The 72,089-nt window shown below is 43.3% G+C and overlaps 1 protein-coding gene across 1 annotated transcript; it reads right to left on the bottom strand.

The window, feature by feature from the left end:
• Positions 1–13,194: 13,194 nt before the first annotated feature.
• On the bottom strand, positions 13,195–36,720 carry LOC137384109 (acidic mammalian chitinase-like). Its single transcript, XM_068057719.1, has 11 exons — positions 36,669–36,720; positions 36,037–36,069; positions 29,651–29,852; positions 29,375–29,431; positions 22,593–22,758; positions 22,019–22,143; positions 19,102–19,225; positions 18,782–18,964; positions 17,352–17,468; positions 16,079–16,220; positions 13,195–13,268 (listed from the first exon to the last, which is right to left on the bottom strand). The coding sequence occupies exons 1-11, from the start codon at positions 36,718–36,720 to the stop codon at positions 13,255–13,257; spliced, it is 1,215 nt and encodes a 404-aa protein (XP_067913820.1). The 3' UTR covers positions 13,195–13,254.
• Between the last annotated feature and the right edge of the window lie 35,369 nt (positions 36,721–72,089).

Consider the following 72,089-nt stretch of genomic DNA (forward strand, 5'->3'; position numbering starts at 1 on the left):
CATGGTAGTTGTTGCAGTCACCGCGGTCACCCTTGTTCTTATAGAGGGTGATGATATTGGCATCGCGCATGTCCTGTGGTACTGCTCCCTCATCCCACCACAGGCAAAGCAGTTAGTGCAGAGCTGAAAGTATAGCATGCTTGGCACTGTTGATGATTTCAGGGGTAATGCCGTCCTTCCCAGGGGCTTTTCCGCTGGCTAGAGAATCAATGGCATCACTGAGTTCCGATTTTGTTGGCTGTACGTCCAGCTCATCCATGACTGTCAAAGACAAGGTTGCATTGAGAGCAGTCTCAGTGACAACATTTTCCCTGGAGTACAGTTCTAGGTAGTGTTCCACCCAGCGGTCCATTTGCTTGCGTTGGTCAGTGATTGTGTCTCATGATTTAAATTTGAGGGGGACGATCTTCTTGATGGTTGGCCCAAAAGCTCTCTTAATGCCATCAGACATCCCTCTGATATTTCCTGTGTCTGAGGCCAGCTGAATATGACTGCATAGGTGTTGCCAGTAGTCGTTTGCGCAGCGCCTGGCTGTTCTTTGTGCAGCGCTTCTGGCAGCTTTAGGTGCTTCGGATGTTAACTTGCTGGGGGCTTTCTTGTAGTTTAGCAGTGCAATCCGCTTAGCGGCTATGACAGGTTCCAGCTCTTCAATGTGAGATTTATTCACATCTAAATCATTAATGTACACTACAAACAGCAAGGGTCCCAGCACCAATCCCTGTGGTACACCACTGGTCACAGGCTTTTACTCGCAAAAACAGCCCTCGAGCATTACCCTCTGCCTCCTGCCACTAAGCCAATTTTGGATCCAATTTGCCAAATTGCCTTGGATCCCATGGGCTCTTACCTTCTTAACCAATCCCCATGCGGGACCTTACCAAAAGCCTTACTGAAGTCCATGTGGACTACATCAACTGCTTTACACTCATCTACACATCTAGCCACTGCCTCGAAAAATTCAATCAAGTTGGTAAGATACGATCTCCCCCTGACAAAGCCTCTCCAAGTGGAGATGAATCCTGTCCCTCAGAATTTTTTCCAATAGTTTCCCAACCACTGATGTTAGACTCACTGGCCTCTAATTACCTGGTTTATCCCTGCTACCATTCTTGAATGATGGTACCACATTCGCAGTCCTCCAATCTTCTGGTACCTCTCCTGTGGCCAGAGAGGATTTGAAAATTTGTGTCAGAGCCCCTGCTATCTCCTCCCTTGCCTCACATAACAGCCTGGGATACATCTCATCTGGGCCTGGGGATTTATCCACTTTTAAGCCCGCTAAAACAGCTAATACTTCCTCCATTTCAACGTTAATATGTTCAAGTATATCACATACCCCTCCCTGATCTTTACACCTACATCGTCCTTCTCCATAGTGAACACAGATGAAGAGTAATCATTTAAAACCTCACCTATGTCCTCCGGTTCCACACACAGATTGCCACTTTGGTCCCTAATGGGCCCTACTCTTTCCCTGGTTATCCTCATGTGCTTACTATACATAAAACACCTTAGGATTTTCCTTTATCTTGCCTGCCAGTGTTTTCTCATGTCCCCTCTTCGCTCTCCTGATTACTTTTTTAAGTACCCCCCTACACCTTCTATACTCCTCTCGTCCCTCCGCTGTTTTCAGCGCTCTGAATCTGCCATAAGCGTCCTTTTGTTTCCTTATCCAATCCTCTATATCCCTTGACATCCAGGGTTCCTTGGACTTGTTGGTCCAACCCTTCACCTTAAAATGGGTACGTGTTGGCTCTGAACTCTCACTATTTCCTCTTTGAATGACTCCCACTGGTCTAATGTAGACTTTCCTACAAGTAGCTGCTCCCAGTCCACTTTGGCCAGATCCTGTTCTGTCATATTGAAATCTGCCTGCCCCCAATTCAGTACCTTTATTTCCGGTTCATCTTTGTCCTTTTCCATAACAACCTTAAATCTTACAGAGTTATGGTCACGATCCCAGAAATGCTCCCCCACTGACACTTCTACCACTTGTCCGGCCTCATTCCCTAGGATTAGGCCCTGTACTGCCCCTTGTAGGAATTTCTACGGACTGGCTCAAGAAGCTATCCTGTATGCATTTTAAGAATTCTGCTCCCTTTAAGCCTTTTGCACTACCCCAGTTGAGATTGGAGAAGTTGAAATCCCCTACTATTATTACCCTATTATTTTTACACCTCTCTGAGATTTGCCTACTAATCTGCTCCTCTATCTCTCCCTGACTGTTTTAAGCAACAATGAACAGAATCCAGGTCAGTCTTACCAGGTCCGAGTCTCTGGACAGCAGTACAGCATGGCAGCTCTTGTTCAAATCTGCTGTGTTTCATCCTGTTCATTTATACCCTTTTTTCTTATGGCCCTGTGGTGCATGCATGCCCCTACATCAGCCAAAACTCATTGGCTCCATTCTGTCTAGTTTCAACTAGCCATTAATTTACAAAGATCAATGCCCAGAATGAGGCATAACATCCCGCCAACAAACTGTCAAAACATCCAATTATATAAGTTATTAACAGTTAACAAGGCTAAGACCATCAAGTCCATCTAACAATTAACACGGTACACATGCATCCTGTTTGTGGCTCCAATCTGTCCAGCTCAAGCCAGTCATTATCTTACATAGACACATGGAAAATAGGAGCAGGAGTAGGCCCTTTGGCCCTTCGAGCCTGCTCCCCCATTCAGTATGATCATGGCTGATCATCCAACTCAGTAACCTGATCCCGCTTTCCTCCCATATCTTTTGATCCTTTTCGTCCCGAGAGCTATATCTAACTCCTCTTGAAAACATACAATGTTTTGGCCTCAACTGTTTTCGGTGGTAACAAATTCCACAGGCTCACCACTCTCTGGGTGAAGAAATTTCTCCTCAACTCAGTCCTGAAAGGTTTACCCCGTTTCCTTAGACTATGACCCCTGGTTCTGGACTCCCCCACCATCGGGAGCATCCTTCCTGCATCTACCCTGTCAAGTCCTGTTAGAATTTTATAGGTTTCTATGAGATCCCCCCTCACTCTTCTGAACTCCAGCGAATATAATCCTAACCGATTTAATCTCTTCTCATATGTCAGTCCCGTCATCCCAGGAATCAGTCCGGTAAACCTTCGCTGCACTCCCTCCATAGCAAGAACATCCTTCCTCAGATAAGGAGACCAAAACTGCACACAATATTCCAGGTGTGGCCTCACCAAGGCCCTGTATAATTGCAGTAAGACATCCCTGCTCCTGTTTTTGCTACCAAAGTGATAACCTCACATTTATCCACATTATACTGCATCTGCCATGCATTTGCCCACTCACTCAACTTGTCCAAATCACCCTGAAGCCTCTCTGCATCCTCCCCACAACTCACCCTCCCACCCAGTTTTGTGTCATTTGCAAATTTGGAGATATTACATTTAGTTCCCTCATCTAAATCATTAATATATATTATGAATAGTTGGGGTCCTAGCACCGATCCCTGTGGTACCCCACTAGTCATTGCCTGCCATTCGGAAAAAGACCTGTTTATTCCTACTCTTTGTTTCTTGTCCACCAACCAATTTTCTATCCATCACAATACACTACCCCAATCCCATGCGCTTTAATTTTAGACGCTAATTTCTTCTGTGGGACTTTGTCGAAAGCCTTCTGAAAGTCCAAATAAACCACATCCACCGGCTCCCCCTCATCAACTCTACTAGTTACATCCTCAAAGAATTCTAGTAGATTTGTCAAGCATGATTTTCCTTTTGTAAATCCGTGCTGACTCTGCCTGATTCTACCACTGTTCTCCAAGTGCTGTACTATAAAATCTTTGAGAATGGACTCTAGAATTTTCCCCACAACCGACGTCAGGCTGACTGGTCTATAATTCCTTGTTTTCTCTCTATCTCCCTTTTTAAATAGTGGGGTTACATTAACTACCCTCCAATCTGTAGGAACTGTTCCAGAGTCTATAGAATCTTGGAAGATGACCACCAATGCATCCACTATTTTTAGGGCCACTTCCTTAAGTACTCTGGGATGCATACCATCAGGCCCTGGGGATTTATCGGCCTTCAATCCCATCAATTACCCCAACGCCATTTCTCTACTAATACTGATTTCTTTCAGTTCCTCTCTCTCACTAAACCCTGTGTTCCCCAACTTTTCTGGTATGATATTTGTGTCCTCCTTTGTGAAGACAGAACCAAAGTATGCATTTAGTTGGTCAGCTATTTCTTTGTTCCCCGTAATAAATTCCCCTGTTTCTGACTGTAAGGGACCTGCATTTGTCTTCACCAGTCTTTTTCCCTTTACATACCTATAGAAACTTTTACTGTCAGTTTTTATGTTCCCCGCAAGCTTGCTCTCGTACTCTATTTTCCCCTTCTTAATCAATCCCTCGGTCCTCCTTTGCTGAATTCTAAACTGCTCCCAATCCTCAGGTCTGTTGTTTTTTTTCTGGTGAATTTGTATGCCTCTTCCTTGGATCTAATGCTATCTCTAATTTCCCTTGTAAGCCATGGTTTGGCTACCTTTCCAGTTTTACTTTTGCACCAGACAGGAATAAACAATTGTTGTAGTTCATCCACGCGCTCTTTGAATGTTTGCCATTGCCTTTCCACTGTCATCCCTTTAAGTAACGTTTCCCAATCCATCATAGCCAACTCGCGCCTCATACCTTCGTAGTTTCCTTTATTAAGATTCAGGACCCTAGTCTTAGAATCAACTACGTCACTCTCCATCTTGATGAAGAATTCTATCATATTATGGTCGCTCATCCCCAAGGGGTCTCGCACAACCATATTGTCAATTATTCCTCTCTCATTACACAATACCCAGTCTACAACCTTGTCCCATTGTGACCCCCTTTTCCCTTGCACCATCATTTGTCATTTAATCACTTCCGCCTTCCTGTCCTCCCCTCCTCTCATTCCCTGCCTCTGTACTTGCTTTAAACCTGTTGCATTTCTAACTTTTGCCAGTTTTGATGAAAGGTTAATGGCCTGAAACGTTAACTCTGGTTCTCTATTTACAAATGCTGCCTGACCTGCTGAGTATTTCCAGCATTTTCTGCTTTTATTATCTTGTCATCTAACTTCGTATCGACAGCAAACTTGGATACGTTACATTCTGTCCCCTCATTAAGTCATTGATTTACATTGTAAATAGCCAAGACCCAAGCACTAATCCTTGTGCTATCCTACTAGTTACAGCTTACCAACCCAAAAATGACCCGTTTATTCCTACTCCCTGTCTTCTGTCCATTAACCTATCCTCAATCCTTGCTAATTTATTACCACAATCGCATGAGCCCTAATTTTGTGTCTTAACCTCTCGTGTGGTACCTTATCGAATGCTTTTTAAACATTCAAATACATAGAACAATGTGCTCGTTTGCCTAGAATTAAGTGTGACCTCCCTCCAATAAACTGTCTATGAAATCAATAAATTGTTAACAGCTCATGAGGTTAAGACCATCCAAATCCAATTAATAGTTAACAAGGCACCACACACATCCTGATTGTGGCTCCACTTTGTCTAGATTCAGCCAGTCAATATTTTACATAAATGCACATGAAATAGGAGCAGGAGTCCCTTTGAGCCTGCTCTGTTACTCAGTATGATCATAGCTGATTATCGCTCTCAATTCCATCCTCCTAGATTATCCCCATACCCGCAATTCACTTAGGATACAAAAATCTATCAATCACTGTCTTGAATATGTTGAATGACTGAACATCCACAGCTCTCTGAAATTTCTCCTCATCTCAGTCCTAAACGGCTGACCCCTTATTCTGAGACTCCCCCACCATGGGAAGCATCCTTCCAGTATCTACCCTATCAAGCCCTTTATTAATTTTAAATGTTTCACTGAGATCATGTCTCATTCTTCTAAATTCCAGGGAATATAGTTCCATTCTACTCAATCTCTCCTTATAGGACAATTCCCTCATCCCAGGGATCAGTCCAGTGAACATTTGGTGCATTCCCTCCAAGGCTATCTTAAGTAAGCAGACAAAAACTGCACACAGTACTCCAGGTGTGGTCTCACCAGGGCCTTATACAACTGCAGTAAGACTTCTTCACTCTTATACTGCTTCACTCGCCCTGGTCTACCCACCAGTAGAATACTGCTGCTCAACCTGGCTCCGTAGCCGCCACACAAACACAGTCCGGGAAATCATGAGGATTATTTCTGGAACGTTGAGACCAACACAGCTCGAGAGGCTTCCTGTGCTAGCATACATTGAACCGCCTGATGTCCACAGTGAAAACACTCTCCTCAAAGAACACCACTGCCTGACAGCTAGTAAAGCACTTCCATTGATACGGGACCATACCAATATATATATACTCTTATACTCTTGTAATAAAGGCGAACATACCATTTGCTGGGAATATCCCCTGGTGGCAGAAACATACCGTACTTCCCTCCTGATGTCATTTTATCACCCCTCGCACCTCCCAGCTTGTCTGGTAAAATTCTGGCCAATATTTCAAATCGATGGCCTTTCATCTGTTTCTCTTCCCACAGATGCTGCCTGGTCTGCTGAGTATTTGCAGCATTTTCTGTTTAAATTTCCAGCATCTGCAGCATTTTGCTTTTGTTTTCCTACTCTCTGTTTTCTGTCCATTAACCAACGCTCAACCCATGTTAATATATTTTCCCCCATTGCATAAGGCCTAATTTTGTGTCATAACCTCTTGTGTGGTACCTCATTGAATGCTTTTTGAAAATCCAAATACCTTGAATACTCTGTGTTCATTTACTTGGAATTAGGCATTACCTCTGTCCAATCACCTATCAAAGTATGCAATCTATAAGTTGTTCATAGTTAATGACGTTAAGACCATCCAACTCCATCTGACAGTTAACAAGGTATCACACACATCCTGAAAGTGGCTCCACACTGTCTTTATAGAGCCAGCCTTTATATTATACAGACCATGGTGTCCTCGTTTGCCCAGAATTAGATGTGACCCTCCTCCAATCAACAGTCACCGCATGCAATCAATACATTTTTAACAGTTTGCGAGATTAAGGCAATCCAAGCCCATCTAACACTTAGCAATGTTAAACATTTAACAGAGATTTAAATAAGTTAATTTGTTATATTTCAATGGTATACATATGATTACTTCATTATACTTTAGCAGTGCCCACCCTGAAGCAAGTTCTTAGCTATAATAGCGTTACATGCCATCATGTCCAATCCATTGTTGTTCACTGTTTTGTGATACAAGGAACAAGTAGTTATATAGACCTGTGTTTTTGTGAGATATCTGTTTAACTGTTACTGTGCAGTAGCTCTGCTTACTGTAGAATCTAACACACCAAAACAGAATCTCCCCTAAACCTCCAACGAGAGTGGATGGACACGTCTTGTCGTAGGTGCTGAGATGTTGCAACTTGAAATCTTCACTGCTGATCCTGCCATATCTTGTAGGGCTGGGGGAAATGGCAATGACAAACACCCATGTCACTTAGCATACACCTGAGGCACCCATCCACCAAAGAGACCAGAAATGCTTGGTCGAAGCGTGTCTTGCTGAAGAAGGATGCCGGGGGGGTGGGGGGGGGGGGGGGGGTGGGTGCGGAATGTAGAGAGTGATTAGTAAGATTTTTGTGGTGATGAGAAGGGCATTAATACTTCTCCGAGCTCTTAAGAAACCATTGTGACCATGTTTTTTTCCCCTCTTTTCTGGATGGCCTGCAGTGGTACCATTTGTCTGCTCAACGTTGAGATCTATTGGGTGGAGTGGGCACTCTGCCCAGTGAAATGCAAAAATTACATCACGGTCCTAGAGACAGCCTACGGCCCGGCCCCTATTGCCATATTTAATGAGGCTCCTGGCTGTATCAGGTGGGTGCACTATTCACTTGTCTCCAGGCCCATTAGAGAATCTCAGTGGGCTGGAGATCAGTGGGAACAGGGCAGTAAATGCCATGCTGTGATTGTTGGTTTCTGTTCATACCCGAAAAAGGAGCTGAAAATCAAACGCCTCGGCTGGATTTTTATTTTGGGTTTGGGACCCTGACATTGGGTGAATTTCTGGGTCTCGGCCCTGCAACACATTGGTGTCAGATGCCCGAAGTGATTTCTGTGAGGATGGCCAATTAGTGGTCAAGGTGCATGCTCGCCATCCAGTTATGGACAGTGGGGTGGGTTCCTGAGGCTGGAAGGCCAATAGGAGGGCCTCCTGGAATGACACATCGGCAGCGCCCGTTGTCTGAGTTGGGAGCTGCCGATGCAGGTGAGAAAGTGAGAGAGAGCAGGAGTGACACGATGGAGGCACTCTCTGAAGAGAAGTTTAAAAAATGTCAACTTAAAAAGGACACAGCTGGCAGGCCATCATTGTGGAGGGGCAACCCCTCCACTGGACAGCCAGTGACCGCAGTTGTTACCCGATGACGGCCAGGGCATGTGCGGGGGAGGGTGGGGTTTGGTGGCCACCGATAGGCCGCCTTGATTTCTTGGTTGTGTTTTGGTCTCAGTGGGGGGGGGGGGCCCGCATGCCAACCGGAAAATTCCAGTCGGCTTATGCTGAGTGGCCTTAATCACAGAATCATTACAGTGTAGAAGGAGGCCATTTGGCCCATCATGTCTGCACTGTCTCTCTGAAAGAGCAATTCCCTCAGTTCCATTCCCCTGCCTTCTCCTCATAGCCCTGCACATTTTTCCTTTTCATGTAGTCACATAACTAACTGGTTCAGACTTTAAGACTCTGTTAGAAACAGTGCACCTTTAAGACAGAGAGAGCGAAGCTTCTGGATTTCTGAGGCACAGTGTGCCACAGCTGCACTTGTTACCTAGACAACAGCAGGAGAGAGAGTTCACTTGGTATAATGTTTCAATTTGACTGTGTGTAAAACTGGCAAAAAAACAGTCTGAACCAGTTAGTTTTTGAGACTCTCCAGCGAGGCGTGCTGCTGAAGAAAAGAGCTGTCTATTCACTCTCAGGCGAAATTCTAGAAGGAGCTACAAGCAGAGTTAAGGAGAAAGGAGGAAAAAAAGCCTTTTTTTTTGAAGAGACCGTTTGTATTGCTGAAGGTAGCAAAACTCCTTTCTTTACTTCCAAGTCAGGAAGTATTTGATTCAAAATTGAATTTCTCTTGACTGATTGTGTTTGCTGGAATTCAAAGTAAAGTTTTGACTGAGAAACTGTCGATTTTAAAATTCAAGTTGATCTGTTGCTGTGCTCATAGTTGGAAGAACACTACGGTTATTGTCTAAGTGTTTTGAATGCTTAATAAGAACAAACCATTTCATCAAATCTGTGTGGAAGCTTTGAGTAGCATTTGATTATTTTCACAATAGAATACCTCATCCATTAGGAACGTAACCCACAAAGACTTACTTATTTATTTATTCTTAAGAAACAGATAATTTTTAAAACATATTTTTTTAAAAGAAACCGGTTAACCATGATTTTTGAGTGGATGTGTGTGAATGGGGGAGTTAGGTTAAAATAAGAAGTTATAAGGTCTTTAGACATAGGTTTATCTCAATAGTGTTTAAGATTTAGTTTTAATAAATAATTAATTTGTTGTTGTCTAAAGATACCTGGTTTGATCTGTTTTATTCTGGGGGTTATTAGAGTGTTTAATTTGGCTGTTTTCGGGTTGAGTGGGAAAACTTTAATAATATGCTGTGACCTGTGGAGTGATGGGACTGAATTGACAGTGCATTGCTCCCACCTCTGTTGTAACAATATATCTGTCTAATTCTCTTTTGAATGCTTCCATTGAACCTGCTTCCACCACGTTCTCAGGCAGTGCATTCCAGACCTTAACCACTCGCTGCGTAAAAAAGTTTTTCTCATGTTACTTTTGCTTCTCTTGCCAAATGCTTTAAATCTGTGCCCTCTCGTTCTCGATCCTTTCACGAGTGGGAACAGTTTCTCTCTACTCTGTCCAGATCCCTCATGATTTTGAATACCTCTATCAAATCACCTCTCAGCCTTCTCCTGTCCGAGGAAAACAGTCCTAACTTCTCCAATCTATCTTCATAACCGAAATTCCTCATCCCTTGGAACCATTCTCGTGATTGGATAATAGGCCATTTAATAGGCCCCCCAACCCTGCAACCCATGACTTTGATCATTGCGCAACGAAAATGGCTTGGAGGCAGGACATGCCATCAACCCAGCATGCCGCTCTCCGTCGGCAATTATCGGGCCTCATGCCTCCGATCACACCTCCAACAGGAATCAAAAATACTGCTCCCGGTATGAATGTAATCAAATGTTCTTTACATTTCCTCGAACTTTAAACACTATCTCTGGCTGATTCAACTCCATTACTGCTGACAATGCCCACACAAGAGAAGTCACAACAGTCGGGAGATAGTGGCGGGGAGAATTAAATCTATTAATTCAAGTTTGTTGATGGTAATAAAGCTCCCAATTTCACTTATCCCACTGGTTCAGTAAAGGGATTTGAAATATTGGAAACTGGTGGACAATTGTAGATATAACTGGATATTAACTAATATTAAATAAAAACAGAAAATGCTGGAAATACTCAGCAGGTCAGGCAGCACCTGTGGAGAGAGAAAAAGAGTTAATGGGCTGGATTTTTTATGGCCCCCTGAGGCTGGTCGGAGGCTGGGGGGCAGAGAGTATCGTGATGGTTGGTGGGGGGGGGGGGGGCGGAGGGCCCATCACCCCGTCACCCAGTGATTTTCCTGGGGACAGAATTGGCCGTTGCTGTTTCTCCTGCCCCGAGGTCAACTGAGGCCCTTAAGTGGCCTATTAAAGGCCAATTAAAGGCCTCTTCCTGCTGCCGCTGGGATCTTACCAGCAGCAGGGGTGGGGGGGGGGGGGGGTGGTACCCCGCCACATGGGGTGGACGCCTTGCAAAATGAGGCACCCTCCCTGTGCGCTTGGGGGCGGGTCCCTCCTCCGTGGGCAATTAGTGGCCCATGGAAGACCTCCACCAGGAACACCTTTACCCCCGGGACCCCCTCCCCCTGGACTGCACGACCACCCCTCCCCCACCCACCTTGCCGGGGCCTTCCGGACTGGCCCCGGCGACCCTGCCTCACCTACCTCTGTTCCGGGGTTCCGTCGCTGGGTCTGGATCTGAGACCTCTGCAATACCGGAAGTAGCCACCGCTCCCGGTAGCACTGCTGATACTGCTGAGCTGCCGGCAGTTCTTGGAGGTGGGATCGCTATCCCTTTAAAGACTTTAAACATACGGGGATCCCGTCTCCTGAAACTTTTATTTAAAAGGACCAGAGGATTGCTCTGGGGGTGGGGGGTGGGGGGGGGGGGGCTGCGAAAATGCAGAGTGGGGGGTGGTTTCCCCTGCTTTTTCAGCCCGACGCTGGGAACCCTGCCTCCTAAACAAAATGCAGCCCAACATTTCAGGTTGATGATCTTTCTTCAGAACTCAAAAAAGTTTGAGATGTAACAGGTTTAAGGCAAGTACAGAGGCAGGGAAAGGGGGGAGTGGAAGAAAAGAACAAAAGGGGAGGTCTGTGATAAGGTGGAAGACAGGAGAGATTAAATAACAAAAGAGATGATGCTGCAAGGCAAAAGGAGGGGGATAATGGTACAAGTAAAGAAAGAAACATTGTGTCTAGACAAGATGTAAATGGAAAATTGCAGAATTATTACCAACAGCTGCTGTCCAAAAACAAACAAAAAACGGGGGTACAGTTTATGTTCTGAAATTGTTGAACTCAGTGTTGAGTCTGGAAGGCTATAAAGTACCTAATCGAAAGATGAGGCGTTACTTGAGTTTATGTTGAGATTCATTGGTACAGTGTTGGAGGCCAAGGACAGAGAGGTCAGAGTGGGAATGGAGCAGACAATTAAAAATTAAGTGAAGTTAACTATTTGTCTCTTAAAGTCAGATAAGAAATCAGGCCACGACAATCAACAACAACTTTTAAATATATAGTGACTTTAACGTAGTAAAATGTCCTAGGACACTTTACAGAAGCTTTATCAAACAAGATTTGACACTGAGTCACGTAAGGAGATATGAGGAAAGGCTGGTAGCACCTTTAGGTAGAAGAGAGAGGTGGAGAGTTTGGGAAGTTTAAGGAGGGAATTCCAGAGCTTAGGGTCTAGGCAGCTCAAGATGCAGCTGCCATTGGTGGAGTGATGAAAATCGTGGATGCACAATATGCCAGAGTTGGAGCAGTAGAGAGATCTTGGAGGGTTATGGCACTGATCTCCCCTCTGCTCGCTGATCTACACTGGTTTCCGGTTAAGCAACACCTTGATTTTAAAGTTGTCCTTGTTTTCAAATCCATCCATGGACTCGCCCCTCCCTATCACTGGAATCTCCTTGAGCCTAAACCTCCTCCTAGATCTCAGCGCTCTGCCAATTCTGGCCTCTTAAGTGTTCCAAATTTAAATCGCTTCACCATTGGCGACCATGCCTTTAGCTGCCTCGGCCCTAAGCTTTGTAATTGCCTCCTTAAATTTCTCTGCCTCTCTATATCTCTTTCCTCCTTTAAGATGCTCCTTAAAACCTATCTCTATGATGAACATTTGGTCATTTGACCTAATATCTCCTTATATGGCATGGTGTCAAATTTTGTCCAATAACAATCCTGCAAAGTGCCTTGGGATGTTCAAGGTGCTATATAAATTCAAGTGGTTGTTATATTGTGCTAAAAGGAAAGAAAGAGAGAGAAAAGGAATACAGAGAAAATAAGGCAGCTTTAACAAATCAAGCTGGGTCAGATTCTAAAATCACACAATTATCATGCTTTGGTTCTTTGATTAAATTGAACCTGCTTCCATTGACAAATGGTCAAACTATTCTGTTTTGCATGATTCTCTTCTATTTATTCTTTCATCATCAAATATCTTTCCTCATAGACAAGTATATATCATAACAATCAGTTTAATAAAATGAAAATATAGCTGTGGTTTCCTATGGCACAATCTTACATTGTCACATTAAACTCTGGAAAATACAATGACAGACGAGCACATTATCAAATTCATTTTCATTTCAGGTGCTTCAATTTTCCATTCATGTTTTGAGGCAATATGTTGCAATTTAAATCTATTCATTACTGTTACATTAATTAAGGCGTGTTGCAACAATGACAATTTTCATCAAAGATCAAATTATCAGGACAAATCATGTGGTAGGGTTGTCCATCACCACAATAGTAATATTTACAATGATCATTTGGGTCAGCATATAACCCATTAGTCTTGCCTTGGCATCAGTCATTTATATTGGCATCAGAAATAGTAGTTGTGATTGGCGTAGTGGTATTGAGAATAATGGTTGTAGTTGTTGATGCTGTATCTGATCATGGCTCACATGCTGTAAAACAATATGTAAATATTATTTTAAAGATTTGGATTTTATTATTTTGGTTCAGATCTTCATTCTCTTGTCATTCTCAGTTGCCTCCACAACATTCTGAGAACGGCACACGTGGGCGCAAAAAAATGAGAATGCAAATTTAGGCCAAATAGGGCGCTGTGGGGACATGACTGAAGAGGAAGGATTTGAGAAGCCTCTGTAGGGGGTGGGGGGCGTGGGTTGCATGATAAAGTGCCACATCGAAGGTTACTAAGCAAAGTAAGAGCTCATGGCATGGGGGGTGGGGGTGACATATTAGCATGGATAAAGGACTGGTTGGCTAACAGGAAACAGAGCGTAGGGATAAATGGGTCTTTTTCGGGTTGGCAAGCTGTGACTAGTGGAGTGCCACAGGGATTACGGCTGGGGCCTCAACGGTTTACAGTCTGTATCAATGACTTGGATGAAGGGACTGAAGGTATGGTTGCTAAATTTGGTGATGACACAAAGATAGGTAGGAAAGTAAGTTGTGAAGAGGACATAAGGAGTCTGCAAAGGGATATAGATAGGTTAAGTGAGTGAGCAAAAATTCTGCAAATGGAGTATAATGTGGGAAAATGTGAAGTTATCCACTTTGGCAGGAAGAGTAGAAAAGTAACATATTATTTAAATGGAGAGAGATTGCAGAACTCTGAGGTACAGCGGGATCCGGGTGTCCTGGTACATGACTCACAAAAGATTGGTATGTAGAAATAGCAAGTGATTAGGAAGGCAAATGGAATGTTGTCATTTATTGCAAGGGGAATGGAATATAAAAGTAGGGATAAAAACAAGAAATGCTGGAACCACTCAGCAGGTCTGGCAGCATCTGTGGAAAGAGAAGCAGAGTTAACGTTTCGGGTCAGTGACCCTTCTTCGGGTCTAGGGATGTTTTGCTACAGTTGTACAGAGGGTTGGTGAAACCAAGGGCTGAATTTTACACCACCCCGACGAGTGGGATGGTGGTGGGGTGGGGGCAGGGGGGGTGACATAAAATGGAGCGGGAGGCTCCAGGAGGCCTTCCCGACCTGCTCCTGCCTCCGCTGCCACTTTACTTAGGGCGGCAGGGATGAAAAATGGCCCACCAGCCCCAGGCCAGTCAAGGCCCTTATGTGGAGTACAGTACTGTATATGTGTACACTAGAGTCCTGACAGTGACCATTTTATATTTTTTATACAAATACTGTATATCTTATAATAATTAATCACTCAGGACCTTCCTGGTCTCTGCATCTCAGCTGCTCACTGGATAAACTTGCAGCAAGTATTTCAACCTGTAAAGCTGGAGTCTAGGTAATGTATAATGATATTTTCTGAGCCTTTGGGCAATTGCTGTGTTTACTTTAAGCAATACAGATATTGGTACAGTGTGGCACAACCTGTCTGGGCACAACTCCATGGGTTTCTGTTTAACTCGTGACCAGTCACTGACGTCATGGCTCTGATCTTCATCTTTTTAAACAACCTTTTGAGTCCAATTACAATTTTTGTTGCTTATCTGCACAAACTGAAAAAGTGAAAAACGGATTCGGAATCGGAGGGTAGGTAAAGTGAACATTCCAGTGGTCGGGCCGGGCTCGGGTCGGGTCGGGCGCAGGAAGAAATGGAAAGACTTGGGCCGGGTTGGGCTCAGGTCCGATGTGGTTCTGTCGGGTTCGGGTTGTTATTTTTTCCTGACCTGAGCAGGCCTTTACCTGGAATGGCAGGGGGTGGGATGGGGGGTTATCTTATGAGGAAAGCTTGGACAGGTTGGGTCTGTATCCATTGGAGTTTAGAAGAATGAGAGGTGATCTTATTGAAACTTAGAAGATCCTGAGGGGACGTGACAGGATGGATGCTGAAAGGATGTTTCCCCGTGTGCGAGAGACTAAAACAAGAGGATACAGTTTAAAAATAAGAGGTTGCCATTTAAGACAGAGATGAGGAGAACTTTTTCTCTCAGAGGGTTGCGTGTCTTTGGAACTCTCCTCCCCAGAAAGCGATGGAGGCAGGGTCATTGAATATTTTTAAGGCAGAGGTAGATAAATTCTTGACTAACAAGGGAGTCAAAGTGTATTGGGGTAGGCGGGAAAGTGGAGTTGAGGCCACAAGCTGATCAGCCATGATCTTATTAAATGCGGAGCAGGGCCTACTCCTGCTCCTAATTCATATGTTCGTACGCATGCTCGTATGTTTATAAAGAAGGCTTTAGGAACAGAGTTCCAGAGTGTGGGACCAAGACAGTTGAAGCTTCTGTCATTGTCGGTGGAGCGGAGGAAGGGATAAAGCAAAGAGGAGAGCAGGAAGAGCAGAGCAGAGCATGCTAGCATGTAGGCCTGAAGGAGGTCACAGAGGAAGAATAGGTTGAGGCCATGGAGGGATAGGAAAATCAGCTTGAGAACTTTGCTTTTGCATTTGATCTATTAACACCTTCTCTATAGGTAATTTAAACTATCATTTGTAATTTTAAATCTCTACATATTTAGAGAACTTGACATTGCCATTTTTTGTGTAACATTTACATAAGAACATAGTGAAACAGGATTTGCCCTGAACAAATCCATGCTGATTTTACTTAATTAATCCAAATTTGTCTGTTAATTTTGTCCCAGATTATCATTGCTAAAAGCTTTCCCACCACTGAGGTTAAACAGACTGGCCTCTCGTTACTGGGCTCGTCTTTAAACCCTTTTTCGAACAAGGTTGTAACATTTTCAATTGGCCAGTCCCCTGGCATCACCCCTGCATCTAAGGAGGATGCAGCAATAAGATGCAGTTCAATTTTAGTTGAGTTACATATAATAATTTACCGGAATTATTAATCTCAAGGAAGGACTTCAATGTATTGACCAAAGGGTAAAGTCCTTGATTGCAATTACTTCCGCTGAAATCATCCAGATCTAAAGACCACACCATGGCACCTCCAAAGTTGTTCTCCTTCAGCCACTGACCCTACAATTAGAGATATAAAAGTACAATCTAAAACTGTTAAATAAAGTTGGCATTTTATTGAAGACGTGATGTTTTGCCTTACAAAAATATTCTGCTGGATAATTGACTTTGATATACCTCTCCTATATCTGAGGAATACTCAGTTCCCAAACATAGAGAGCTAAAAGGAAGGAGACCCATGCTACTTTTACATTGCTTTGAGATTTCTGGGGCTTCCCCTGGGGAAGAGGAACCAACAGGTGCAGGAATTGTAATGCCATGGAAATGAGGTGGGAGTGGCTGATCAATGCTTCCTACCTCAGTTTCCCTAGGGAATGATGGCTCTTTAGTGGAATGCCTGAAGAAATTATCACTAACCCTCACATTTAGTCCCCCTTAGACCAGAGAGTCTGAGAGGGCAGACAGTAAGTTGAGGAAAACCTAACAAGGTAAGAAGGCTTTCTTTCTAGTACAGGGTGTGGGATTGTTGGGGCTGGATTCAGGTCACATGTGGCACAGTGTACTTTAACTGAGTTGTGGTCAGGACAGCAACGAGAAGAGGACTGTTGCTGCCATTGTTTTCCAGATTTATTCCTTTACATCAGCGTGTCTCAAAGATTATTACAACCAAATTGTATTGTACTATGTTGTTTTTCTATTAGAATTCATATAATTGCTTGAAATAAGGTCTATCCCACTTGACTTTGTTTATCATTACTCCAGTGAATAATGGCAGAGAACAGTCTTCAGTTCAAAACTGTCAGAACTGGACAACATTCAGAGTTGTGTGAGTAATCACTGGGCAATCCCTTTCACCAGACACGCCCGATTTTCTTTTACGATAACCTGGGAATATTATCTTTGCTCTCTATTTTTTTATTCATTCATGGGATGTGGGCATCGCTGGCTAGGCCAGCATTTATTGCCCATCCCGAATTGCCCTGCAGTATCTAAATGATATAACACAAGCAGTGATTTTTTTTTTGAAGTGAACAATATTACTCAACCAGTTTCTAAGCTGATGATTGAAAAATACTCCATTGATTAACCTTCAGGAAATGATCTTATTGTGACCTGTGTGGATCTCTGCCATAGGTGAACTGTAAACTGAATACATGTGTGAAATCATGGAGATGAATTTATAGCACATACTTTGGTTATATAGCTCTGTGAATTATCATATCCAATCCATTGATTATCCTGGAATGCATAAGGAGCCTGCTGCTGTTCAATCACTTGTGTAGTTGCAGTTCTCAAAAATAGACAGATCTGTCAATCAAAAGCAATAAGTGTTGTTAACATGTCAGACATAGTAATCCTCTTTTTCCATAGTTTCAGTCCCATTTATGCTCAGTATTTAGTCAAATCCCATTGTTAATTCGTGAAAGATATTTACCTGGAATGGAGAAGAATGTTGAAATGTTATCAGGAATGGAAGATTCCTCTTAGAAAAAAAACACATTTTAAAGGAATATTGAATATTTAATGTCTGTAATATTATCTTTTAATGCTAACGTTGAGGATCAATGACAAAGCGATGGGGGATTTATCATCTCAGCAAGTCTTTTTTCTAGGACATGCACTGTAGACTTTATGAATGATTATAGCTCTGGTCCAAAAAATATCATTTTTCTCCTGTTATAGATATCACTCAGACATATGTACAAATATGTTTATACTTCATTATCATGTGTTTTATAGGGTATGAAAACACTAGTGGAATGAGATGTGAAATATGAAATGTGATGTGCTGTTTATTGAATTGCATGGAGATATTTGGTTTAATTTTCTGCTTCCAAACATCTGGCGGAGGCCATCACCAGAAGGGGAAACCACAGCCTTGCTCCTCTTAATGGTCTGTCAATTCATTTTGGAAAAGCGACCTCATGGGGTAGTTAAGGAATTTAAAAAAATTTCATCCCTAGCATTTCATAACCTTCTGGATGTCAGTTTGGCTCTGTTGGTGACACTCAGCAAGCTGACGGTTCAGGACTTAAGCACGTAATGAAGGCTGAAACCTCATGCATTACTGAAAGACTGCTATGTAGTCCTACCTCTTAATGAGATGTTAAACTAAATTTCCATCAGACTGTTCTGTTGGTAAAGATCATATGGAATAGCTTGACAAAGAGCAGTGGGTTAGTCTTATGCCACAGCTCAACATTCTTATGAACAAATCAGTGGAACTGATTACCTGGATATTCACCTCATTGTTTTTTTTTTGTGGGATCTTGCTGTGTGCTAAATGACTGCTGTGATTGTTCACTCTATCTGAAGCACATTGAGATGTCTCTGAGACCTGTTATAAGGTGCAATAGAAACGTGGAATTTCCCTGAAGATTTTTCTGATCTCCAACCATAGTTTTGGTGGAAGATTTACAGAAATCCTGAAGGATCAGCATAAATGGCCAATTATGCCATTTTACTGGTGTTTCTGTGGAAGTTATGGTGGGAGGTAAGGGAACAAAAAAGGAAATTCTGCCCAATAATTTTATACTATTTAATCCTGATCACTTTTCATTTACGGTAAACTTTAGAGAATTTATCATGTGATAAATTAATATCGTTTTCAGCGTAAGTACCTCATAGTAGGCCAAGAATCCAGGTGATCTGGTGTATGGGCCAGCTTGGCCAGCTCCAGATACTGGAGCACCAACACCTGTTTGGAAGGAGCTAAGGGTGAAGCTTCGTCCATATGTTGGGAATCCAACAATTAGTTTCTCTGCCGGGGCACCATTGTCTCTCCAGTATTTTACAGCAAAATCCTGCAAGATAATTTAGCTTGATATCTTTATTCCGGTTTTACAAACCAAAAATATTCTGTTATAATATATTGGTCAAATATTACAGCAGTAATTGAAAATGATATAACATAGATGTCATTTTTTATGGACACACTTACAACATTAAAGTAAATCATAACACCTCGGTCGGCAGGGCCACTGTACAGAGGGCTATTGTGTCCAGTGACTCTCTCCCACGTTCCATGAAAATCATATGTCATCACACAGATGAAGTCTAGATATCTGTTAAAAAAGTTACTGCAAGAAGTATTACAATTTAAAATTCTTTTTAATAGTTAATTATAATCATTATAAGTATTACTGGGCCAATGGTTCTAATAGAACACTGATTCCAGTCAAAGCTCCAGGTTTGAACATAAGAGCATAAGAAATAGGAGCTGGAGTATGCAAGTTGAGTCTCCAAACCTGATCCACCATTCAACAAGATCATGGCTGATCTTCTACCTCAACTCAACCTTCCTGCACTATCCACATATCCCTTAATCCCTTAGTACCCAAAGATCTATCAACCTATGTCTTGAAAATACTCAATGACTGAGCTGCCACAGCTCCCTGGAGTACAGAATTCCAAAGATTCCAATCATTTGAGTGAAGACATTTCTCCTCATTTCAATCCTAAATGGCTAACCCCTTATTCTAAGACTGTGACCCCATGTTCTAGATTCCCCAGCCAGGGGAAACATTTTCTCAGTGTTATGGACAGGTGAGAGACGATAGGGATGGCTCTCCCTTTTCACCTCTCGACTGACGGAAGACTGTTTTTTTGTGTGTTTTAACCCGAGTGCCTTAATTTCAAGAACAGACAGACGACATGTTTTCTCATGAGTTTTAAATAGAAAGGTAAATGTTTATTGTATAACACCCGAAATATACACAACTACAGCCACTGTCACACGCACTCAAGAAAAGATAGAAATTATAAAGTAAGATGCATTTAGGTCTTATGATTTTAAGAGTTCTCTGTTACATTTGCTTTTCCTTGGGGTGAAGACTTGAAATGGTGCAGGCCTGTAATCTTTTTCCTGATTTATATTCTGCCCTACACTACAACTACTATTACGTGGCCTAGAAACAACTCCCACTGATGTTTCCTGCCCCTTGCTACTTCTTAGCTCTATCCAAACTGATTCTAATTCTTGATTTTCTGAGCTAAGATCCTTTCTCTCTACTGTCTTTATCCCATCCTTTATTATCAGGGCTACCCGTCCTCCTTTTCCATTTTGGCTATCTCTTCTAAAAGTTACGTATCCTGGAATATTTAGTTCCCAACTTTCCAACCACGTATCCATAATGGCTATTAGATCAAACCTATTTATTTCTAGCTGCGCTATTAATTCCTCTAATTTGGTGCAAATGTGTCATGCATTCAGATACAGTGCCTTTAGCTTTGAATTTTCTTCTAATTTTCCCTGATGTCACCTTACACAATAACACCTTATTGCCTTTGTTACTCTCTCTGTCCCTACCTGACCAACTCTGCTTATTTATACCCAAAATGCTGCTCTGCTCTAGAGACTTGACATTTCCCTTGCTGCTTTTGAACTTACCCTTTACCAAATCCTCCTACCTCTCCTTTATTAGTTATTTGATTGGCCATGACATTGGTCCCAACCCAGTTTAAATGGAGCCCATACCAATTGTACAGCTCCCTCTTTCCCCAGTACTGGTGCCAGTAGCCCATGAAGCAAAGCCCCAGTGTCCCACATCACTCTTTCAGTCACGCAGTTAGCCGTAAAATCTGTTTATCCCTATGCCAATTGGCACCTGATTTAAGTAACAATCCAGAGATTATTACCTTTTGAGGTTCTGCTTTCTAATGTAGACCCTAATTTCCCAAGCAGAATGTTATTCCGAGTTTTACCAATGCCGTTGGTTCCTACGTGGACCAGGACAACTGGATCCTCCCACTCCCATTCCAAGTTCTTCTTCAGCTGCAAGGAGATGTCTTCAACCCTGGCAGGCAACATAACCTTCAGAACTCCCAGTCACAGCTGCAGAGAACAGTATCTATTCCCCTGACTATACTGTCCCATATCACTACCACATTCCATTTTACTCCCCCCATTTGAATGGCCTCCTCTAAAATCGTGCTATGGTCAGTTTTCCCATCCATCATGCAGTCCTTGTTCTCATCCAGATTGATAGCAAGTATCTCACACCTGTTGGTCAAAGTCAAGGGCCAAGGTGCCTCCATCACTACATCTTGGATCCCCATACCTGCATGACTTGCAATCACACCCTCCTGTCCCTGACCATTGATCAATTCTAAAGTTCTACTTAACCTAAGGGGTATGACTGCCTTCTGGAGCAAAGTGTCCAGGTAACACTCCCACTCCCTGATGTGCCACAATGTCTGCAGCCAAGCTATCTTTTGGGACTATTGGGACGAGGGAAACTCATAAAGGCTGCCTTTCTTTATTTCTCAGTCAAGCCTAGATGGCAGTGCTCACTAGGTTGGACAGCAGTATCTCAGGCAATGGGAAATGTCAAGCAGCCTCAAGCTCCACAGAGTCAACCTCCGTGCTGTTTATTACAGCAAATCACTGGAAACTGCTTAGCAGTTACAGCTGAAACAGAGGCCCAGGAAATTGGGAAGCTGAGCTGAAAGAATACAGCAAAACCAAAAGAAAAATAACCAATGTTATTCCTTGTAGTTGACAGAATGTTGTGCTATTTCTATATTTGCTTTCTGTTGAACTTCATTTAGGGATGTGCCACTGCTGCTAACTAGTCAGCAGTATCGGAAGTATCATTAAAACAGGTGAGAAACTTGAACATTGGCATATGAGCATTGAAAGAGGAAGAAAGTGAATTAAAAATGTTTTTTGTGCCATGATTGGGAGTAAGGAAGAGTTCTAATCTATCTTATTCAAAATGAATATTGTTCAATATCTTTAGCTGTTCTTCAATAAAATGCCTTCAATTGGTTTGTTTATAAATATATTTTAAATGATCCACAAGGAGATCTTTTTCCTGAAGGTTATGAGTTTCAATCTTTTTATAAGTTGTACTTACTTTGAAATCTCAGCTATCTCATATCCAGCATCAATACTTGGTTTACCAGCAGCAACTGCAGCTATAACCAGAAGTCTGTTCATCCCAGAAAACTGTGCCTCTCTTTCATAGCCCTCTTGCAATTCCTACAGAAGATGAGTACATTTGATTTTTATTGATGGCAAACATTCTTTAGAACAATATTACTGTAGTTACAGCTCCTGTTGATAGTTTACTATTCATGGGCATTCTGGCTCTCTTAAACTGCTGTCACTGGATAGGTATAGGACTTATATCAGATGATAATGTGTGTACCTCCCTGAGATCCTGATTAAGCTAAATACACTAGGGTCATTTTCCGTGCTTGTCTTTCAGCCATTTTCACATATAGCCTTGACTGGCATTGGGGATGCATTATTGGATTTAGCGTCTCTGAAACTCGTTCCAGTGTCTAAAGCTTTTAGCACAACTAAAAATTTGTCTAAGAGGATTGAGGTGTAAAAGATATGGTGGCTGAAGTAGATGCAAAGCTGGTTTTCTGTATTGTTCCTGCAACAAAATGTTACATTAAAGATGCTAGCCTTAGAGCTTTCACCTTGACCAAGAGTGTGAAACGGTGTTTATCTTCTGGTGGACTCTCTCGAGCACCAGGATATTCCCAGTCCAAGTCTAAACCATCAAATCGGTGCCTCCGCAGAAAGTTGATTGTGGAATTGATGAATATTTCTCTATTTTGCTGCGTAGCGACCATGCTGGTAAATCTTAATCACGGGAACAGATTGAAAATAGAGAAAGCATTAAATCTATAAATCTCCCTTTGAGAACCAATGAAGCATTTATTTCTCAGCAATACTGTTTCCCTGAATACTTAATATGCTCGTACTAAACTCCATTTTCTAATAGTTTAATGTCTGCATTTGTAAGAAGAGCACAGAGAAATTTTGTATGACTGTGTTAAAGCTTCATGAAGAACAATGCCCCTACATTCTGAAATTTCTGTCATTGTCCCAAAAATACTTCCTGAATAATTTTCTACTTAAATATACAATATTTTACATCAGTGAAATTGTGTAATAGTAAATCTGTACCCGGGATTTATTTTACATTCCTGTGTTTTGGGTTAAATTTCTGGCACAGATTGAAACCCAGACTTACATACATTGGTTCCAACCAGAAGTGATCCAATGGCTTCTGAGTTGCATTGTTGAATTTCAATTGTGTTTGGTAATAGACTTCTACCCTTCAATTTTGGAGTCGGTTATTTGCTGATTGTGAATGTTGTACAAGGGAGAAGGCAAACTATTCTGATTTGTACAGAAAGGTATTTTTGGAAGTAACATTGAAACTGCTAACAATTTACTGTTGATCGTACTTTCTGTAAGATATATCTGTAGTTCAGAAAAAAGGACTTGGAAGATTTTGATTTCAAGTCACACTCTAGAGACTTCAGCACATAATCTTGGCTAACAATTCAGTGCAGTACTAAGGGAGTACTTCACTGTCATTTTTTTGGAGAAGGCGTTAAACCGAGGTACTATCTGACCTCTCAAGTGAACATAAAAGATCCAATGGCACTATTTCGACGAGTTTTCCCCAGTGTCCTGGCCATTATTTATCCCTCAACCAGTATCACTAAAGTAAGTTATCTGGTCAATATGCTCTGCGCAAATTGGCTGCTGCGTTTCCTATATTGCAACAGTGATTACACTTCACAAATACTTCATTGGCTTTAAAGTGCATGTGAGGTTCTGACGTGTTGTGGAAGGTGCTATATAATTGCAAGTTCTTTCATGGAGAACACTTTACTCCTGTTATTCTACTTTCATGTAATATTGAAGTCAGTAATTGTACATTTTCAGATCAGTACATGCTCTATAAATGTCATGTAGGTGCAGTGGACTATTAAGCAACAGAAACACATGCAGCTTAGAACAGCTTTCCTATATGTGTGACACCGTGCAAATGCTGACAATTCCCCGGAGCCCAGATCCTAACCTCTGAGAAACAGTGCTAGTTACCCAAAGTAGATTGGTATGGCTGGGGAAGCAGTAAGAGTTCGATATTGAGGTTAACAATCAATTCAACTGACTCAGCTGATGCAATGTGAATGGTTGTGATGCCACCAGGAATGGATCTCTCAGGGCAGGAGTTCAATATCTGGGTGATGGTCTGACTTGGACAGCCACAGTCACAGTTTGGGCTGGTTCTCGTGTTCCACTTGTGGAGCAAGTGGTCACATCTTCCCTGGCCCGACCTCAAGCGGCTGAGGGTTGTCCAGATTTTCCGTGGTTGGTTGAAACCTGGGACTTCACCACTCGGGTCAGTTACCAGGTTGCGGCTGGTAATGTTAGCAGTCAACCAGGAGGTGAGCCATCGAGAGGTGGGGCTGTGGTCAGTTTGTAGGGTGTGGAGTGTGTTCCAGTAGGGGCCACAAGATTTCAGGCGAGTGTGCGGGTTTTTTTGAGGTCCCGTATCATTGGGAGTGCCTCGCTAGCTGTCAGCCAGTGGTGTTCTTTGAGGAGAATGTTTTCCCTGCGGACATCAGGAGGTTCAATGTGTGCTAGCCTCTTGAGCTGTATTGATCTGGACGTTCCAGAAATAATCCTCTTGATTTCCCAGAGGTGGATATCTACCCTGTTTGTGTGGTGGCTCCCGAGCCAGGTGAGCAGCAGTACTCTGATGTTGGATAGACCAGGGTGAGTGAAACAGCGTATAGTGTGTCAGCTCTGCTATCCCAGGTGGTACCACCAGTTTCCTTATGAGATTCACTCTCATTTTGACCATGGCTCCAATCTTCTGGAGTTGTTGCCGGTAGGTCGATGTAGAGTCAAGAGTGATGTCAGGATATTTTGGCATTGGGTTGTGGGTGAGTGGTCAACCTCAGAACTGGATGTTAAATTCTTCGCTGGCCTTCAAGTTGTTCAGGTGGAATTGGCAGCATTAGTTTAGAGTCTCCGTTTTCTCAAGTGGGCTTCCAGAGAATATAAATCTTTAGTCAGTGTTTTCTCAATACTCTAAAGCTCGTTAGCCTGAAAAACCAGGGCCAAGTCGTCAGCATATATGGAGAGCTGTGACTTTGTGGGAGGGAGGTCACTGGTATATATATCGAAGAGGGCCGGCGCAAGAACTGATCCCTGCGAGAGCCCATTGTTAGTTATGTGTGGGCGGCTAATTTGATCTCCAATGTGCACATGGAACTGATCATGGAATTGACTAGTTGTCGGGTCTTCACACAGCAGATGATTTTGGAGATTTTCAGCGGCATGCCCTTAAACCATATTGTGTCATTGGCACAGGAAATGTCAACAAAGGCAGTTCCTGTCTTCAGGCCTTTCTGAAAACAGGCCTCAATATGTGAGGTCAGTGTCAGGACCTGCTCGGAGCAGTTGTGACCTGTGTGAAAACCTGCCTGTTGGGGGAGGGCGCATCGCTGCTTCTAGGATGGGACTCAGTCTGTTTAGCAGGAGGCATTCCAGGGCCTTGTATCTTAGAGTGCAGGGCGATGGGGCGGTAGCTGCGTGGGTAGTCGAGTGGTTTCCCTGGCTTGTCAATGGCCACCATCTTAGATTGGTGCCGGATATTTGAAATGGTGCCTCTGCTATGGATGCTGGTAAACAGCTTTGCTCGCCACTTCTTTCCCTGTGATCTGATGTTCTTCAGGAATTCTACGTAAATCCTAATGACTCCTGCTGCTTTGCTTAGCTTGGTAGCCGACACAGCAACTGTCCACTTCCTCTTGTGTGTAATGGCTTGAGGAGTCTGTCTACCCTGGAACAGTCTTGAGAGACTGTATCGAAGCTGCTTTTACTGTCCGTTTATCTTTCCTGCTGATCGGTATCTTTGAGTTTATTAGGAGTTGTGTAGTGACAGCATCAGCATTTACTCTGGGCTGTTGGTGTGGTTGTTGCTCGGCTGCTCCCAGGTAGTGCAGGAGCTTCCCCACCTTTCAGCTTGAGCATGTGATGTCAATGTTCTCCACTGTTTCCCACCATCTTATGAAGTGTCCTTCATCAAGGAATTTGAGGAGTGCTGTTGCCACATTGGTTTCCTTATTTTCCCTGTATTCTTCCAGGAGCCGTTCACTTTCCGGGGTCCAACAAGGGATGAAGGCTTTTCTAAAGGCCTGGGGAACAAATTTGGTGGCTGCCATTTTGAGAAGTCAAGCGAAGCAGTTGCAGTTTTCGGTAGGGGTGGGATCCATTTAATGGTGGTTTCTATGTATCTGCTGTAGGCAACCCAGTTGCCCTTCCACAAATTCCAGCATGGTTTTGCCTATGAATTTAAGGATGGCAATACAAGGCTGATGTGGATGAGACTTGGGCAATGTTGGGAGTGGGGTAAGATGGGTAGCATTTGTCGGGAGCACATCGGTGGTCGGCCATTGCTGTCCTGGGTTGTGAAGCAAAGATCGAGTGAGTAGTCCTTCCTCCACCTGGTGAATGGAATGTGCCAGGCTGCTTTACATCATACACAAGTTTTATGTCGTGCACCGAGGCCCAGTATGACAACTGTTCTCCTGCAGTGTTTGTGGTTGGGGTATGCCCACATTTGATGCTGGCTATTGAAGTCACCAGTATAGATAGTTGGGTGTGCTGCAGGCTGTATTATGAAGTTGGGCCAAAAGTCATTTGGTGGCTTGTAGACATATGTGATGATCAGCTTACCTACTTTGAAGGAGTAGGGGATGTCTGATTTTAGGTCTTCTGAACCTTTGGTGAAGCTTTCCTTGATGTAGATAGTCAAGCCGTATGTCTTGTTATCCTGCTTGCAATGAATTGGTATCCTGAAATGTGAGCTTGATGGTTGGAATGGTTGGCGAGGTGGGTTTCTTGCATACTGACTATGGCCACATTCCTGTCAGAGAGTTCTTTTCCAGGTAGCTCACGTTTTGCCCAGGATAGGCCTTTAACGTTGTGCTAGTATATTCTTGTTGTTGGTCCTACTTCTCGGCTTTGTGTCCCTGACAGAATCCATTTTCCAGTGGGTTTTACTGCTTGGACTGAGAACCCAATGACTGGGGTTCGGTCGCCTTCTTATGCAAAGTAAGACTGAAAGATAGGAATTACAACATCAGGAAAAGCTTTTGAATTGGTCTTGGCAATAGAAATAAATGTTAGTGAGGGAATAAAGACATAGGGCCCAACTTGTAAATGGCAAATTTGAACTGATCCAGGGAAACTCTTCTTCCTATAAAGAGTAATCAAGCAAAAAGAAAAAAGGAAGTCTTGCATTTATGTAACACCTTTCATGATGACAGGACATCTCAAAGCACTTTGTAGCCAATGAAGTACGTTTGCAGTATAGCCACTGTTGTAACGTATGAAACACAGCAGTCAATTTGTGCACAGTGAGCTCCCAAAAACAGCAATGTAATAATGACCAAAAAAGGCTTCCAGGAAGAGTTAAAAAAAATTGTATTTGTATAGCACCTTTCACATTCTCAATGTCCTAAAACAACTTTTTTTTTGAATAGAGTCACCGTTGTATTGTAAAGCATGCTGGACATGATGCAGTAACATAATTTATGAAGCAATTGGATGTTGCAACGGGGGGATTTGAAGGCCTTTTGTACGATGTTATGGACAGGTAGGAGATGATTAGGGACGGTTTCCCCTTTTTCACCTCCCAACTGACCGAAGACAGCGTGTTTTTTAAAAGTGTTTTAACCGCTGAGCATTTTAATGGTCAACAAACAAACAAATGAGAGGTTTTCTCCTAAGATTAAAAAAAAGGTAAATGTTTGTTATACAGCACCTGAAAATATACACAACTTCACCCACTCTCACACTCATTCAGGGACACATATACTAGAAAAGATAGTGATTTAAAAAAAATGTGTTTAGGTCTGATAGTTTTTAAAAGAGTTTGCTGTAAAACTTGCTATTTCCCTAGGGTGAAGACTTGAAATGGTGCAGGCCTGTTTTTCCTTTCTATGGTTCACTGAAGAAAGAAAGCTTGGAAGGTTCAGGAGGACAAATGCATTGTTGCAGACTTCTTTGTTTATCTCCCAGTCACAGTTCAATGGTGAAAACCCTGGTATGATTTCTCAGGTAGGGAGTTGAAGACCAACTCCAGTCATGGCCTACATGTAATTCAAAACTAGTAATCTTAGGCAGGGTCCTTTCTCTTCTATGGCATAGATGGAATTTCCTTTGTCTGCAAAGAATGTTTCTCATTAAAACTCCTTAAACCTGGTTTCTGTGATGTGACCAGAGTTTCTTTCTCATTGTTCTCATAAATGGTGTCTGATGGTGAGGCCTTTGTTAGACAACAGAGTGTGGGGTGTCACTCATCCTAATTCCATTTTGATAAAATGGAGTTTTTCACACCCATTCTGTTGAGTTTCAATTTGAAGTCACCAAGTCTGTAATGCTATTGTTGACCCAATTCATTGGAGAGAAGGAACCATTATCACAGAAGGGGTTATTTGCATTTTAATGCCTTCTCTAAGACCTGTCCAGAGATGAAGGGTTCTTGCAGTTTCCATGTGTACTAGCAGTACAGGAAAGGTCACCTGACCTCTTAACTCCATATTGTTTTGCAGGTAAAGTGTCTGTATTGGGTTTCTTTCATAAGTTCATTATGTAGTTCATAATTTCTCCTTGTGTGAGCGTGACAATGAATGTACTAAGAATGATCTTGTGCAATTTTGAAATACAAATTAAGTTTGGGGGTGGGGAGGAGAAGTCTCTATTAACTAACTGGAATATAAACCAGGACCGATTATTCTTCCCCTCTCATCCAAATGGCCAGTGGCACACAGTGTACACAGAATCCCCGAGGATATCTCATTTGTAAATTTTTCATATCATCCCTTCGGAGCAAATCCACAAACATCCCAATTCAGCAGACACTTGTTGGAAAACCAATGCTTTAAAGTTAAATTCTTGGTAAAATTACCCTTTCTTTAGGTTGCCTGTCTGACTGGGCAATCTATATTTCTCAGCAACTAAAGGCGAAATTTAATAGGAAACTTGAAGCTCCTTAAGCCAGCTGTGTATTACCAGTACAAAAGCAAAATATTGCAGATACTGGAAATCTGAAACAAAAACAGACAATGCTAGAAATGCTCAACAGGTCTGACAGCATCTGAAGAGAGAAAAGCAGAGTTAATGTTTCAGGTCATGAGTTTTGATGAAAGGTTATCAAGCTGAAATGTTAACTTTGTTTTTCGCTCCACAGATGCTGCCTGACCTGTTGAGTATTTCCAGCATTTTCTGTAGTTATGTATTACCATTGTTCTATCTCACAGTTGAAATTTGCCAATTACATTTTACTGTATAATCACAAATGCTGACATAGAGATTTCTCAACTTTCGGCTCACTGAACTTTGGAACATTTGCTATTTGTGAAAATGAAAATATTGCAAAATTTACCTCCTGGTACCAAATGCCCAACTTCCAATGGCTAAAATTGTTTTCAGATTACCATTTCTGTTCAGAAAAAGAATAGATGCCATGAATGTGAGTCTTACAGTAAGGTAGGAGCATATAGCATAAACTTTTACTTTCTCTACCCATATACAGAATACACAACAATTATGTTGGTGATCAATTGTTCACAGAATTTTTAATTAAGTTAACATGAGGATAATTGAAAAATAGACCTAAGATTTGTAATTAACACAGCCCAGAGGGAAGAATATGACTTACCTATTTTTCAAATTATTGAATCTCTCGTACATAGTTTCATCATTCCATTCAAAGGTGGTGAGTTCATTGTCTGTCATGTTGGCAAAAGCATAAATCAGGTGGGTGCACAGGCAGGGGTCAACATTTTCTGGGAAGAATTTACCACCTTCTGGTCTGTACTGAGACCAGTTTGTGTAGTAACAAACCAGCATGTAGGAGGAGACTGAAGAGTGAAGAAAATATTGTAGTTATTTCAAATATTAAAGACAATAAGGTGACAAACCTGACAAAGGAAAACACATGACGGAATTTGTTGAATCCTTGGCCCTTGATGGGAATAAACATTTTATGTGGTTCTCAGGATACTTTTACTTTTGTTGACAGGGAAACATTTGCATTTATCTTCAAAGTAAATTGTTTCCCTTCAGTGCTCCTACTGCATTAAATGGCGTTTGGATTCACATCTCCCACAACTTTTTGCCAATTAATATTAATTTGCACATTTTAATTTGAACTGAAAGTAAAAATTTACCCCTACCCCCAACCATGTTTAGAGGAACCTGAGCAACAGGCAGACACAGGAAAAGCTATTAACATTTTACAGAATGTGCGAGGAAATCCCAGGGTGTCCACGGCCATTTATTTCATAATTTGATTATGGCTTGGAGGAACAAGATGTAGAATCAGTTTGGGTGGAGATAAGAAATAGCAAAGGAAAGAATTTACTGGTGGGAGTAGTCTTATAGCACCCCACCACCACCACCACCCCCACCCCACCCACAGTAGCTACACTGTAGGACAGAGCATAAATCAAGGAATCAAGAAATAATAGGGGCTTGTAAGAAAGGTAATTCAATATATCGTGGGCAACTTTAACCCTCAGATAGATTGGACAGATTAAATTGGCAAAGACAGCCTTGAGGATGAGATCATTAAGTGTATTCAGGACAATATCTTTAAAAAATTTATCTGCAGCACCTGTGGAAGAGTCTGTCACTCTAGAATTGGCCTTTATAGCTACTCCAGGCGCTGCTTCACAAACCACTGACCACCTCCAGACGCTTACCCATTGTCTCTCGAGACAAGGAGGCCAAAGAAGATCTTAAAAAATTACATTGTAGAACCAACTAGAGAACAGGCTATTTTAGAACTTGTAATGCGTAATGAGACAGATTGATTAATGATCCTATAGCAAAGGATCCCCTGCGGAAGAGTGATTGTAACGTGATTGAATTTCATATTCAGTTTGAAGGTGAGAAACTTGGGTCTGAAACTAGTGTCTTAAATCCAAATAAAGGCAATCACAAAGGTATAAAGATGGATTTGGCTAAAGTGGATCGGCAAAATAGATTAAAAGGTAAGATGGTCAAGTAGTGGCAGATATTTAAGGAGACATTTCATAATTCTCAACAGAGATATATTCCATTGAGAAAAAAAGACTGTATGAGAAAGCTGAACCATCCATAGTGAACTTAGGAAGTTAAGAATTGTATCAAATTGAAAGAAAACACATACAATGCTGTGAGATTGGTGCTGGCCAGAAGACTGGGAAAACTTTAGAAACCACCAAAGGATAGCTTAAAAAAAGAGGGAGAAAATAGATTATGAGAGCAACCTAGCAAAAAATATAGAAACAGACAGTAAGAGCTAGTGATAATGATGGTTTTAAGTTCCTCCTTCTATTTTGCCCCCTGGTTTTCTATTGTTATTGGGATGCTTTTAGTGTCTTCTGCAATGAAGACAGATACAAATATTTCTTCAAAGTCTTTGCCATTTACCTTTATTTGGATTTAAGACGCTAGTTTTAGACCAAGTTTCTCAGCTTCAAATTGAATATGAAATTCAATCACGTTACAATCACTCTTCCGCAGGGGATCCTTTGCTATGAGATCATTAATTAATTATGTCTACAAAAAAGTACTAGGCAAAATTATGAGACTAAAGGCTGATAAATCCCCTGGCCCGAATGACCTGCATCCTCAGGTCTTAAAAGAAGGGGCTTCAGGGATAGAGGATGCATTGGCTGTAATCTTCCAAAATTCCCTAGATTCTGGAACTTTCCCAGCAGTTTGGAAAACAGCAAATCTAATTCCCCTACTCAAAAAAGGAGGAAGATAGTTAGCAGAAAACTATAGTCCAGTTAGCCTAACATCTGTCATTTGGAAAATGTTGCAATCCATTCTTAAGGAAGTAGTAGCAGGACATTTAGAAAATTATAATACAATCAGGCAGAGTCAACATGGTTTTTTGAAAGGGAAATCATGTTTGACAAATTTATTAGGGTTCTCTGAAGGTGTAGTGAGCAAGGTGGATCAAGGGGAACCAGTAGATGTAGTGTATTTAAATTTCTAAAAGGCATTCGATAAAGTGTCACCTAAAAGGTTACTGCATACGATAAAAGCCCATGGTGTTGGGGGTCACATAATAGCATGGATAGAGGATTGGCTAACTTAACAGGAAACAGAAAGCTGAATTTTATGGGCTCCTAGGGACGGAAATAGAGGTGGGGATAAAATTATGTCAGAAGGTGGGGGGGGGGGGCGGAGTGCTTTCCTCATGTCTTCCAATTTAGGCCGGGTGGGGAAGGCTGATAGCGGCCTTCCTATTCCAGATCAATTGAGGCACTTGAGTGGTCAATTAATAGCCACTTAAGGGCCTCTTCCTGCCCCCACCTTAATTTTATTGAAGGCGGAGGGGCCCGCCACAGATATTGCAGAACTACCAGCCTTCCGAATGACCGGCAGCTCCTGGAGGTGGATGTTAGTCCCTTAAAGGACGACAGATAGTTAATTGCCTGCCCGCCATGAAATAGCAATCAAGGATCCGATGGAAGACCAAGGTTGGGTCTCCCCGCACCTTCCACCCGCTGTTGGGATCCCCATTGCCAGAAGAAACTCCAGCCCAGGGTTCAGGATAAATGGGTCATTTTCAGGGTGGCAAATTGTAAAGTGGTGTGCCACAGGGATCAGTGCTGAAACTATTTACAATCTATACTAATGGCTTGGATGAAGGGACTGAGTGAATTGTAGCCAAATTTGCTGACAATACAAAGATAGGTGGGAAAGCAAGTTGTGAGGAGGACACAAAGTGCTGCATTTTAACAGTCTGCCGCTGAAGTATTAGGTGGACGTAGAAAAATACACCCCGCTCGCATGGGCACTGCATCACGGAGCGGCTGTGATTTCAAAAGCAGCGGCTCATTTGCATGGCTGCAACACCCAACCCCCCGCGATGGCATGGAGGGGGCGGGTGAGCCATCGCAGGCAGCGGCGTCCGGCGCCATTTTTAAATGGCTCATAGCCCTCAATTGACATTTGAAAATTAAAGGGACAGGTAAGTAGACATTCCACGAAACAGATTTAAATGAAATTTAAATGCATTTTCCCACCCGCAATGGCATTTCCAGACATTCATGCCCTTTTCTCCCCCGGAGTTCAAATATTGACAATTTGACCTTTACCCCCCCAAAGTTCAGCAACTTTGCCCTTTACCCCTTCCCATCACCCCCTCCATCCAATCTGCATCAGTGTTACCCTGCTCCCCGCCTCCTGCACAGAGGAAAAAATCCTCCTCCCCCCGCCCCATAGGTGTCGTGTCATGTTTCCCAGAAGGCATGCCTGAATGAAGATCTGTACAGCAATTAAGGAGGCAACGAGACCTTCATTAAATCAGGTATGTAAATTAGTTTACATATTGAGATGGGGGTCCCATCGCCGAGCGGCAGGGCCGCCACCACGAGGCGTCGCTGCTGCGGCGCCAAGATCAGCACGGGGCCTGTCGCCGTCGGGGTTGGTGGCGGGCCTCTGCTACACCGATCTTAATTGCCGCCCACACCCCCCCAACCACCCCCCCCCCCCCCACCCCCGCCAACATTCCTGACGGCGGAGGGGCTTTAACCCAAAGAGTCTGTAAACAGATATATATAGGTTAAGTGAGTGGGCAAAAATTTGGCAGATGGTGTATAATGTGAGAAAAGATAAGGTTATCTATTTTGGTAGAAAGAATAGAAAAGCAAGTTATTATTGAAATGGTGAGAGATTATAGAACGCTGTGGTATAAAGGGATTTAGGTGTCCTCGTACATGAAACCCAAAAAGTTAGCATGCAAGTCCAGCAAGTAATTAGGAAGGCAAATGGAATGTTGCCCTTTATTGCAAGGGGGATGTAGTATAAATGTAGGCAATTCTTGCTACAACTGTATAAGGCATTGGTGAGGCCACACTTAGAGTCATAGAGCGATACAGCACTGAAACAGGCCCTTCAGCCCACCAAGTCTGTGCCGACCAATAACCACCCATTTATACTAATCCTATATGAATCCCATATTTCCTCCCACATCCCCACCGTTCTCCTACCACCTACCTACATTAGGGGCAATTTACAATGGCCAATTTACCTATCAACCTGCAAGTCTTTGGTTGTGGAAGGAAACCGGAGCACCCGGCAGAAACCCAGGCGGTTACAGGGAGAACTTACAAACTCCGCACAGGCGGTACCCAGAACCAAACCCGGGTCGCTGGAGCTGTGAGGCTGCGGTGCTAGCTACTGTGCCGCCCCGTAGAGTACTGTGTACAGTTCTGGTCTCCTTATTTAAGGAAGGATATACTTGTATTGGAGGCATTTCAGAGAAGGCTCACTGTTGATTCTTGGGATGAAGAGGTTGTCTTTTGAGGAATGGTTGAGAAGTTTGACCTATACGCTTTGGAGTTTAGAAGAAAATGTGGTGATCGTATTGAAACATGTAAGATTCTGAGGGAGCTTGACAGGAATCTACAACTCGGGAGCATAGTTTCAGAATAAAGTGTAGTGCATTTGAAGTGGAGATGAGGAGGAATTTCTACTCTCAGAGGTCTTTAGAACTCTCTCTAACCCTGATGGCTGTGGAGACTGTCATTGAATATATTCAAGGCTGAGACAGACAGACCTTTGAACTATAGGGGAGTCAAGGGCTTTGGGGAACAGGCAGGAAAGTGCAGTTAAAACCAAAATCAGATCAACCTTGATCTTAATGAATGGCGGAGAAGGCTCAAGGGGTTGTATGGCCTACTCCTGCTCCTATTTCTTATGTTCTTGTTATGCTTTGGGTGAGAAAGTTCTGACAGATTTCTCTTCTTGCTGCAAGCCTCCTTAATTAAAATTCATGTCTTATTGTATTTGAAACTTTCATTATAGTGAACAATTTGCTTGAATTAATTTTGTCATTGTTGTCAAAACCTTGAAAATTCCAATTACACCAAACAAAGCTATTCAGATTTCCTCAGACTGTCTTCATAGTCTTCAATTGTGAGCCACCAGAATCACCTTCATTGTTCCTGTCTATACCCTTTCAAGGACAATCCTCTCAATATTTTGTGGTAACTGAACCAGCAGACCTGGCAGATAGCATCCTGGACACATCTTAAAAGGTCCTAATAATAAAAATAATGAAGGATCTGTGTAAGCTGGGGAAGCTAATGCTCCATCTCGGGGCTGAATACTGATTGCACGACGCTGGGGAAAACATTCTTACAAGCCTATTTTTAAATTCTACTGAGGTGAAATCAAATAAGAGCAGGTGAAATTTGCTTAAAAACAGATGAATCTCAAATGCTGAGGAAGTTTAGTGCCCTGATCATTGCACACAGTAGTTCCAGTGTGCAGTCATAGAATTTTGAGAGGGTGGAGTGAAATAACTACTGGAAAGAGTTCTGCTTTGGGTCCAATTGGTGGTCTGGGCACAAATGATCAAAACTGTGCTGTTTTCAGAAGTGTTGTTATTTTCTCGAGTTTCTTCTCAAACTCATTTGCATATTGCCAAACACAAAATCTGCCGTGCACAGCACAATTGAACAGTGTTTTAAATGTAAGTATGTTAAAAGGAAATGTTGTTGATTTAAAAAGAATTTCTTGATATATTTAAGAGTGACAAATTGATACATTTTGACTAATACATATGAAAATGGGTTTATCACCAAAAAAAAAATACTTTTAATCACTGTTACAATTCACCACCAGTGATTAACCAGATGTTGATTACTGAAAATGAATTTTTAAAAATATTTGCTAGTTATATTGAGGTAGAGTTGTCAGTTTCCTAGTCGATTTTTAAAAATACATTCAAAAGCTTTTAACACATTCCTAGTAGTGTCTACCTGTTTTATTACTGCTGAGGAGATGAAAGGGATAATTTTGACTTTGTGTGGGATATGAAACCAGTGGTGATAATCAATTCAACCACCCACTATATATATCTCCTGATTTTCATTAACTTCAATGTTTAAACCAAGTTCAGATTCTCAAACTGTCATGGTGGGATTTGAACACACATTCTACCAGATTAATACTCCAGTAAAATAACAACTATATTACCATTCCCTGGACTAATGAACAGTGCCATCTTACATAAACTATAAATGTGTAATGACTTACCCAATGATACATGCAGTAAGAAGACCAAAGTCACTAAAGTAAAAATAAATACATTTTTATTTCGTATCACATTTGTAAAAATTGTATGAAATACTTGCAGATGGTTAGTTTTAAAAGGATACATTACAAACTAATTTAAATTAATATTTTTATATGATTATTCTCTGGTGTAAAAGTATATTTTAACATCTATTTCTTAATTGCTATACTGTATAATTTACTTTCTATGTCTTTGTTGGTTTTTTTTCAGATAAATCGATTCCAGGACTTGAGCTCTTTATGTAGTTTGTGAGAATCTAATTGATTTGGATGTATGAGGATAATTTCCTGAGTAAGAGCTGGGATTGAGAAAACCCACCCTCTCCCAGCACATACTGGACAATCGCAGGGATGACGCCTGCACAGACAGTGGTGCCAAAATTTGGATGAGATGTTAAACTGTACCATCGTCTGTCTGTTCATGTGGATGTAAATGCTCCCACAGCACTATGAGAACAACATCCACATGGACAGGCAGATGGTGAGAAACGGGTGGTCTTCTCATGAAAAATACCGCCATGTTATGTGGCTGCATTTGCCATTTCAGTTAGTATGAAATAAAGAAAATATTATACAAAATATACAATGCTGACCAATCAAGGGAAGTGCCTTCCCCATCCTAGTGCTTTGACGCCGTTCTGTCATTGGTTTTCCATACAATGGTGCCTTTCGTGAGTAGATGACACTGAAAAAGGAACTGTAGAATAAATCATAGGTAAGTAATTCGCAAAGAAATAATATCTTAAATCAATGTAATAATCTATTTAATTCAGGTGAATACTTTTCAGAATTATTCTTCATTACATGTTAGCCTAAATGTAAAGTAAATTAAGTTCAGCTAAACATCAGCTTAGTTCTGTACTGAGCAGTACACTGCTCACCCTGTCATAGTCGGATCCATGGATCATCATAGTTCCCAGAGACATTTTTGCATTTTATAAAAATAAGTATTAAGCAAGAGTTGTGTTGAAAGACTGGTACATCTGACTTCTGTGCTACAATGTGTTTTGACTGTTTGGAGCAAATTTAAAGTTGTAAACCCATTTTAACTGTAGTGTAAATGAATGGGTGTTAAATGGGTTAAAATTGGGCCGAACACTGCAGTTTCCTTCAGAAAGTATACACCCAATTCTTACAATGAAGGGTGTACTTTGAAGCATTGCAGAACTGTACTGTAATCTTTTGTTAACTTGTTCATTGTTTGGTTTGTCTAAACAGCAAATGAGCCACAGTTGTACTGGTAATGCTAATTATATGGAGCATTAGACTTAGTGAAATAGGAGGTCATTGAAGTTAAATTGATGCTGACAGATCACAAACACATGTGATATTGTCTCAAAAATGCATACAGCAGCCTGTGATCTTGTCCTATTAAAACTGTGGGGTGTGACACCTATCTTCTAACACATCAGCTGCCAACTAAAGTTGAAGGACACAGCTCCCATTTCCTAAAGAAACCCTAGTCCTAATTGCTAAGCATGCATCCTGCCAATTGGTTCCTTGTGGGCACAGCTACCAACTTTCCTGGCCCTCATGCTAGCTAACATTATAAATAGTCCATCTCTTCACATACTGTTCCGGCTCTTTCTAAATCACGAACATCACTCTCGATCCCACTCTCCTTGCAAGGTACCATTCTTCTCTTCCTATCCTACATCCTTGAACATGTCTTTGGTTCCCAAATCCATGCCTGTCCTTCCTACTCGAGTGTTTATTCCACCATCATCAAAATTAAGGCGTTCATGAGGCCACACAATAAAGTCAGTGAGCTGACTCCATGTACCAAGTGTTTACGTTTGATCCTGGATTCACTACAATAATCAAACTAGCATCCATGTGAGGATAAACTCATATTTGTAAGGAACAAGATTGTTTCTAGGAGTGATCTTTGACTAGTGAGCCTGATAAAAGTATCTGAGGTAAAAGTCCAAAATTGTAGCATCCATGGTGTGGTGAACTGGGTAAGGGTGTCATGGGCTTGTTGTTATTGTTATGATCCTATAGTTTTTTTTTGAGAAGAATATGGTGTGCCTTTAAGGCTGGAAAAAGAGCCGTACTGCTTTAAGAACCAGCAAGCCTCAGGAGTTAGAGAAAGAGCATTTCGGTTGCTGTTGGACACAACCATACGGAGAGGGAACCAACCAGCTTCAAAGAATGCATCCTGGTTACCCGGCAACAGCCATTCAGAGACCAAGGACTGGATATACAATGTTGCAATTATCTTTTGAACTGGCTTTTTAGTTGAGACAGACTGTTCTAACTGGGAAACAGACAGACATGAAAGGAGCGCTGTCAGACTATTTAAACTGAAGGAAGAGAATTTAGTCTGTTTATTTATTATTCTCTCTCAAAATTCTAAAACGTCAAGCCAAAACTGAGATCTTTGATAATTTAAACTGAAGGAAGGGAAGGAAGGGACTGTGACAATCTTTTATCCCTCAAAAATTCTAAAGCCAAATTGATTCATTAAAAAGTGTTTGCAAGTTGTTAATTGTAGAAATTCATTGCTGGAGAAGGAAAGTAACAATTTCAACTTCTGGATTAGACTATGGACTGTTCTACTGTTAAAGAACAAGAAATGCTGGAAATACTCAGCAGGTCTGGCAGCATCTGTGGAGAGAGAAGCAGAGTTAACATTTCAGGTCAGTGACCCTTCTTCAGAACTTGCACTAGAGTCATTAGCCAGGTGGTCAGCGGATAGCCCTTTGTTGCTCAGCAGCCACCCTCTGGTTTGATGGGGTGGCTCAAATACTGAGGAAACACTGGATTGGCGCAGAATAAAGGCATCATGACTGCTGCCAGGATATTCTCCTGCATGATGTCCTGAGCATATTTGCACACCAACTGCACATTGTGGGTGTGGCACATCTGTTCATTTAGATGAACCGTCCGCAATGCCACGTCTGTGCAGTCGATGGCACTCTGCACAATGGGGAATCTCATTATTCTGGCATAGCCATGAGCACACTCCGCCTGCTTCTCTCTGTCAGAAAGAACACAATGTACTCCCCACTCCTGCATAATGTGTGTCAGTCCCCTCCCTTATCCAGCAGTGAATGACAACTGGAAGGTGTTAGAGATATCACCTACTCCAGCCTGGAAGGATCCTGACATGGAGAAATTCACAGCTACGGTCACCTTCACAGCCACTGGCAATGTCACCCTCGCCCTGCTCGGAGACTGCAGGTCTGCCTGCAAAAGGTGGCAGATTTCAGTGAGCACCTCCTTCATAAAATGGAGATGTTGAACATACTGTTCCTTACCTTGAGGTAAGAAAAATGCTCTCTGAAGACCCTGAGTGGCTCAGGGTTCATGCTGAGAGCCCTTCACCCCCTCCTCCTCCCTCTGTGAGCAACCTGTGTCGGGGTCACCTCTGCTCAATCTCCCTTTCATGCTGCAGTGCAAGGGTAATGGTAATTACCGCACTCATACTTGGTAGCAGAACCCTTGAAATCAGAACCAAATCCTTCACCAAGTAAAATACCACTCCCTGTCGATTTCACCAACTTTAAATAGCATTAGAAAACTCACAGCGCTTCAACAAACAAAGACAGAGCCAGTAGAAATCAATCAGCAACTAATCTGCAAGTAGTTGATGATCCCTTTATATAGCAGTGGTGAGGGTCCTTCCTGCTGTTGAATGCATGGTCAGCTGTGAGTGTTTGAGAGGGTGTTAGCTGGAGTGGCAAGCTGGAAATGGCAGCATGGGCATCAAATCAGCATTACACACTGACTGACACCATGATCTGCCTAATTACCGTGCTGTCTCGCCAAAATGGAGTTTGGTGCGGCTGTGCCAGAAGTGTGTGCACCTATAATGCCGAAACTACAGCCGCTGTGGAGCTGTCCTCCTTCTCCTCCTGATTGAGATGGTCTGCTGACTGACAACTCCCAGCTGTGAGTCCTATTTGGATAGTTTGAGGGGGAAATGGTGGCTAGTGGTAATGTCACTGGACTAGTAATCCAGTGACCCAGGCTAATATCCTGGGGACACAGGTTCAAATCCCATTTAGGCAGCCGGTGGAATTTAAATTCAATGAATTAGTACAGCTAATTAATTAATTAAAATCTGGAAATGAAAGCTAGTCTCAGTAATGGTGCCATGAAACTATCATCGATTGTTGTAAAAACCCATCTGGTTCACTAATGTCCTTCAGGGAAGGAAATCTGCCGTCCTTACCTGGTCTGGCCTACACGTGACTCCAGACCCACAGCAATGTGGTTGACTCTTAATTACTCTCTGAAATGGTCGCAAGCCACTCAGTTGTCAAGGGCAGTTAGGGATGGGCAATAAATGCTGGCCTTGCCAGCGATGCCCACATACCATGAAAGAATTAAAAAAATATAGGCTGGGATTTAACTCGGAACAGGTTTTTCGCAGCACTTGTGGCAAAATAGCGACATTGGAGCAGGAGTAGCTCTGAGGAAAGTCTAGCTCACAGTGCACGGACTTGGTGCATCGTGTTCTTTATGGAACAGGCATATAGGAGCCACTGTACTACATTACAGTGTGTGATAGAAACCATGATATAAATGTTGCAGAGATTAAAAGTGCGTGTGCATGCTTCATCTTAACTGCATGGTGAAACATGCCAGATTGTTTTGTTGGTTCTACAGCAGCATAAACACCACATTGAGGGCTGATGCGACATCATGTTCAGTACCTTTTTGCTATCATTGGGGTGATCTACTTGTGCTGGCACTCTACAGGCTGACTTACAGCAGGCTGTTTTGAATAAGTTTTGCTGCTCAATGGCAATACATTTGCACCTCCAGGTGTTTCAAATTCTTGTTAGCATGCCAGGATTTGCATTTTGATGAAAAAGGGAACTTTACTGTGATCTCAAAAGCAATAATAATAATCCTGAAATCCAATGTAGTGAAACAATGCAAATTATTCAATTGCCTTGAAGCAGTGGATGGCCGTGTTATCAGGCTTTTCTCAGTTTTTTTTTCAGATATAAGTTGCTTTTTGAGTTCGCAGTTTTTTTTTAGGGTTGCGGCAACATTTTCAAAGATGTTTGCAAACTTTTCTGCATTTTACAGGTTGGCAGGCAGGGTATTGTGAAGTATTAAGGAGGTGAAAATTAACCAGAAACTTTGACAGTTTGTAAAATTTCAAACCTGTGTGGGGAGCTGGCCTATTGAACTGCTAGAACAGTATTGTCTATTTTAGGAACATGGGGAACATAAGAACATAGTACATAAGAGCAGGAGTAGGCCATTCGACCCATTGGGCCTGCTCCGCCATTCAACTGGATCGTGGCTCATCTATCTTAATGCCATTTTCCCGCACTATCCCCATATCCCTTGATATCTTTAATATCTAGAAATCTATCGATTTCTGTCTTGAACATCCTCAATGACTGAGCCTCCAGAGCCCTATGGGGTAGAAAATTCCAAAGATTCACCACCCTCTGTGTGAAGAAATTCCTCCTCATCTCAGTCTGAAATGGCCAGTCCCTTATTCTGAGACTGTTCCTGGTTTTAGATCCCCACAGCCAGGGGAAACATCCTTCCTGCATCTACCATGTCGAGGCCTGTAGAAATTTTGTATGCTTCAATATCATCTCTCATTCTTCTAAACTCGAGAGAATACAGGCCCAGTCTCCTCAATCTTTCCTCAAAGGACAACCTGCCATCCCAGGAATCAGTCTGGTGAACCTCTGTTACACTTTCTCTATGCCAAGTATATCCTTCCTTAAGTAAGGAGGCCAAAGCTGTACTCAGACTTGCGGTCTCACCAAGGCTCTATACAATTGCAGCGGGACTTCTTTACTCCTCTACTCAAATCCTCTTGCAATAAAGGCCAACAGACCATTTGCCTTCCTAATTATTTGCTGCACCTGTATGTTAGCTTTCAGTGACTTAGGAACAATGTTACGACCAAGGCGGGAGTAATGCACTGTTAATTCAGTCCCACTCCGCCACAGGTCACAGCCTATTAGTAAAGTTTCCCATCTACTGGAAATTAGCAAAATTAAACACTTCATTTATTTGCCAGAATAAAGTATGCCAAACCAGGTTTCTTTAAACAATAACAAAATTAACTTTTTATTAATAAACCAAGTTTTATATGATAATGAGATAAATCTACATGTATGTAAAGATTTTATAATGCCTTATTCTTCCTAATCCTCATGCACACATACATACATTCAAAAATCAATGGTTAACCGGTTTTAAAACAGGATGTCTTAATTTAGAACTGTTTCTTAGGAATAATAAAATAACTGGGTAACTTCTGGTAGGATTTTTTCAGATCGGTGAGGTGTCCCAGTGTCGAATAGTCCGATGCCACTCAAGGTCTTTCCACGTGAGTTTGATAAACAGTCTGTGATGGGTAGGCATTCAAGGCAATTCATCTGCAGCAGGCGTCACACAGATCTTTTAGCAAAAAGTTGCAGCAACAGGTCTACTTGGATTTTTAAGTAGCAGTCTAACAGTAGAAACTTGCTTGAGATTTCAGGATCTCCCAAAAACACAAAAGGCAACAGGACTCATTCTTGAGGCAGGGTTTCTTGAGACTGGAGGCAACAGCAATCTGCCACATCGGGAACACAAGACTTCCTTTCTCCAAAGCAGTGTTCCTCCACAGAGTGTAGCAACTCCTCTTTTTCTGGGTCTTTTCTCTCTCTTCAGGCAGGTCAAAACCATACCTTTAAAAGTAGTATTTCTTTCTAAGAGATGCAATGTTTATTTTGTCAGAGAGAGGAGGTCTTTTCTCTGGTCTATCAGCAAATAACAGGTCCCAGCCAGCTCACTGCTAGCTGCTCACAGCTCCCTGGTCTGTTTCACTCTGCGAAACTGAAACTGAAACCTTGCAACAACTAAGTCACAAGACAGTCATAAATCTTCCTGTTGCTTGGATACAAGTTTTACAGCCTGCACACTTTGAACACCAAGTCAGTATTCAGCATTCACAGAAAGTTCTTTTTTCTCAGTCCTAAAGGCACATAGACCTCTCAGTTTTACAAAAAAAAACCTTGTGACAACAAGGTCCCTTTGAACATCTGCACCTCCCAATCTCTTGCCATTTAAGAAATACTCTGCATTTCTGTTTTTCCTACCAAAGTGGATAACTTTAGATTTTTCCACATTATGGGCTGGATTTTGTTGGCCCACCACTGGTCCTGGTTGCATGTGCAGAAAATGGTGGCTGCCCCACGCCACTACGATTATGTGGCGGGTGGCCACTTAACATATTGACTGTGACCGCCCCTCAATCTTGTGGCGGGGGTGGTGTTGGCGACGCTGTTCACTATGTCACCTGATGCAGGAGCAGGTGCTGGCACTATTTCTAAAAGGCTGCCAGACCTGCAAACAGTTCAACATAATACAGATTTGATGCCTTCCCCGCCCCCCCTTCCCCATACAAATTATGCAGCGTTGACCCCTGCTGCGCCTCGGTGGTGCTAGCTTCTCCTGGATGGGAAAGTGAAGGCACGTGAGTGCCACACGATGAGCTCAAGATTGGGAACTGCATATAAGATTGTGGCAAATTAAATTTAAATTTATGCAGAGAGGTATTTTAAATATGCAAAGTAGGGTCCCATTGCAGAGTGACGGAGGTGACGCCACGGAGCCTTGCCACTGCCGGGAAGATTGGGTGCAGCAATCCTGGCGTCAAGTTCTGTGGCGGCCACTGCCACTCCGAATATCCGCCCCCCGCCCCCACCCCTACCATGATACCCAACGACGGGCTGAGAACAAAATTCAGCCCTATATTTCATCTGTCATGTTCTTGCCCACTCACATAGCCTGTCTAAATCCCCTTGAAGCCGCTTTGCATCCTCCTCGCAACTCACATTCCCACCTAGTTTTGTGTCATCAGCAAATTCGGAAATATTACATATGGTCACATCCAAATCATTGATATAGATTGTGAATAGCTGGGGCCAAGCACTGATCCTTGTGATATCCCACTGGTCACAGCTTGCCAACCTGAAAATGACTTTATTCCTACTGTTTTCTGTCCATTAACCAATTCTCAATCCATGCCAGTATATTACCCCCAATCCCATGTGCTTTAATTTTGCTTACTAACCTCTTGTGTGGGACCTTATCGAAAGCCTTCTGAAAATCCAAATACACCAAATCCACTGGTTCCTCCTTATCTATTCTGATAGTTACATCCTCAAAAAAAACTCCAACAGGTTTGTCAAACATGACTTCCCTTTCATAAATCCATGTTGACTCTGTCCAATCCTACCATTGTTTTCGAAATGTCCAGTTATCACATCCTTTATAAGAGATTTCTAGCATTTCCCTCCTACTGATGTTATGCGAACAGATCTGTAGTTCCCCATTTTCTCTTTCCCTCCTTTCTTAAATAGTGGGGTTACATTTTCTACCTTCCAACCTTCAGACTGCCTTTGTGCCTTTAATATTTGGATGTTTCCTTCAAGCTTTCATGTACTTACTTTTTTCCTTCCTCCAATACTGGTGAAAAGATATGGTGTATACCTACAGCTTAAGTTCCAAATACCAGAGAACAATCTGTTTTCACATGTCATAATCTGGGCTATTATTGAATCACTTGTTTGTGGGGGTGAGACAATGCCAGCTCTTTCGAAGCTGTTGGTCATCAATTGGATAATTTTGCACATTTTTAGAACATTCACATTTCAAAGCCAGGCATTTGCATAAATTTGTAAGCAAGTTGTTTTCCTGTGTTTGAGAAAAGAGAAATTACACAACACAAAACATTCAGATCAGCCATTCTTTACAGATTTGGTTGGTTTTGGTGGCCCTATCTTGGAGAAATTCATAGATTAGATAGTTTGAACCTTTCTTGTAGTACGTCCGTTAAAGTGTTAAAATAAATATGTCCTAATGTGTTTAAACAGATTGTAGGTTCAAGTCCTGCTCTGGTCACCATTGTAACAGGGTCCCTATGTCAGGGATGCTCAGCCCTAAGTTACCCTGACAATAATTTGGCTTGGCAATCCCAATTGAGAATAACAATGTGTGATGGAAACCATACCTGCCAAATGGAAACATATTAATTTCGTCATATGGAACACTACTTGAACTTTTACTGGGCATTGAACATAACTTGTTTAAAAGGACTACAGAGCTGAACAGCTAAAACATGGCTGCACATTTGCATTCTGAGAGAGTTGCATAGAGAGACAATGGGAGTGCTCCCTGATTCTATTGGCGAGATGGGTTTTGTCAACAGTGATGATCAAAGGACATTGCGAGCCATTGACCTTGTAAGAGACAGCGCTCCACCCCACTCTCCCCACTGCACCCCCCCCCCCCCACCACCACCACCACTTAGTGTCTAGTAAGCTTTGAAGAATCAACAATCCTCCCCAGAAGATGCTGTTTCAAACAAAGAGCTGGTCACATGACTTACCTGCTGGCCAGACTGGGAACTGTTGAATTGTGCCTCACAGAAAGCAATGTCCCAGGGACCCACGAAAGCAACATAAGTCTCAAGACAGAGGATCTCTTCAGCCTTCTGGTACCAGAGAATCACGCTTGAAAGCGTGCATTGGGCTCCAGCGAGAATAAGACCGCAATACTAACCAAAGACTTTACAACAAAACTAAAGACAGCAACTGAATTCCATCTACTACTCCAAACCCTCCCCCTTTAATTCTTTCTCCCTCGCTGCATCTATTTGTGTGTGTGTTTATCTCGTACGCATGCTAGCGTGGTTGTGTTGCGTATTTTTTGAAGTTTTAACTGAATTAGAGTGATTAGGTTAATAAACTTACACCTTTCTTGTTTAAACCTAAGAAAGCCTGTCTGGTTCATTTACAGCTACAATTAGAGAGCAGTGAGTAAGGACTCACTGAGGTGAAGCTAAAAACACTGTTTTTAAAAGTTAAACCCAGTTATGGCCGAACCAGGAAAGGGGCCAGAGGGGGGCATGAGACCCCTTCCTCACCTGGTCGTAACACAAGGCTTTAATGCAACATTAGCTGAATCATTCATACTCAATATTTAAGCAACTATTCACAGAATCAAAGTCAGTTTTATTGGCTGTTTGTCTCTGGAAGCAGTGCAGCTTGGCAGGTCTTGTTCAAATCTGCTGCATTTCGTTCTGTTCATTTATACCCTTTTCTTTACGGCACACATTCCTCTCCAACAACTTAAACTCATTGGCTCCACTTGTTTCAATGAAGCATTATCCTGCACAGACCACCTGCCCAGAATTAGATGTGACCTCCCTCCAATTGACTGTCAAAGCATGCAATTACGTGTTACTCACAGTTAATGAGGTGAAAGCCATCCAAGGCCATCTAACAGTTAACAAAGTATCAAACACATCCTGATTGTGGCTCCAGTCCGTCTAGCTTCAGACAGCTATTATATTTTCCCATTGCCGCCCTCTTTTGCCCTGTATTATTATCCCTTTAGTCATTTAATCTCCTTCCTTCCATTCTATAATAGGCCTTCTCTTTTCTTCTTTCTCCCATGCCCTTACCCTCATCTGTACTTGCTTAATACCTGTCACTCTCACGCCTTCACTCTCCCAGTCACACAGTTACCTTCAACCTCCTCAATCACACTATCATTCCTCTCAGTCATACTGCCAGCCCTTGCAGTCACACCATCGCCACCTTGGTCACATCTTCACCCCCTCGGTCACACCGTCACTCCCGTCAGTCACTCCAAACCCCTCCCGTCAAGCTGCCTGCTCCATTGAGGTTGCAGCCCCATTGAGTCCCCAGTTCTCACCATGTAGAGGGCCATTTACACTGGTAGTCCACATGTTCATTGGAGTTTAGAAGGATGAGGGGTGATTTCATTGAAACATATAAGGTTCTGAGAGGACTTGACAGGGTGGATGTTGAAAGGATGAGCTGAATTTTGATATCCCCACCCCCCCACCCCCCGAATTGTCCAGTTCTGTGGTAGGGGGGGGCCTGACGATGGCTCCGGATGAGGCCTGCCACAGACCTCGATGCCTTGAGGGCCCAGCCCGAACCTTCTGGCGGTGGCAAGGCTCCGTGGCGGTCGGCTCGCCGCTGGGCGACAGAACCATAATTTAAATATTTAAATTAATAAAATTAATACATTTAAATATACTTACATGAGATCTTAAGGACCTACCGCAATCTTCGCGGCTGGCACTCCCATGCCTTCAAATCCCCGTCCGGGGAAAAGAGGCGCCACATTGGTGGGGAGGGGGGAGGAGGTAGGTTTATCAGTGCTGGGGGGGAGCGGTGGGGGGATGGGGTCAAATACACGTAATTTGTATAGGGGGTGGTGGGAAGGGTTGAATCTTAAACTTTGTGCAGTTTGTGGGGGAAAGGTCAGATGCGTAAGTGTTTTGGGAGGAAGGGCAAATAGTTATTGTAATTGATTTTGGGGGAGTGGGAAAGGGGCATAAGAAATTTATTTATTTAATTTTGGGGGAATCTTTCTTTAAAAGTTTGAATATGCCAGCAGGGCTGTCTGTCCTTTAAAAATGGCGCCAGTGCCTGCGCACAGGCTATTTAAAGGAGCCTCCATGTTTAAGATCATGGCGGCTCTTTGGTGTGTGGCTTGTGCAGCTGGGTCGCCATTTTTTGAGCTCGCCGCCGATCTCAACATCCAGCTCGATGTTTCCCCTTGTGTGAGAGACTAAAACTAGGGGCCACAGTTTAAAAATAAGGGATCTCCCATTTAAGACAGAGATGAGGAGAACATTTTTCTCTCAGAGGATCATAAGTCTGTGGAACTCTCTTCCCCGGAGAGGGGTGGAGACTGGGTTATTGAATGTTTTTAAGGCAGAGGTCTTGACAAACAAGGGAGTCAAAGGGTATCGGGGATAGGCCGGAAAGTGGAGTTGTGTCCACAGCCATGATCTTATAGAATGGCGGAGCAGGTTCGAGGGGCCGAATAGTCTACTCCTGCTCCGAGTTCGTATGCTCATTTGTAGTCAGCATAGGCCACAGTCGTTTCCTTGTTGAGCTGGAATGTTTCCTCCAGATGGTCACTGTACTGTTGAGACACCCCATTCTCATTAATAATACTGCACACAGTCTTCATGGACATTATCATTAGCCTTCGCTAGAGACACTTGTACCTCGACAGACAGCTCCTGTCATACAGAGAAATCCCAGGATCAGAAACAAGTCTAAAGGATATTGCACCTCATAGAAGGACAGACCATGATCAAGAACTAGACTAAGGGCATTGGATCTCACAGCCAAAGATCAGGCCAGCAGAGATGGGTGATGTTATGAAATCAGTTTGGGCCTTATACCGATTCCATCTTGTGGGCGGTGAGCTTGTGATTACCACCTCCCACCTGATGGATTTGGACAGATTTAAATTGACACCATGATCATAAAGGAGAGATCCCACTGTCTTCAAGACATCTCAAAGCACTTCACAGCCTGTGACTTAGAAAGAAGAAATAATTTGCATTTATATAGCATCTTTCATGACCTCAAGATGTTCCAAAGCACTCTACAGCCAATGAGCTACTTTTGAAGTGTGGTCACTGTCGTAATGTAGAGAAACGCAGCAGCCAATGCATGCACAGCAAGATCCCACAAACAGCAATGAGATAAAAACCAAATAATATGTTTTTTCACCTTTTTGGTTGCAGCCATCGGGGAGAACTTCCCCAAAATAGTGTCACGGGATCGTGTTTGTCCAAACGAGAGTGCTGACAGGGCCTCAGTTTGACATCTTATTCATCCCAAAGACAGGACCCCTGACAGTGTAGCACTTCCTCAGTACTGGACTGAAGTGTCATCCTAGCTTATTTGTAAGAAATTAATTTTTAAATATTGCACAGCAGTTCACAGGAGAGTGTCCTGTGGATGAAGCTTTTTGGAAGTTCAGTAGTGCCCTCAAGTGTATTGAGGGATGAAAGGCAAGTATAATGGTACAGATGGATACCATGCAATAGCTGCCAATGAAAAGCAACACCCAGGCACAATGCCCAAGTGTGACAAATTCATGACACATAAAGTATGTGAAGGTATGCTATATACTAAACCTATTCCAGTTATAAATTAATGTAGAATTTCAACTTGAATAATAGAAATTATAACCAAAGTCAGCTCATACAAACAAAAGAATCTATAGTTCTCATATTCACACAGCATTACAGTATTGAAATTATCTCAGTTTACTTTGAGACCATTAAAAGTCTTGTGTAGTGTTTCATTGTTCCATTCATGAGTAGCTAATTTGTGACCGTTTGTTATACTTGTGAAGGCGTATACAAGATGTGTGCATGAGGATCTACAACATTGGGGTATATTTACCAACTCCAGATTTGTATGGTCCCAGTTTGTAAAGTGACAAACCAGTCTGTAGGATGAACCTGTGAATATTTATTTTAACGTGGAAATTAGATAAACTCCTCTGATTAATTAAATTCAGAATGCCAAAGCTACTAAATATGCATTAACTTACCCAGTCACATCTGCGCCAAGAGGAGTAACCCTGCTGAAAAAGAAAAGCTAGTTTGTGTGAAGCCATATTTAAGAATGATATTGGACTTAGTGGGAGTAATTGCCAGAGAATGCACTGCTGGTGGGACAATTTGCCCAGTGGTAGCACATATCAGAAATGAACAGGGTTCTAGCCCATGGGTTTCCATTCGTTTGAATGAAAAATCACACTCAGCACCTTTGTGAATCTTTGATGTGAGCTTCTGGTGGATGAGGTTCCTCAGTGTCAGCAATTTCTCAGAAATGACCCCTTGGGTCTCAGAATGTAATGTCGTATTATATATAGAATATTTTCACTGTTCCATATACCAATCATAAATAATCATTCTTGTTTTCTTATTCTCCTTAGCAAAACAAAGACTGCTTTACCATATCCTCAGGATGTTGGGACTTTTTTTTCTGACATTAAAGGCACTATAAAAGTGCAAGTTGTTGACTTGCCAAAGCACCTTACAATGAAATCCTTTGAAGTGCAGATACTATTCTTCTGCACTGTTAGCTGGATCAAAATCCTGGAACTCCCTTCCTAACAGCACTGTGGGTAAACCTGCACCGGATGGACTGCAGCGGTTCAAGAAGGCGGCTCACCACAACCTTCTCAAGGGCAATTAAGGATGGGCAACAAATGTTGGCCTTGCCAGCGACGCCCACATCCCATGAAAGAATTTTTAAAAATGCAGCTGCCAATTTACACAGAGCAAGATCCTACAAACAGCAATTGAATTAATCACCTGTTATTGGTTTTGGTTGAGGGAGGAATATTGACCAGGACATCAGAAAACTTTTCTTGCTTCTCTTTAGATAGAGCCTTGCAATCTTTTACAATCTGCTAAGCAGGCCGATGGGGCATTGGCTTAATTTCTAATCTGAAAGATGGCACCTCCAACAGTGCAGCACTCCCTCAGTCCTGCACTGAAGTATCAGTCCAGATTATTTAGTTTAGTTTAGAGATACAGCACTGAAACAGGCCCTTCGTCCCACTGAGTCTGTGCCGACCATTAACCACCCATTTATACTAATCCTACACTAATCCCATATTCCAACCACATCCCCACCTGTCCCTATATTCCCCTACCACCTACCTATACTAGGGGCAATTTATAATGGCCAATTAACCTATCAACCTGCAAGTCTTTGGCATGTGGGAGGAAACCGGAGCACCCGGAGGAAACCCACGCAGACACAGGGAGAACTTGCAAACTCCACACAGGCAGTACCCAGAATTGAACCCGGGTCGCTGGAGCTGTGAGGCTGCGGTGCTAACCACTGCGCCACTGTGCCGCCCAATTATGCGCTTAGGTCTCTGGGTTAGAGCTAGAAGCCACAACCTTGTGACTCCAATGGCAGTGTAAGCTCAGAAAATTGGGCCTTTCATTGTTTCTTCTTGCAAGTTCTACTTTTTCTTAACTCAAGTTATCAAAAAGTTATAACTTTTTTTTAGTTTTCAAACTATTTTTGTGGCTAACTTCATGAAAATGGCATCATAAATCCTAATGATGTATGTCAACCCCTCAATATACAAATCCAGAGTGTAATCTGCTTGTAAAAATTAATTTGTTCTATTTCACCTAAATTACACAGTTTTAATTAAGACTTATCCCACTGTTAAAAAGGGTAAACAAACTGATTGAACAAGCCCTAACTTTCTCTGGCAAGTTTAGACCATGTCTATAATGACGAACATCCTGCTGTTCAATATATTTGGCGGGCCAGACAGTGAGATGCCATTTTCACAGTTTGTAGAAGAGTGCGCACCTCAGACAGCAACTTCTGGATTTTCATGTCTAACTGTACATCTGCATTTGCCAGAAATTGCTGTATGATTTGCGCATAAATAAGGATGATCACTGTTAGCCTCACTATTATTTTTACAGTAAATTCTAACCCAATATAGTTGAGACTATTTAAAGTGAAATGGAGGTATTGTTTACCTGCCCACAAGAGAGTCGTCAGGTTGCAGCTGATGTTGGAAATGCTAAGCCCGCTGATCCCTTTTGTAGATTATTAAAGCAATTTCTTATCTCCCTGGATCACAAAGGAAAGCACACAGTTGCCATTTGTCAGGTGTACTCAATATCAGTTTCTCATCATGCCTCTTGTTTAAGCCATTTAAGGATGATATCGATACAGAAAGTAGAAATGGACATCTCTTTTTTTCTGTGAAATGTTATTCACTTGTTTCCAAGCTGTGATTCCACCTGTTCATAGAAACCCTCTGTGATGATAAGAAATGCATTTACTTTGAAATTTAAACCCCTTCACTCTTCCCCACCTTTATACTTTCCTTCCTTCCTTTTAAAAAAAACTCCTCAAACTTATCTTTTCATCTAAGCCTTCAATCAGGCTTCCCTAGGTCGTTCCGCAGCTTACCCTTCGATTTCTCTGAATGCTTTGCAGTTGCAATATACACAGAATGTTGCCAATGTTATTTATTTAAGCAAGCCAAATAAACTGAAGATGTAACAGATAAGGAGTAAGTAAAAATACCAGAACACTCAGAAAGAAACATTGTCAAGGTTTTGGACATTAAATCTTTGTCAAGTTCTGTAATCAGATGGTGATGTCATGTGCCTGGCATTGTTTACAATTCAGGTACAATTTGGAGCAGAATGACAGTGTGGGTTAAAATAGTCTTCACCAGCAGCCCATTGCATGCAGTATCCAATCTTCTTTTCCATTGAAATCAATGGAATATTTCACCCCCAGGATCTGCAAGGCAGTGGGTTCTGCATTTTGCCTTCTTTGTTCTGTATTAAACTCTGGAAAATACAGAAATTCTTCAAATTTTTGTTTTGGAGCCAGGGAGGGTTGATGGCGTTAAGGTACAGAGCAGTCTTGATCTTGTTCGTGTGGAGGACAAATGCCGACATGGTCTGATTGGGCCAAATGGTCTCTTCCCATGTTGTAACTCCAGTATATTTCTTTTGAACTGTCACTGTCACACAGAATTGAATAATTACGATAACAACTTCAGGTAATTAGTCGCACAGAGCATTTTGTGGTTCAAAGTGTTACATAAATGCAAGTCCTATAATTATTTAGAAACTGCAAAGTAACCAGATCTGCAAATTATTTTATTTTTCTGTTTCAATCATTATCTTTTCTTGAGTCAAAATTCTTTGAGCCGGCACATTGATGGTTGTTGTACATTTGCTCCGTGAAATGGTGACATTTTCCGTTGATTAAACTGAAGGTCAGTTACAGCTTCATTGGTTCAATCAGTGGCCGGCTAAAAATGTACAGGACTGTTAGAGTTTAACAGTAGGGGCTGAATTTTAGGGGCCTATAGGAGCAGGATAAGAGGTTAGGGGGGCCCAAAAAATCAGGAGGAGACTTGGTCACCCAAGACCCCAATGTTGCGATGCTGGTTCCGCATTTTGCCAGCGGCAGGAAAGATCCACTACAACGCAGCAGAACTGCAATTAAGATCATTGACAAGATAGTTAAGATTATTTTGTTTGGACCTGACTATGATTTTACATAGCGTTTCGAACTTAACGAACGGCACACGGGGATCACGGGCCTTCAGATCTCTGACCGGTGAAAGATGGCGGCAGCCAATTTTCAGCTGTGGAAGCCATAGTGCTGAACCTAGAGAAGAAAGTTAAAGAAAAATCATCATTAATAGCAAAATTGGCTGTGAAAAAGAATGATCTTTCTTAGGTCTCTTCAGCCCTCCTACATACGTTGGTGATCCTTGCCAACATATGTTAGGAAGCAAAACAATTGTTAGTGAACCATTCTGATTTTGTTTCATAAAGAATGTGAAAAAAAACACCACCGCTCCCAGTGGCACTTCTGGTACTGCTGAGCTGCTGGTCCTCCAATTGGCCGGCAGCTCTGGAGGTGGGATCGTGTCTGTTAAAGGGACGGCGTCCCTGATGGCAGGCACCTAATTGATTGCCCGCTGTTGAATTCAGCCGGGGGTCTGATCGAGGGCCGAGGTGGGATTGCCACCCGACCCTCATCATCTTCCGAGCTGTCACCTGGACCCCCGTTGCCAATATAACATTCTGCTGAAGATAACACATAAGCCAGGAGAATTTGATTTTTTTTAAAAGTGGGGATGGTGGAGGGGGGAATTAGAAAAGATATGGTCAGCAGGAAGAAGGCATAATCCCAGAATTGGAGAAATAATTTAGGTAAACAGCTGACAAGGTCTTGGGCTGAACACCAGTAGTTTAAAGTAATAAATTGTTATATTATAAGTTGTTTTAGCCCCATGGTGGCTTCACAGGTACATCCCCTTGGTTCAGTGGTAGCACTCTCACCTGTGAGTCAGAAGATTGTGATTCAAATGCACTTTAGAACCCTAGTTCCTAATCTAGGCTGACGTTTCAGTGCAATACGGAAGATGTGCTACATTGTGAGATGTTAAGGTGAATACAAAAAGATCCCATTTGAAGAAGAGTAGTGGAGTTCTGCCAGTGTTCTGGCCAATATTCATCCTTCTATTTCCATCATCAAAAAACTCACATTATCTCGTCATTCATCAAGGATTCATTCAAAATGGTGTAAAGATAAGCCCAGCAACTACAGGCCAGTCAGTTTAACTTTGGTGTTGGGGAAACTTCTAGAAACAATAATTCAGGACAAAATTAACAGTCATATGGACAAATGCAGATTAATTATGGAAAGCCAGCATGGACTTGTTCAGGGAAAATCATGTTTAACTAACTTGCTGGAGTTTTTGATGAAGTAACAGAGGGGGTTCTTGAGGGCAATGCAGTTGATGTGGTGTACACGGACGTCCAAAAGGTGTTTGATACAATGCCACACAACAGACGTTTGAGCAAACTTATAGCTCATGGAATAAAAGTGACGGTAGCAACATGGATATGGAATTGGCTGAGTGACAGGAAACAAAGAGTAGTGGTTAGTGGATTTTCTTCGGGCTGGAGGAAGGTTTGTAGTGGAGCTCCCCAGAGGTTAGTGTTGGGACCCTAACTCTTCCTGATATATATTAATGACATAGACCTTGGTATAGAGGGCACAATTTGAAAGTACGAAACTTGGAACAATTGTGAACTGTGAGGAGGATACTGTAGAACTTTAAAAGGACATAGACAAGTTAGTGGAATGGGCGGACAGGTGGCAGCTGAAGTTCAATGCAGAGAAATGTGAAGTCATTCATTTTGGTAGGAAGAACATGGAGAGACAATATAACATAAAGGGTACATCTCTAAAGTGGGTGCAGGAGCAGAGGGACCTAGGTGTATATGTGCATAAGTCATTGAAAGTGGCAGGACAGGTTGAGAGGGCGGTTAATAAAGCATACAGAATCCTGAGCTTTATTAACAGAGGCATAGAGTACAAGAGCAAGGAGGTTATATTAAATTTGTATAAGACACTAGTTCGGCCTCAGCTGGAGTATTGTGTCCAGTTCTGGGTGGCGCACTTTAGGAAAGACGTGAGGGCTATGGCGAGAGTACAGAAAAGATTCACGAGAATGGTTCCAGGGATGAGGAACTTCAGGTATGAAGATAGATTGGAGACGTTGGGACTGTTTTCCTTGGAGAAGAGAAGGCTGAGAGGAGGTTTGATAGAAGTATTCAAAATCATGAGGGGTCTTGACAGAGTGGATCGTGGAAAACTGTTCCCACTCGTGAAAGGATCAAGATCGAGAGGGCACAGAATTAAAGCGATTGGCAAAAGAGGCAGAAGCAACATGAGGGAAAACTTCTTCATGCAGCGAGTGGTTAGGATTTGGAATGCACTGCCTGAGAGTGCGGTGGAGGTAGGTTCAATCAAAGCATTCAAAAGGAAATTAGACTGTTATCTGAAAAGGAAGAATGTGCAGGGTTACGGGAAGAAGGCAGGGGAGTGGCACTAGGTGAATTGCTCATTCGGAGAGCTGGCGGAAACACGATGGGCCGAATGGCCTCCTTCTGCACTGTAATAATTCTGTGATTCTGTCATCTCATTTGCTGTTTGTGAGATCTTCATGTAAATTGACAGCTGCATTTGACAACATCAGTGTCTACACTTCAAAAGCAATGTATTGTCAATGCAATGCTTTGGGATGTCCTGGGGACATAGAGAGTACTATATAAACACTGGTTCTCTTATAGTTACACTGGCACAGTCTGCTGAGGTTTAGATGCTGGTCACTGCTGAGTTAGTTAATTTTAGCCAGGATGGTTTGAGGGGTGCTAAAGCTGTTCACAGTGCTTCTGGGAACTTAGGAGCAGAGAGTTTTAATGACAGTAGAAATGTTAATTTTCTTCCCCCTGTTGAGGTTGAACAGGTCGAGTATAGCCACTGGGCCAAGAGTGCATTGGCAAGATGCCTGACATGGTGTTGCTGCTCATCAGCGCGTTCAACCAAGTAATTTAAAAAAAAGAGCATTTCAGGACTGGGATAGTGAGAGAAGCACAACGCTGGGTGGTAAGGAAGTATTGGATACATGTTAGATAATTGATAGATAGTAACTGGACAACTGATAAGGAATGGTGTGAAGTAAGCACTTGATCTGAACTAGGTTAACAGCAGGGTGCTGGGAGGTTCCCACGTAATGTGAGAAAAATACATGACAAGATCAGTGGCGCAGTGGTTAGCACCGCAGCCTCACAGCTCCAGGGGCCCGGGCTCAATTCTGGGTACTGCCTGTGCGGAGTTTGCAAGTTCTCCCTGTGACCGTGTGGGTTTTCGTCGGGTCCTCTGGTTTCCTCCCACCGCCAAAGGTTTGCAGGTGATAGGTAAATTGGCCATTGTAAATTGCCCCTAGTGTAGGTAGGTGGTAGGGAATATGGGATTACTGTAGGGTTAGTATAAATGGGTGGTTCTTGGTCAGCACAGACTCGGTGGGCCGAAGGGCCTGTTTCAGTGCTGTATCTCTAAATAAATAATCAATCAACTTTTAGATATTTGTTGGGTTCCGTATGCAACATTTTGAAATAAATTGTTATGGTAATGTTTGTGACTCTACCATATATGTACACATAAATATATACTTGTTTTTTATATAAATCTTGCATTTAGAACAAATCCATTATATGCCAAGTGTCGCAATTTGCTAGAAATGCAAAACAAACTTAAGACAAAGTAAAAGAAAGTCAGTTGTTGACCCTGAGGCTCCAAGTATTTGCTCCATTTCCTTGTTTCAGTGATTTATTCAGTGGTATTATTGCTTGTTTGCTTAATGAGACTTTTTTGCTTAAAGCTACAAACCAGGCTAGCAGCTGTATACGTGTTGTGTTCCAGATCCAAGACTACCCATGAGCAATGCCACGGGAGGTCTACCAAACTTAAAAGTTTTAAGAGCCACCTGCGACTCTTCAAAGTTTCAAAAATTCCAGGGGGTGGGGGAAAGGAAACGAAAGATAGATACTTCAGACCTAATTTAAACACAAAGCATTTTTCAGAAAGGGAACTTGCTGACTGATCTAGTGCCAGGAATTTATAAATACCTAGTAATCTACAAATTCCCTTTACTAATAACAGTTAACCTGGAATTGATCTGAGGATGTTTACAGCAAAATCTCTTTGTGCGGTATGTGGTATATTGCTTCTGCCAGTACAAAACAGCATATCATCTGATTACTATGAACAGCACCACAGGCGATCCACTATTTAAAATACATATTATTTGTGTTACAACCATTGCATTTTCAGGAAATCTTTGGAACTTATTCAATAGTACACAGTTACTGAGTCAGGACTGAATTAATTGCCTCCATGTGCTCTTCCAGGGATTATCCGCCATTATGACTGGCCTATCCAGTAGTGATGGGTGTCAATTGCACCAATCACTTCAAGATATTTCATTGTTTCAGAGAGTTTGTAAGTACTAAGACAGAATGTCCTTTTCTGATTGGCAGCTGGAAGTACAATATCAGCCACTATGTAGAATAGATTGGTAAGAAAAGGAAAGTTTCTATCAGATGCAGCAGCACCCTCACTTTCTCTGCTTTCTAACCTGGACCAAGACTATGTGCGTTTGTCCTTCTGAGGTTACAAATTAGTTTGGAGACAGCCCTGAGATGTAACTCTGGGTGTGCTTGTATTAAATCCACCCTTAACCCCCACCCCCACTGTATTGCTTGAACAGAATTGAATGCTCCTATAAATGATGTAAGCTCTTATCGAATAACAGCATATGCAGGGCAATGCTAATACTATGGAAAATATCGTAGATCCATGATTTTTTAATAGTTTAGCATGCGGTCTAATCTGGAATGAAAGCAAACCTACTTTCCACGTGGATACATAAAATGGCATTTCTACTGCCAGCATGTGACGGAAACCACATCTGTCAAAATGAGACATATTAATTTCATCATATGGAACATTATTTTTGAACTGTTACTGGACTTGAAATAACTTGTTTAAAAAGACCACAATAGTGGCTGAAAACATGGCTGCACATTTGCATTCTAAAAGACAGTTGCACGAAGAAGACAATGGGAGTACTCCCTGATTCAATTAGCCAGATGGATTTTATCCATAGTGATGATCAAGAGATATTGAGAGTCATTGAGCCAGCATCCCAACCACCTACTGAGAGTATCTGGTAAGCTTGAAGGAATCCACAAATCTCGCAGGCGAAGCTGCTCTAAACAAGAAGCTAATTACATGACTAACCTGCTGGGTAACCTGGGCTTTTTTTTGTATTGTGCTTGACACAGAACAGTTTTGGGAAGAGACTGCAAGTTCTAGGCCTTCCCTCTCAGCCTTTTCCTGGTTTGGGCCGTAACAGGGTTTAATTTTTAAAACATAGTGTTTTTAGCTTCCCCTCAGTGAATCCTTGCTCACCGCTCTCTAATTGTAATGGCAAAGAAATCAACTAGACAGGTTTCTCAGATTTAAACAAGAAAGGTGGAAGTTTATTAACCTTAAAACTCTAATTCAATTAAAACTACGCAGCGCAACCACACAAGCATGCATACGCGATAAACGCATACGCAAATAGAAACAGAAAAGGAGAAAGAAGGGGAAAGGTTTGAAGTAATAGCTGGAGTTCAGTTGCTGGTTTTTGATGATGTAAAGTCTTTAATTGAAGTTAAATCTTGCAGTTCTTGTTGGGACCCAGTGCACACTTGTAAACTTGTTTTGCTGGCCTTCTTTCTTGAGGCTTAAGTTACTTTCGTGGGTCCCTGGAACTTTGCGAGAGAGAGAGAGAGGCAGAGAGAGAGAGGTGCTCTCTTCTTGAAGTATGTGATGTATGCTACCCGAACTTTGGAAAGGGTTATGCAGAGAACAGAGGTAAACAAGGGCCCTCCAAGTCAGCATTTGAAGGACTTTCACTTCACTAACACTGGATGCAAACACTGTGGAAATATTTTCCATCCTTAGTAACAAGAATATATTGACATAGGAACAGGAACAGTTCATTCACCCCCCTTAAGGTTGTTCCACCATTCAATCAGGTCATGGCTGATCAGTATCTTGACTCCATCTATCCACCTTGGTTCACTTAAGCTTAATATCTTTGTCTAACAAAAATCTATCAATCTCAGTGTTGAAATTTGCTATTGACTTAGCCTTAACAGCTTTTTGGAGGAGAGATTTCCATTGACATTTATATGAAGAAGTGTTTCCTGACATCACCCCTGAATGGCCTAGCTCTAATTTTAAGGTTGTGCCCCCTTGATCTGGACTCCACCACCTGGGGCAATAGTTTCTCTCTAGTGACCCTATCAAATCCTTTAATCATCTAAAGTGCCTCAACTAGATCACTCCTTAATCTTTTATACCCAAGGGAATAGAAGCCTAAGTTTATACAACCTGTCCTCATCATTTAATCCTTATAGCCTTGCTATCATTCTGGTGAATTCTGCTGCACCCCCTCCAAGACTAATATTCTTCCGGAGGTGCGGTGCCCAGAATTGAATGCTCTAAATGGGTTCTAATCAAAACTTTATATAATTTCCATCCCTTTGTATTCCAGTCCCTTTGAGATAAAAGCCAATATGCCATTAGCCTTTTTAATTATTATTTGTATGTGTTCACTAGCTTTCAGTACATATTGCACTTGGATCCTTAAATCTCCCTGCTTTGCAGTTCACAGTTTATCACCATTTAGAAAATACTCTGATCTATTTTTCTTAGGTCTAAAGTGGATAACCTCACACTTCCCTACTGTTTCAGACAGAATGAAGAGAGAACTGAAATCCCAGTTCTTTTCCCTTTCCTGTCTGTAATCAGTCTGTTTTTGTCAAGGAAGATGTGTGTGTTTCTTACTCTGAGTGAATGGCCAATTTGAATAACCAGCAGCACGCTTTTCATGGGTTTAAATAAAGAGGATTATTTTTATTCACACATTCACCCCGAAAGTCTAATGCTACACCACTGGCAACACAGACACTGACATACACACACAGACACAGACACACACAGAGACACACATACACAGACACACACATACACACACACACACTTGAGAAAGAAAGCCATTGAAGGATAGTGCATTTTTACAAATTGCAAACAAAGGAATAGTTCATAAGTCACATGATTTGACTCGTCTTGGGGAAAAGGCATACATTATGGGCCGTGGTGAAGAAGGCGTTTTCACTCCTGAAGTACAGTTAGGTGGATTCGATAGCCGGAGTCGTACATCAAAGTCGTTGCAGGATTCTCTTGTAGAGGTGGATTTTCAGCAGGTCATGAAGTTAGTTACTTGTAGTCTCATCGCTAGGAGCTTGGTTTTTTGTACTTGTGGACCTGAAAGGAACAGGCTTGGAAACCTTAAGATGTTACAGCCTCCAGTTCTTTTCAGGCATGATGGTACTGCCCTGTCTGCTTTCTGCTTTGACTGCATTTGTTGACAACGCTATCGGTAGGTGGCGCTGTTGTGGCACATGCTCAAATACAGCATGTGCCACTAAAACGTCACAGCTTGCGACTGTAGCAGCTGCCAGAACTAAAGATGGGAGCTGCTCAAAGAATCACACAGAGGCAACCTAACAAATACGTGATAGCATACAATGGCTGGAGTGAGAGAGCGCAGTGGGCCGGAGAGAGCAGTGCGGGGAGAGTGGGGGGGGGGGGGTAGCAGCGGAGTAGGGGGTGGGGGGAGCAGCGGAGTGGGGTGGGGGGGGGCGAGGGAGCAGCGGAGTGGGGGGGGGTGGGGGAGCAGCAGAGCGGGCGGGGAGCAGCGGATTGGGGGGGGAGGGGGGGAGCAGCGGAGCGGGGGTGGGGAGGGAGCAGCGGAGCAGGGGGGTGCGAGCAGAGCAGTGAGGGGGGGAGCAGCGGAGGAGTGCGTTTTTCAGTGCATGCGCCATAAACGCAACAGCAAAAGACTTACCGGCCGAACCCCGCACCCGGCGACACCAAGGTCTTCGGCCTCTCGCTTCTGGCCCTCTCCATCCAGCCATTCCCTCCAGCTGCGGATCCCCAATCCAGTTGCTTTCTCCCCTACATCTCAACAGTACTTCAGGCATTGCAACTGTCTGGTCCCTGCCTTTTGCATCCCCCTCTCCCCACCCCTACCCCCTCCCCCCTCACCCCTACCCCCTCCCCCCTCACCCCCTCACCTCTCACCCCTCTCCTCTCCCGCCCTCTCCCCTCTCCCCCTCTCTCCACCCCTCCCCCTCCCCCCTCTCCACCCCACCCCCCTCTTCCCCTCTTCCCATCCCCCCACCCCCCTCTCCCCCCTCTTCCCACCCCTCCACCCCCCTCTCCCCCCTCTCCCCACCCCTCATCCCTCTCCCCACCCCTCCCCCCACTCTTCCCTCCTCCCCTCTCCCCCCTCTCTCCACCCCTCCCTCTCCCTCTTCACCCACCCTTCCCTCTCCCTCCACCCACCTTACCTCCCCCTCCACCCACCCCTCCCTCCCCCTCTTCACCCACCCCTCCCTCTACCCCACTACCTCCACCCTTCCCTCTACCCCCCTACCTCCACCCCTCCCTCTACTCCTCTACCCCCCCTACCTCCATCCCCCTACCTCCATCCCCCTACCTCCACCCCTACCTCCACCCCCCTACCTCCACCCCTCCCTCTACCCCCCCTACCTCCACCCCTCCACCACAGTTGAATATCTGAAGTGCAGTTGCAAAGTCGGGGAAAGAGCATCCACAACAATCCTGGGTTTAATTATTGAGAAGTTTTATTAAGTTCATTAAGCATCCGAGGCACTGCTGTGCATGGATACATGAGTGTTGTGTCCAGCATTCCCGTGAGACAGACAGGTCGAGTCTCTGCTATGCACGGCTAAAGAGATTGTTCCTGGAGAGCTTTGTGGTGAATGAAAGCTTGGCTCTCTATTCCACTACTGTATTGTCCATGTGAAGAAGGCAAAGTCACAAGAGTCTGAGCTCAGTCTATTCTTGGTGAATGTTCCCCAAGCGCATCCCAATGTGCATTCCCAATTCATCCATAAATGCAATGTTCCTTTCCACATCGTGACAAGCTCCGCAGCATGATCCAGTTGCCTTCGTTGCTTGAATGCTGACCTTCAGTCTCAAGGATTGTTTTCTCAAGGGCACGTTTTACATGAAAAGATATGAGGAAAGAACATCAGTGTTAGAGCTTCCCTCCTCCAATGAAATTACTGTTGAGCATGCTTTATGTTCTGCAGTATAGCCATGTATTGATAACACCGCCAATGAATCACTTAGTACCCAGCTCAGCTGTAGGAGTCAGGATGTTACTGCTCCTATCTCGTGATGGTTCAATGCTGCTCTCAGGGAAAACATGAATGATGTGAGGGTGCTGGAAAAAGAAGCACATTTCTTTTGGACTATGAACATAAAGCAGGCCAGCTGTTCCCTGCTAGTGGTTATGCTACTCCTGCGCCTTCCCATCCATTCCCATTTAATCCTGCCTACTACTATCAGCATCACCTTCCATTTCTTTCACTCTTACCTACCTTTGCCTTAAAGCAACATTGATGATGGAGAACGGTGTAGCTGCACTCCCACCTCACCAGTTGTGTACACAGCAAGAGCATTCACATTTGTGCTACCACTGGACATGGCACGCTTGTTTCTTTTAGTGCTCAGTCTCTTCTTGCTGAATGTTCCCCATGTGCTTGACCCCTTTGGACGCCCTCTCTGCTTGACAGGCAGCAGCTGGCAATTGCGGAGTCTCACAAGGCTCTGCATGGTGTTTCAAGGGCAGATGGTGAAACAGGTGGCTGTGTGTCCATGTGCACTGCTCTGATGGGTGCAGGATGGGTGCAGCTGGAAGATGCTTCCTGATCGCATTGACATCATTGATGTCTTTATCCACAATGGCTGATCTCACGCGGCAGGCGCTGGATCCCATGAAATCGACAAAAACACCCACAATCTCATCCAGCATCTGAGCCATCTCATTCCTCACCATGGCATAGAACACAACCCTGCCCCTACCAACATTGTCCTGCACCATCACCTGGTACAGAGGGTAGCCGCATTTGTTCACTTTGTACATTTCGTCCATGAACAGCAGTTCAGGAAAGGCCTGCATGTGGGCCTTCATGGCTGGTGTCATGAAGGCAATATTGAGGATGTTGCTTCCCTGCAGGCCAACCCGCACTGCAGCCCCATCCTGCTGAATCTTCTCCAGCGTATCACACAGTGCATCCATGCTGTCATCCCCTGTTTTGAGCCGGGATTTTACATTTCTAATGTCACTAAGGGTCACGGTCTTATTGAATGAACGCTCGATATAATCCTTCAGCTGTTTGTTCCCAGCCTGCAGCTTGACCAACTCTTCTACCTTCTGCCTTTCATCGTGGTTCAGTTGTCGTCTCCTTGCATAGAAGCGTAAACATTCTGGATGCAAAACATGACCGGTATGTACAAGATGGTAGGAGCTGACACACAGTTTGTTCTTGCTCGTATTGAATTTCACACTGATGAAGACCTCACAGCCCAGGGTGAGATACCTGAAAAGTTACACAGACATTCAATGAGCATGCCCAAGTTCCTTGTGCCCTCACTAAAACGCCAGCCATCCCCAGGTGTGTTGTTGGCAGCAGTTTACATGTGCACCATGACAAGGTCCCAAAATCTGGTGCGCACCTGTTTCACAGTGCAGAGGAGGTTGCACAGAGGTGGTCGACCAGCCATTGCTCCATCCGGGAAATCACAACAAAGGCAGTCCGTAGACACGGGGGTGGTATGCGCGTGGCTTTGTGGGCACAGGATCTCACTGACGAGATGTATTGATACTACAAATCTAATCTTGGTTCGATGCACATCAAGGAACAGCTTTACAGGATTGACAAGCTACACAAGTGGAAATGTAGTGACCGCAGCACCTACCTCTGATTCGGTCTCACCACAGTAGACCGGATGCGTGGTTGCCCATAGTGTACACAGCACAGCCTCACCGAAATGTTTTCAGAGCAACTTACAACAGGGACTGGAGCACATGTACTGCCTGCACACAGTCCCAGACAATGGAAAAGATTTTAGTGCAATGCAGTGGACTGGAGCACATGCAGTGCCCCAGACAATGGAAATGTTTTCAGAGCAACTTACCTTGGAGCAATCTCCTCTTTCTAACAAAAATGAAGCAGACTGAAATCTCCAAAACGACTAAATTATTGCGATAAAATGCGAGAAAATGCCCGACGAAACCTCTCCTCCTTCCACTTTCAGAAACTCGCGTCGAAGCTTTGACGCATGCGTGAGTATCGGAAGATTGACGCATGCGTGAATACCCGTTGGTGTTGCATAAAGTGCACGCACAGAGGCCGACCAGGCGCGTTGCCCGAGGAAGTCCACGCAACGCGATGACGTCATCGGCGCATGCGCTTACCAGTCCTGGCAAGCCGGAACGCAGCGTATGTGCAGAGAGCAGGAGACCGTCTGCGCATGTGCGCACTGCGGCGCAGCCTGATGACGTCAGTGTGGAGCTGCGTTGTCAGGAATCACTTTGTTCTGCTTTTCCCTGCAGTCTGTATTTTAAAAGATTTTTAAAAGGAGACTAACATGGCTGCAGCAGCATGTGACCTCACAGTTCCTTTTCCAAATATGGTGGGGGTTGAAGTTGATTCGCCTCATCCGGGTTTATTGTTGTAAGACATTCATCCTGAGGAGGGTTAGGACAATCACCTTCTTTGTTTCAGGAGAAACCCATTAAATTCCAGAATGTCTCCTGATGGTTTCAGGATGGGTGTTGATGACACCCCTTAGTCTGGAAGGTATTCTTTTGTCCTTTCAGACAGGGAGTCAGTTTTTGAACCTTTGGCAGTCATCCTCGCAGCCCATGTCCACTTTTAATGCCCAGTGTGGTTCATTTAAAACAAAAGGAAAATTCAGTTCCAGAAGATTCTATGCTGGATACAGTCCATGATTAAAGTTATGAATGGGACATGCCTTTACTGGGCATGACAGCCACATTGAGCTCCAACTGTCACAGTTTTGCCACTAAATCTATTAATGTTCCTTTTCAACCATCTGCACTATTTACTGTGCCATCTAACTTGGTGTTGTCAGCAAACTTGGATATATGGTTCTTTATTACTTCCTCCTAATCATTTGAAAATATAGTATAAACTTGAGGCCCCAGTACAAATCCCTGGAGGACAGCATTAGTTACATCCTGCCAATGTGAGTACATACCCATTATCCCTACCCTCTGTCTCCTACCTCCTGTTGGCCAGGGGCTGTAAGAAACACAGAATCAGTTACAAAACTGCTGGGATTGTTTGACCTGTAGTAACCTGGAGCTCGGACACTGGCCTGTGCTGGTAAAAACCAGTTTGAACTAGTTACTTTATGAGACAAGACAAAGGATCGATAACAGGAAAAGGGCCTTATTTGGACACGGTGTGACACCGGGGTCTTTGGGCCTGGGCCAATTAAGAGAAGCTGTGAACGAGGTGAGCAAGCTTAAGCCAACCGGAAAGACAAAGCTCAGATTTGGAGAGATAAGCAACAGGATAAGAATAGAGCATTTTGGGCATAGAGCCAGTGAAAACTCCGGAGATCAACCATCGTGGAAGCGGAAAACCCTGCGTGAGCGACGCGGCGACAACGTAGAAGAGAGAGAGAGAACGGAACGCCTGGCCAGCGTTAACTCTCCCTTTTTCGGGTAATATCCTTTGTATTCTGTGACTAGGTCAGAGAAAGGTCAGAGGAACCTAGTGGGTGTGCTTATGAATTCTAGCTAGTTTTGTTATTAACTGTATAACTCAGTGGGAGTTGTATGCTTTTGTCTAACTAAGTGTATAAGCCTTATTCTTACATTGTACAACAACGTGAATAAAATAAATTGATAGTTAAAGAAAGGACTGAGTTCCTCCTCTTTGTACTAAGCCAGTAACTGTAGCTGTGGATTAAGCTGGAGGGTGGCTCTCTTGAAATTTGATACCCAAACACTCAGCCTGAGCCTGAATTAAGAGGACTTCAGTCCCACGTGATGGCCAGGATCAACTGGGTATAGGGAATAAAGGGGACAAGGGGGAGTTGACTCCGCGCCACGGTTTACACTCCTAAACAGTTTAAATCCCACACCAATAGGCTGCCTCCAATTTCATGTGCTGACATTTTTGTTAAGTGTCTTATGTGGAACCTTATCGAATACCTTCTGGAAATCAATATAAATAGCATCCATTAATACTCCGTTATCTACCATGTTAGCTCAACTCGGTTTGTCAGACTTGACTTACCCTTTACAATGATAGTAGCAAGCACAAAACTTGAAAATTCTATTTGGAAAAACTCATACAGATTATCTGTGTATCAGATGTGTAGTACCACACCATGCAAAGTACATTTTCCATTGTGCCCTCAGCCACCCTTGTATCAGCTATTCACGATGTTGACATATCGAGCTGAATTTTCCCAGCTCCCCGACGTCAGAGGTCATGGTGGGGGTGCCCAGAAAGTACTTCCAAGAGAGGCCCGCAATGCTGGGAAGGCCCCGCCCCATTTTACCAGCAGCGGCGATGCCTCGGGTGCCACCCCCCCCACCCCCGCTGCTCGACAGCGGAGCCTTAATTTAAATATTTATATGAATTATAATGAATGCATAGACACTTACCTTGTCTCGACAGCCATCCCACGCCGATATTCCGGCCAGTGGCCGGAACCCCCGCGCCTTCGGATCTCTGAATGGAGATCCGAGGCATAACACTGGTGGGGAGGGGGAAGGAGTGAATTTTTCAGGAATTTCTCAGGGGAGCTGCAAAAATGAACGCGATTGGTTGAAGGGATGGTGGGACGGGGCTGAAGGTTGTGATCGAAAATTTACTTTTTTGGTGGGGAGAGGACAAATAATAAATGGATTATTCATGGGGGGTGGGGAGAGGGGATTGGAAGTGTGAATAAAATTTTATTTTAATTTATTGGAACACCTGTCACTTTAAAAATTTAAACGTTACTGAAGGGCTTGAAGCCCTTTAAAAATGGCGCTGGCACCTGCTTGGTGGCGCTGGACGCGTTACTGGGGATGGAGCAGCTGCCCCCGCTACATCATCAGGGGCAGGCGTTCCGCCTCCTCCATGTAAATGAGCCGCCGTGTGGAATATCACGCTGGCTCTGCGGTGCACATCTTGCATGTACGCCGTGCCTCTTTTGAATCTTGCCACCGATCTCGGCGGTCCATCATCTCTCTTCATCCTGAGTTCTGGAGCAGATGGTAGGAACATAGAATCAGGAGTAAGGTATTCAGCACCTTGAGCCTAGTCTGCCATTCAATGAGATCATGGCTGATCTGTATTGTAGCTCCATCTGCCGACCTTGGCTCCATATCCTTTTTTTTAAACTCTTGTCTCGCAAAGTCTATTGATCTCAGATTTAAAATTATTAATTAACTGGCATTTATTGTGGAAGAGAGTTTTACACTTCTACCATTGTTTGCATGTCGAAGTGCTTCTTGACTTCTCTCCTCAATGGCCTGACTCTGATTTTAGAGCGAAGAGGGGACTTGAGAAAACACTGGCAGGCAAGATAAAGGAAAATCCTACATGTTTTAGAAGTATATTAAGGGCAAGAGGATAACCAGGGAATGAGTAGGGCCCATTAGGGGCCAAAGTGGCAATCTGTGTGTGGAGCCAGAGGACATAGGTGAGGTTTTAAATGATTACTTTTAATCGGTGTTCACTATGGAGAAGGACGATGTAGGTGTAGAGATCAAGGAGGGGGATTGTGATATACTTGAACATATTAGCATTGAAAGGGAGGAAGTATTAGCTGTTTTAGCGGGTTTAAAAGTGGATAAATCCCCAGACCCAGATGAGATGTATCCCAGGCTGTTATGTGAGGCAAAGGAGGAGATAGAGGCTCTGACACAAATTTTTAAATCCTCTCTGGCCACAGGAGAGGTACCAGAGGACTGGAGGACAGTGAATGTGGTACCATTATTCAAGAAGGGTAGCAGGGAAAAACCAGGTAATTACAGGCTGCTGAGTCTAACATCAGTGGTTGGGAAAATATTGGAAAAAATTCTGAGGGACAGGATTAATCTCCACTTGAAGAGGCAGGAATTAATCAAGGATAGTCAGCATGGCTTTGTCAGTGGGAGATTGTGTCTAACTAACTTGATTGAATTTTTTGAGGCAGTGATTAGATGTGTAGATGAGGGTAAAGCAGTTGATGTAGTCTACATGGACTTCAGTAAGGCTTTTGGTAAGGTCCCACATGGGAAATTGGTTAAGAAGGTAAGAGCCCATGGGATCCAAGGCAATTTGGCAAATTGGATCCAAAATTGGCTTAGTGGCAGGAGTTAGAGGGTGATGGTCAAGGGTTGTTTTTACGAGTGGAAGCCTGTGACCTGTGGTGTACTGCAGGGATCCTTGCTGTTTGTAGTGTACATTAATGATTTATACGTGAATATAGGAGGTATGATAAGTAAGTTTGCAGATGACACGAAAATTGGAGGCGTCGTAAATAGTGAGGAGGAAAGCCTTAGATTACAGGACGATATAGATGGGCTGGTAAGATGGGCAGAGAAGTGGCAAATGGAATTTAATCCTGAGAAGTGTGAGCTAATGCATTTTGGGAGGACTAATAAGGCAAGGGAATATATAATGGGTGGTAGGACCCTAGGAAGTACAGAAGGTCAGAGGGATCTTGGTGTACTTGTCCATAGGTTACTGAAGGTAGCAGCACAGGTAGATAAGGTGGTGAGGAAGGCATATGGGATACTTGCCTTTATCAGCCGAGGCATAGAAAATAAGAGCAGGGAGGCTATGATGGAGCTGTATAAAATGCTAGTTAGGCCACAGCTGGAGTACTGTGTACAGTTCTGGTCACCACACTATAGGAAGGATGTGATTGTACTGGAGAGGGTGCAGAGGAGATTCACCAGGATGTTGTCTGGGCTGCAGCATTTCAGCTATGAAGAGAGACTGAAAAGGCAAGGGTTGTTTTCCTTCGAACAGAGAAGGCTGAGGGGGGACATGATTGAGGTATACAAACTTATGAGGGGCATTGATAGATTAGATAGGAAGAAACTTTTTCCTGTAGCCCTTGTCCTTCTAGGTGGTAGAGGTTGCGGGTTTGGAAGGTGCTGTCTAAGCAGCCTTGGTGCGTTGCTGCAGTGCATCTTGTAGATGGTACACACTGCTGCCACTGTGCATCGGTGGTAGAGAGAGTGAATGTTTGTAGATGGGGTGCCAATCAAGCGGGCTGCTTTGTCCTGGATGGTGTCGAGCTTCTTGAGTGTTGTTGGAGCTGCACCCATCCAGGCAAGTGGAGAGTATTCCATCACACTCCTGCCTTGTAGATAGTGGACAGGCTTTGGGGAGTCAGGAGGTGAGTTACTCGCTGCAGGATTCCTAGCCTCTGACCTGCTCTTGTAGCCACAGTATTTATATGGCTACTCCAGTTTAGTTTCTGGTCAATGGTAACCCCTAGGATGCTGATAGTGGGGGATTCAGCGATGGCAATGCCATTGAATGTCAAGGGGAAATGGTTAGATTCTCTCTTGTTGGAGATGGTCATTGCCTGGCACTTGTGTGGTGCGAATGTTACTTGCCACTTATCAGCCCAAGCCTGGATATTGTCCGGGTCTTGCTGCATTTCTACACAGACTGCTTCAGTATCTGAGGAGTCACGAATGGTGCTGAACATTGTGCAATCATCAGCGAACATCCCCACTTCTGACCTTATGATTGAAGGAAGGTCATTGATGAAGCAGCTGAAGATGGTTGTGCCCAGGACACTATCCTGAAGAACTCCTGCAGTGATGTCCTGGAGCTCAGAAAATTGACCACCAACAACTACAACCATCTTCCTTTGAGCTAGATATGATTCCAGCCAGCGGAGTATTTTCCCCCTCGATTCCCTTTGACCTCAGTTCTGCTAAGGCGCCTTGATGCCAGACTCGGTCAAATGCTGCCTTGATGTCAAGGGCAGTCACTCTCACCTCACCTCTTGAGTTCAGCTCTTTTGTCCATGTTTGAACCAAGGCTGTAATGAGGTCAGGAGCTGAGTGGCCCTGGCGGAACCCAAACTGAGCGTCACTGAGCAGGTTATTGCTAAGCAAGTGCCACGTGATGGCACTGTTGATGACACCTTCCATCACTTTACTGATGATTGACAGTAGGCTGATGGGGCGGTAATTGGCCTGGTTGGACTTGTCCTGCTTTTTGTGTACAGGACATACCTGGGCAATTTTCCACATTGCAGGGTAGATGCCAGTGTTGTAGCTGTACTGGAACAGCTTGGCTAGGGGCGCGGCAAGTTCTGGAGCACAGGACTTCAGTACTGTTGCCGGAATATTGTCAGGGCCCATACCCTTTGCATTATCCAGTGCCTTCAGTCGTTTCTTGATATCACGCGGAGTGAATCGAATTGGCTGAAGTCTGGCATCTGTGATGCTGGGGCCTTCAGGAGGAGGCCAATCTGGATCATCAACTGGGCACTTGTGGCTGAAGATTGTTGCAAATGCTTCAGCCTTATCTTTTGCACTGATGTGCTGGGCTCCCCCATCATTGAGGATGGGGATATTTGTGGAGCCACCTCCTCCAGTTAGTTGTTTAATTGTCCACCACCATTCACGGCTGGATGTGGCAGGACTGCAGAGCTTAGATCTGATCCGTTGACTATGGGATTGCTTAGTTCTGTCTATCGCATGCTGCTTACGCAGTTTGGCTTGCAAGTAGTCCTGTGTTGTAGCTTCACCAGGTTGACACTTCATTTTGAGGTATGCCTGGTGCTGCTCCTGGCATGCCCTCCTGCACTCTTCATTGAACCCGGGTTGGTCTCCTGGCTTGATGGTAATGGTAGAGTGGGGGATATGCCGGGCCATGAGGTTACAGATTGTGGTTGAGTACAATTCTGCTGCTGTTGATGGCCCACAGCGTCTCATGGATGCCCAGTTTTGCATTGCTAGATCTGTTCGAAATCTATGCAATTTAGCACGGTGATAGTGCCACACAACACAATGGAGGGTATCCTCAATGTGAATGCGGGACTTCGTCTCCACAAGGACTGTGCGGTGGTCACTCCTACCAATACTGTCATGGACAGAAGCATCTGCGGCAGGCAGATTGGTGGGAACAAGGTCAAGTATGTTTTTCCCTCGTGTTGGTTCCCCCACCACCTGCCGCACACCCAGTCTAGCAGCTATGTCCTTTAGGACTCGGCCAGCTCGGTCAGTAGTGGTGCTACCGAGCCACTCTTGGTGATGCACATTGAAGTCCCCCACCCAGAGTACATTTTGTGACCTTGACACCCTCAGGGCTTCCTCCAAGTGGTGTTCAACATGGTGGAGTACTGAGTCATCAGCTGAGGGAGGGCGGTAGGTGGTAATCAGTAGGAGGTTACCTTGCCCATGTTTGACCTGATGCCATGAGACTTCATGGGTTCCGGAGTCGATGTTGAGGACATCCAGGGCAACTCCCTCCCTGCTGTATACTACTGTGCCACCACCTCTGGTGGGTCTGTCCTGCCGGTGGGACAGGACATACCCGGGGATTGTGATGGCAGTGTCTGGGACATTGTCTGTAAGGTATGATTCTGTGAGTATGACTATGTCAGGCTGTTGCTTGACTGGTCTGTGGGACAGCTCTCCCAACTTTGGCACAAGCCCCAAGATATAGCAAAATTAAAACCCCCTCCCCTTTATATTCTTGCCTGTTAGCTATAAAAGCTAACATTCCATTCGTCTTTTTGATTTTTTTTATACCTGACTACTACATTTTAGTGATCTGTGTACATATGCTTGTAAATCTCTTTGGATCTCCAGTGTTCCTAGTTTTTCACCATTTAAATACTACTCAGATCTATCCCTTCTTTAGTCCAAAATGGATAACCTCACACTTACCTGTGTTGAAATCCATCTGTCACAGTTTTGTCCACTCACTTAAGCTACCAACATCTCTTTGCAATTTTATGCTCCTGTCTACACTATGTACTATACCACCATCTTTGTGTGATTGGAAAACTTAGATATAACAACAACTTGTATTTATATAACTCCTATAATGCAGTAAAACATCCCACGGTGCTTTATAGGAGCATTATCAAACGAAATGTGACACCAAGCCACATAAAGAGAATTAGAACATATGACCAAAAGCTTGGTGAAAGAGGTAGGTTTTAGGGAGCATCTTTCAGGAGAAGAGAGAAGTGGAGAGGTGGTAGGTTTAGGGATGCAATTCCAGAGTTTAAGGTCTCGGCAGCTGAAAGCACGGCAGTGAATGGTGGTGCAATTGCAATGGGGCATGTACAAAAGGGCAGATTTGGAGGAGTGCAGAGATCTTGGAAGATTGTAGAGCT

The sequence above is a fragment of the Heterodontus francisci genome, chromosome 25, assembly GCF_036365525.1.
Source record: "Heterodontus francisci isolate sHetFra1 chromosome 25, sHetFra1.hap1, whole genome shotgun sequence".
NCBI classification, from domain to species: Eukaryota; Metazoa; Chordata; class Chondrichthyes; order Heterodontiformes; family Heterodontidae; genus Heterodontus; species Heterodontus francisci.

What these genes read in the sequence shown, in the direction of transcription:
- LOC137384109 (XM_068057719.1), bottom strand. Translation starts at nt 36,720, where the DNA reads ATGACAGAACGGCGTCAAAGCACTAGGATGGGGAAGGCACTTCCCTTG. An exon ending in GAAGGCACTTCCCTTGATTG is followed by an intron (nt 36,070 to 36,668) that starts GTCAGCATTGTA and finishes TTTTTACTTTAG; the next exon opens with TGACTTTGGTCTTCTTACTG. An exon ending in TTATGATTTACTTTAATGTT is followed by an intron (nt 18,965 to 19,101) that starts GTAAGTGTGTCC and finishes ATTATCTTGCAG; the next exon opens with GATTTTGCTGTAAAATACTG.